The sequence below is a fragment of the Triturus cristatus genome, chromosome 3_2 (assembly GCF_964204655.1).
Source record: "Triturus cristatus chromosome 3_2, aTriCri1.1, whole genome shotgun sequence".
Lineage (NCBI taxonomy): Eukaryota > Metazoa > Chordata > Amphibia > Caudata > Salamandridae > Triturus > Triturus cristatus.
In genome coordinates, this window is record NC_140584.1 from 589139860 (window position 1) to 589211948 (window position 72089).

General features: G+C 48.7%; 1 protein-coding gene across 1 annotated transcript; it reads left to right on the forward strand.

Annotated features, from left to right (window-relative positions):
• The first annotated feature begins 4763 nt into the window (after positions 1-4763).
• On the forward strand, positions 4764-41766 carry FAM229A (family with sequence similarity 229 member A). Its single transcript, XM_085646846.1, has 2 exons — positions 4764-4882; positions 41664-41766. Exons 1-2 carry the CDS (start codon positions 4764-4766, stop codon positions 41764-41766), a joined length of 222 nt encoding a protein of 73 aa, XP_085502972.1.
• Positions 41767-72089: the final 30323 nt, after the last annotated feature.

The window sequence follows — 72089 nt, forward strand, 5'->3', positions numbered from 1 at the left end:
GGCTCCTCTAACTTCTCCATGCTTAGAATCACACTGTGGCAAACAGTCGTCCCTTTCAAATGCAAGGGCTGTTTTAAAGCAGTTTAGTTTGTCTTTATCAACCAGGATAGTTACTAAAGTATTTAATGGAATGTGCACAACCGTTTGAAGGGCGAATCCCGTAAAAGCTTTCGGAATAAATTGTTCGGGTGACTCAACGCTCACCAACAATTATATTTGTTTGTTTTTTAAGGACTAGAAATGCAGAAGTGCAATCTTTACCAATTAGTTAATCAATGCCAAAGAATACAACCTCGGAATAAAATAACACGAGAAACGAACGTCTTGCCCAGAAACGTTTAAGTGTATTATTACTCGCGACAGATATCAGCAGAATTAACGATTCCAAATTACTCCCAATTCTAGTCCAGACTTCCGTTCGACAAACCACTCTGTTCAGTGGGTTCATTTAAGGTGAACAGTTAACCACTCCCAGGGGTGTCAAATGCACGACCAGGGATAGACCACGACGCCCCTGGTGACACGGAGTCACCCGGTAACTCTAAAAAGTATCCTTACTTATAGGGGTCTGGTGCCGAGGGCCACAACAGAGCTAGGGGTGGCGCTGGCTTGTTGCTTGATTGGTGTTTGCCCTCTTGCATCCTGCCCTTGCGCTCCCATTGCTGTTTGGCCAGAATTTGGTCTAGTTTCAAATATTAGCTCACCTGAAGAAGAAACTGAGTTAAGTTGGTACATACAATGGAAGCTGAAACGTAAGTAGTCAAAACTCGAGAGAGACCCTCCACTCCTATGGGAGTGAGGGGGGCGGCGCTCAACCTGTGCACAAATACAGCGCAAAGACACGCGCTCACCTTCTTCGCAGGCGCCGGGGGGCGGGAATCCCAGTGCCAGGAGCCCCAGCACGACCGCCGCTCTCATGCTGACATTGTGTGCAGGTCTCGGACGCATGCAGCTGCTCAGACGTCACATTCTCGGGGATCGCAACTGCGAGCTCGAGCCGCGCTCCGTAGCCTTGAGCTTCCCTTCAGGACTCCCAGGCGGCTGCAGCTCTGTCACTGAGCCGAGAGCTCGGGGGAGGGCCCAGGCCGTGACTCGCTGCGTCATGCATGACTTTCAGGCAGGAAGCGCTCCTCTTACTCCCCAGGGAGCGGAGCTTTAACTCTTAACCCGCCGGGTTTCCCGTCAGAGGCCAACACGGGTTTTTCATGTTCAAACTGGACCCTTGGAGAGGTGAGGAGACCAGAGCAGCAACCGGACGAAGGGGGAGCGGACGAGCACACGACTGCCTTTCTCCGAGGCAGAGCAGAAATGCCTCGGAGAAAGGCAGCGTCCTTTTTGGATTCGGGGGCGTGTTTTGCTGTTGTCTCCTCCCTGAGACTTTTCGCAAAAACCACGCCCCCCGATCCGAAAAGGACGGGGCCTAATCGGAGTGACTGACCTCTTCTCCAGTGGCTGGCCAGCATTTACGAGGCCAGCCAATGGAGAACAGGGGAGAAGAGGGGCGGGTTCAAGCCCCTCTTCTCCAAGTCATTAAATCTCGCGAGCGAGACTGCGCAAGCGCAGCCTTCGCTAGCCGAGACCTAAAAAACAACTTGGTCTAGACCAGCCTGTTTAGAAACCAAACCCCTGTAGGTCCATGAGTAACATTTGTGGGTGCTAGTTTCACTTCAATACGTTTTCTACTTTACACATTGAGAGAACCCCGTTGGGCCATTCACTGGTCTTACATAAGAATTGTGTGTCCTTGACCGTGGCAACCAAACACCCTGAACCAACAGGTTTATGACCTTGTTTCAGCATCCTGTAGCTTGCCACGCGTTGGAACTTGTGTGGGACGCCCTTCAAGTTTAGTTGTTGGCATCTTTTCGAGCTTACTGGATATTCTGGAACTGTTTTTCTGGCAACCTATCTACATCATCACCAACCCACTGAGTTGCCGAGCCTTCCATCTGACTTGCAAGTACACTTGAGCACCAGACTAGATGTGACACTTGAGACACATTATTCCTAAAATAACTTTTGTAATCTCTACGCGCCTATTTTATTTGGTTATCTCAAATCATGTATCACAAAGATAACACCTTTTTTGAAGATCTAGATTTCATGTTTGGCATATTTTTTTTTCTTCCACTGGTATTTACTGACTTTGCCTCTCTGGAGTGCTCTGCCACCTTGTGTGCAGGTTCTTAACACACTAGATCATAAACCCAGATACATTTCTTCGTCTGGCACCTCTGTTGACTGCTGGAAGTAAATAAAAGCAAGGATGGACAAGTGCTAGAGGTTTCTGAGAACAACTGAAGGTGCCCCAACAGAATCACACATAAAAAGCACAGACTGCATGTATGTTATAAATACGTTTTGGGTTAGATCTCGGGCCCAGGGTGCGCCAGGGCTGTTTATTGTGTACCTCAGTTTGAATCAGCCTAGTTAACCTACCTGTAAATAAAGCTAAAGTTGCCTTTTTCATAGAATTTATGGTATGCACTGGTTTTTTAAATAATATGACATACCATTTACATTGCTGTGCTGCACCGGAGTCTCAAGGACCACCCACCTCGTAAAGGAAGCCTTGCTGCTCAGCTTCACTATCTCTGGCACCCGACATCCTCAAAGATGGTAACTCAGCTCTCCAATTGTTGGACTCGAGTCTTGGTGGCCGTGGAACACCGGTTGGAAACAGTGCCCTCCAAAGATACTGCATGGTAACCCAGGACACCACGAACAGGCCCCAAACTTTAGAACTATTTACTAACGACAGCACTGCTGGCCTCTCTGTAGGCGTCTTTGCTTGCATATGATGTGAAATTGTCTAGTAAGAAAATCCTCGTTTGTGCCCTTCAATGGACAGGTAAAGTGTATGCATGTATGAATGTATGTGATTTGTTCAGCAGAAACCTAGCTACAAAGTACTGTACGGTAGATTGTAAATGTAAAGATCTGTGTAAATGGCAAGAAGAGTACAGGAAAGGGGGCTAGAGAGAACACATGGAAGGAAAGGGAGTTTTGCAGGAAGATGGTGGTCAGAGAGGGTGGGCAACACTGCATGTGCACGAGGACATTGATATTTCACTCTCCGGCACTTTATAGTCTTAAGCCTGGTGAAGTGGGTTCTGCACAAACCCTCAGAGATGGTAGTCTTGGTTGCCAGTTAAGGGGGTGGGGGTGTTTCAATCCACTGTCTTGTAGCTGACACAGCAGATCTGAAATGTGATGCAGGCAGGTAACAGTAAAGGATTTGCCTCAGTTGAGATGGTGTTCCAGAAGTCCAGGTCCAATGCAAAGACCATCATGATGTGGTGGAGAGAAAGTTGTTCTCATCGCGTGCAACGTCAGTCTTACAGCGAAGGTTGGCACTTAAGTAGAAACCCACGGGCTGGGGTTAATGTATATACTCGTAGACATTGACATCATTGCTGGCCAGCAGGAGAGGATGGATCTTTGCAGAATGGCGGAGATCAGCTGATCGAGGGGAAGGAGTTCACCTCGATCAGCTGGATTCTGATCCTTCGGGAGGATGTGAACCTGTGCAGGCTGGCACCATCCAAACCCATTCTAGGGGTAATGGTATTGCATTGGATTTGATAGTTGATTGAATCAAAGTCACTGGAGAGATTTTGCAGGATGAGTAGGAAAGGGTCCATGTTGTCAGTGAACCCAAGTGCACCACTGAGTTGTCTCTGTGCTGAATTGCAGCCTGAACTCAGACTGGTTGTCAGAATGATGTTGTTGCTCTTGATCTTCTCATGTAGCTTGTTGGTGATTGCCTTGTCTGTGAGTGGCGTGCGTTGGCTCAGACAATCATTTACCAGGTCATCGGGAGCTAGGCTAGGCGTCTTCAGGAAGGAAAGATCTGTTGAATCTTGAGGGAATCATCGGGTGGAGGAGGCGTTCAGGAATTTGAGCAACGCCATGGGAGATTCACCAGTGATTTAATTCCTTTTAATAAGCAATTGATCTCATATATGTGTGAGATGGCCTTGAGTGAGCAGGGAAAATTTGAAAGGTCGCCATTGGAGAGGGTTTTGAAGTCTATGCATTTGGGTTTATTGTGGGATGAGCTGCTCATATTGATTTCTGGTGCTTCTTTCATGTCTTTAAGCAGTAAATTGAGCCAATCTTGCTTTTGAAACAGTTGTCGATTAGTGTGCACTTTTCCTTGGAGTGTTTGTTTACATCTGGATTTGGTGTTGGATTTACACCATGCTTGATTTCCCTGAAGAGCCCTCTGCTCCAGTGGGAAACGTTACTACGGGTTATTGTGTAGTTCAATAATATTCCTTTGGGTTTTGTAGGGATTCCTTACCTTTCTTTGATCAGAGACCTCCTTAGGGTCCTTTTCTCCAGCAAGATCCAGTTGCCTTATTCCCAGAACTAGTATTCCCTGCAGCTGACGGGATGGTTTTCATGGGTGTTTGAACAGCAGCTCCTGACCTTAGTGCATGCATAGAAATATCTTCATTTTGTAGTGCAGGGTGGATGACCAAGTCTAGTGCTTGAATATCTTTATATGTGCACCTCAGTCAAAGAAAAGACATCCAGGTCCGACTTGTTTGAAGCCAATACGTGCATCTCAGAGTGGAAGTTCACCTCTTAGGTTTTGACGGCGTATGACCAACATGCGCATCCAGATGGTGTAAGATGGAGTACTGGCCTGCTCCAAACTGCACTCACGGTCCCATCCATCAATGGCTTCGCAAAGCAATCCTTACTGCGTTTACATGCCTTCCTTTCCTCCCTGCAGAGAGAGCTTGGGGTGAGATATGAGTTCCCAGGAAAGCCCGCCAGCCCGAAGGTTCCCTATCGAAGCTGGAGACTCCACCAGCCTCCCCCCTGCAGCGGAGACTCAGGAGCAGGCCCCTACTGGGAACACCCAAGCCAGGTAAATGCAGTGCTTCCTACAACTTGTGACGCGCATGAACCTACTAATCCTTCACCTTCGCTTTACTATCCATCTAAACCCATCTCCCTCTCTCTCGGTCATTTCATCGTGTCCTCCTCCAGTGTCCATCCATCTTACTCTCTAAGGTCCTGTATGCCTCCCGCCTCCTGCTAGTTCACCTCTAGTCTGCCACCTGCTTTTCTCTGTCTCTGTAATTTAAACTCCCTCCTTTCTGTGTCTCTTTATCCTCCTTCCCAGTGTTTCACTGATCGTCAATTTTTCAATGTCCCTTCAATCCTCCTCTTTTTACGAGTGTCCCTCAAACTTCTTCTGCGGAGTGTCCCTCTAGCCCACCCTCTTCCTCCTTGTGTCCAGCCAAACATCCCTACCCTTCTAAATCGCCTCAGTCACTTATTCTGTATTTCTGTCCAAAACCAGCCTATTCCAGTCTCTCCAGTCCCTCTCCTCCCTCCCTATTAATATTCCTCCAACCCAACCCCTTCTTAGAGCTTGCTCTAAATAATCCCCTATTCTATGGGTTCCTTCCACCTACCCCTTCCCAGTGCTCCTTTGACCCGCCATCTCCTGCCTCTCCTCCCCAGTGTCCCTTCAAACTTTTCTTCTCACTGTCCCTCTAATTTACACCCCCATTCCTGTGTCACTCAAACTGATCCCCTTTCTCACATGGTCTGGAAAAGCTACTTCATTCACCCCTACCTCCGACCTGACCCTTTCTTGCTGTCCATCCACCTCGACCCTTCGGCCCCGGCGTCCAATCAACTCACCTGACTTCTAGAAAAAGCCACTCTCCAGTGACGTCCAGTACACACCACTCTCAGGGACAAAACACAGGCCCAAGTGGGGACACCCCACGAGAAATGAAACGACTGAAGTCGAATGTTCCGAGAGAGGGATATTGTGTCATTCGCCAGGGCTAGTACCTTGAGGGGTGTCCATGGGGCTTGGGGTAACCAGCCGCCATTCGGGAAGCCTTCTTCATGCAGGAGCGCAGCCAGTGTGCCCCGGGTCTCAGTGAAAGGAAGGGAAGGCTCCCGTTGGCGGCTGATGGAATTATAAAACACAAAAACAAGCAGGGTTCCGTTTGTTCCCAGGGCCCCGGTCCCACTCCACCAATGGAGGCAGCGCCCCTGCCGCCACGTGCTTGTAGCCACTCTTGGTCGAGGCCTGCAGTTCATCTGTTTCCATGATGTTGTGGACAGTAAAAACACACCATGAAAAATAAGGAAATATACAAGCGCAAAAAAACGAATCGTAACATAACGTTTCAGGAACAAAGGAAAAAAATAACAATCTATGGGGCATATTTACAAGCAAAAACACCATATACACAAGGGTCCACGGGGAGATAGTTTAACGACTAACGTACCTTGATACCCCTAACTACATAGAAACGACAAGAAAAGGTACTAAGTCAAAGCTACAGAAGCTAGTAGGAAGCTATAAACAAAGTGAAAGGACCTCTCAAATGAATACATCAATGTGTCAGAGGCAAAGAGTCCATCAGCCCACCCTTATTGGCGGAGCATCGTCATTTGAGACTCTACGGGGTCAAAAAGTCTGGGCCAACAATGTCGAACCAGCCGGCTCTACTGAGTGCCCGACCAAATGATCCCCGGTAGTGAAAACTCCTGACACAATGTGTAGACTCAAGAGAAAAGGTGCAGTGCTAAAAAAGTGATGGTGTACTAAAAATGACTACGTGGGCAAAAATATTCTTTAATAGAGATTGACCAGGTGTCATGTCTAAAAAAGACCAACTAGTCTTGAAAAAATAGACTATAACTCAATTTGGTCTCCAAGGGTCGACATGTTTCAGCCGAGGTGGTCACCTGACCCGGCTTTCTTCAGGACCTATATCAGTGAAACTAAAACTACTGCAAAAAGTGATATGTCAAAATGAGACAATGTGAAAAACAGGAAGACATAAGGTTTGTGGCAACAGCCACCCTACCGGGCAAGTAATTTTATGCTCGGGTATAGGAACTTGGTCCTCTTTCCTGAAACACACAAAAGAAAGGTACAACACACAATGAAAAACAGCTCCCATAACCAGCTTCCACAGTGACTATTGGACACTGTCAAACTCTTGAAACCCAAAACATGGTTACTTCTTACAAAAAGGAGAATAGTAAAAAAAAATTTTCAACTCACCCAACTTTCTGTGGGAGGACAGCCTCACCTCACCCGGCTGACTGCTCGGAGAAGGAGGCACTGCTCTGTTGACAGGTAGGAAAAGACACAACAAGTTGCATGTAGATACTTGTCTATCTACTTCCCCTACTCTTCGTTCAACATCACAACCCCATTTAAAATAATAACTCTAAAAGAACCACCCTAAAAAGTCAAAAATAGGCCTGGTGTCTGGGAAACTGGCAATGTGTCGCCTTCTACCCAAACAGCTGTCTTTCTCCCAGTGTGCCTATATATTAAGATGTATGTCATGTAGTTAAAGGGCACCCTTCCTATGCTGCCAGAACCACAGCTTCATTCTGTGAATCCTCAAACACGAGACCCAACAGAGTTCTGGCCCTCCATAGTTAAGTTATTAAACAGAAGTGGTACCATGACATTAACCATTCCCCAAGTCCAAATGTCAAAAACTAGGGTCATGAAACAGAGTCTACTCGTTACGAGGTCAGACAATTCCCTCTCCTTACCTATCTGTCGATTCCTCGAGCCGGACTCCGCGCAGTCTGGGAGGTGACTGCAGGCAAGTGAGGCTTCTTTAAATACACCCTCTGATACGGACGATCCTTCACAGGTGTAGGCAATCGTCTCGTGTCTATTGACGAGTATCTTAAGAGCGCATGAGCCGAAAGCGAAACGCTAATCTCAGACGCATGCGCAGTACAACAATATACGCGCGAGTGTGTACAGCATTTCCCTTGAGCCTGCGCTGTAAAAACTCAAAGTTTACATGACTCTTGCCATGAATGGGACACTAGTCTACCACTCATGTGCGGTCTTCAACACTGCAGGACGATGAAAACCATCGCTCGGGGGTACATTGAACATTACAAATGTAAATTTCACTCCCTGCGATCAAACAGGGGGATGTCCTATTGTATACAGGCCAGAGTATAGTAAATGAAAGCGTGAAACGATAGTGTTTTCACTCGTACTAATCACCAGCACCAAATAGTTAAAAAACTCATAACACTGGATCACCTTGCAATATTCACACTCTCTCGATATCCCGAGGTGGAAACAATTGTATTTTGGGTGGTTCTGCCTCTCAATCAATTAGCCATCATTAAGACGGCAAGGCGAGTAAATATACTTGGACAACCTATATAGCACAAATAGTGCTTGATCAGTCAACAAAATCTCAGTCGGCCAAATCAAGTAGCGACTCACACAAAGGCATGGAACATGGGCTACACCTCAGAGGTTCAAACGCACGACACCTACACCAGTGGAGTCAACCTGGATATTGTATATGCCTCGGTGTCAGGGAAGAAGGGAGGGCCAATCTATACACCCACTTTCTACAACCACTTGGTGGCAAACAGCTCTGAGAATCACACGCAGCCTGGGAATAATGGTATAATCAATCGAGTATCCTTGTAAATACGTCAGAATGAAATTACTACAAGACATATTTACAACGAACCCTCTTTCGTAGGTGTATCCTCATGCAGCCAGTGGAACCATACATTCTTTGTTGATTTCTGATTTTAGAACAGTCAAAGGCCATCATGCAATCTCACTGTACTGTATGGGTCTAAAAAATACCCAAACTCCAGTTGAGCAGACACACGGTTCACACCAAAGTCCATGGGATTTTGTCATTTAAGCCATGTGTGTCTGTGCCCATCCTGAAAATCATCCTCTGCTCTCTCAGAAACAAAAAACGAGTGATGTCAGTAACATGCTGGGGAATCAGAGGTCGTTCCAGCACGACCCACCTCAGCTCATCGGCTCTATGTTGGCTAAACAACATAGAGCCGATGAGCTGAGGTGGGTCGACCTCTGATTCCCCAGCATGTTACTGACATCACTCGTTTTTTGTTTCTGAGAGAGCAGAGGATGATTTTCAGGATGGGCACAGACACACATGGCTTAAATGACAAAATCCCATGGACTTTGGTGTGAACCGTGTGTCTGCTCAACTGGAGTTTGGGTATTTTTTAGACCCATACAGTACAGTGGAGATTGCATGATGGCCTTTGACTGTTCTAAAATCAGAAATCAACAAAGAATGTATGGTTCCACTGGCTGCATGAGGATACACCTACGAAAGAGGGTTCGTTGTAAATATGTCTTGTAGTAATTTCATTCTGACGTATTTACAAGGATACTCGATTGATTATACCATTATTCCCAGGCTGCGTGTGATTCTCAGAGCTGTTTGCCACCAAGTGGTTGTAGAAAGTGGGTGTATAGATTGGCCCTCCCTTCTTCCCTGACACCGAGGCATATACAATATCCAGGTTGACTCCACTGGTGTAGGTGTCGTGCGTTTGAACCTCTGAGGTGTAGCCCATGTTCCATGCCTTTGTGTGAGTCGCTACTTGATTTGGCCGACTGAGATTTTGTTGACTGATCAAGCACTATTTGTGCTATATAGGTTGTCCAAGTATATTTACTCGCCCTGCCGTCTTAATGATGGCTAATTGATTGAGAGGCAGAACCACCCAAAATACAATTGTTTCCACCTCGGGATATCGAGAGAGTGTGAATATTGCAAGGTGATCCAGTGTTATGAGTTTTTTAACTATTTGGTGCTGGTGATTAGTACGAGTGAAAACACTATCGTTTCACGCTTTCATTTACTATACTCTGGCCTGTATACAATAGGACATCCCCCTCTGTTTGATCGCAGGGAGTGAAATTTACATTTGTAATGTTCAATGTACCCCCGAGCGATGGTTTTCATCGTCCTGCAGTGTTGAAGACCGCACATGAGTGGTAGACTAGTGTCCCATTCATGGCAAGAGTCATGTAAACTTTGAGTTTTTACAGCGCAGGCTCAAGGGAAATGCTGTACACACTCGCGCGTATATTGTTGTACTGCGCATGCGCCTGAGATTAGCGTTTCGCTTTCGGCTCATGCGCTCTTAAGATACTCGTCAATAGACACGAGACGATTGCCTACACCTGTGAAGGATCGTCCGTATCAGAGGGTGTATTTAAAGAAGCCTCACTTGCCTGCAGTCACCTCCCAGACTGCGCGGAGTCCGGCTCGAGGAATCGACGGATAGGTAAGGAGAGGGAATTGTCTGACCTCGTAACGAGTAGACTCTGTTTCATGACCCTAGTTTTTGACATTTGGACTTGGGGAATGGTTAATGTCATGGTACCACTTCTGTTTAATAACTTAACTATGGAGGGCCAGAACTCTGTTGGGTCTCGTGTTTGAGGATTCACAGAATGAAGCTGTGGTTCTGGCAGCATAGGAAGGGTGCCCTTTAACTACATGACATACATCTTAATATATAGGCACACTGGGAGAAAGACAGCTGTTTGGGTAGAAGGCGACACATTGCCAGTTTCCCAGACACCAGGCCTATTTTTGACTTTTTAGGGTGGTTCTTTTAGAGTTATTATTTTAAATTGGGTTGTGATGTTGAACGAAGAGTAGGGGAAGTAGATAGACAAGTATCTACATGCAACTTGTTGTGTCTTTTCCTACCTGTCAACAGAGCGGTGCCTCCTTCTCCGAGCAGTCAGCCGGGTGAGGTGAGGCTGTCCTCCCACAGAAAGTTGGGTGAGTTGAAAATTTTTTTTTACTATTCTCCTTTTTGTAAGAAGTAACCATGTTTTGGGTTTCAAGAGTTTGACAGTGTCCAATAGTCACTGTGGAAGCTGGTTATGGGAGCTGTTTTTCATTGTGTGTTGTACCTTTCTTTTGTGTGTTTCAGGAAAGAGGACCAAGTTCCTATACCCGAGCATAAAATTACTTGCCCGGTAGGGTGGCTGTTGCCACAAACCTTATGTCTTCCTGTTTTTCACATTGTCTCATTTTGACATATCACTTTTTGCAGTAGTTTTAGTTTCACTGATATAGGTCCTGAAGAAAGCCGGGTCAGGTGACCACCTCGGCTGAAACATGTCGACCCTTGGAGACCAAATTGAGTTATAGTCTATTTTTTCAAGACTAGTTGGTCTTTTTTAGACATGACACCTGGTCAATCTCTATTAAAGAATATTTTTGCCCACGTAGTCATTTTTAGTACACCATCACTTTTTTAGCACTGCACCTTTTCTCTTGAGTCTACACATTGTGTCAGGAGTTTTCACTACCGGGGATCATTTGGTCGGGCACTCAGTAGAGCCGGCTGGTTCGACATTGTTGGCCCAGACTTTTTGACCCCGTAGAGTCTCAAATGACGATGCTCCGCCAATAAGGGTGGGCTGATGGACTCTTTGCCTCTGACACATTGATGTATTCATTTGAGAGGTCCTTTCACTTTGTTTATAGCTTCCTACTAGCTTCTGTAGCTTTGACTTAGTACCTTTTCTTGTCGTTTCTATGCATATTTACAAGCCCCTTGCGCCACTTTTGCGTCACTTTTCCCATGTTAAAAGTGACGCAAAAGTGGCGCAAGGGGCTTGTAAATCTGCACCTATGATTTTCTCCCAAATAACAGAAGGGGGTGCACGTGCACCAGCAATACCCGTGCCTCCTTCCAATGGCTCCTTACTCATCCGCCATGACTCTAGGCCTCTGGCCTGCGGTGGGGGCTCCTCTTCCGTCCCCAGTGTCAGCCTCGGCAGGGGGACATGTTTCGGCTGCCCTCACGCCCCCCCATCTGAGAATATTTGGCATGCTGTATTCTATGTCTTCGCCGGTGGTACTCACATTGTATACAGAGAGCTGAGGGCCTGGAACTCAGACTCACGCATAGGGGAGGGGCTGAGGCGGCTGGCAGCTACCATGCCCAGCATCCGCTCAGCATTGCATCCTCAGCCATCCAAGGTCAGAGGCACCCACTCCAATTCACCCTGATGGCACCAGCCGCACCCTATGCCAGGTCGACTTTTTAGTTGGATGAGGGTGTGTGGGCATGTCTCTTGAAGTTATGCTGCCGAATGTCAATGCAGACTAGTGTATTTTGGCAGACTAACCATACTTTTTAACTATTCCAAAGGAAATTTGCATTCAATCGGGATTTAAAGCAAGAATCAAGGTTTCCCTTGTTCACAGATAACTAAAAATCATTAATATTTCATTATTTCATTTAATTATTTTTTAACTTGCGTGTTGTGGCATCTTAGATTATTAACGGGGGGGGGGTGAATATCACAACAGCGTTATAATACAATACCTTGCTAGTTGAAAACACAGTCTTGTCAATAAAAAACCTGCTATCGCGCAGAGCGGGAGGCTGCTCCTCACGGAAATGCCTGTCAGTTTTTAAGCAGCACCAAAAGCAGTTGATTGAGCATCGGCGCTGATACAGGCAGTGAGGCGGGGCTTCAGGAGGGGGAAGCCAAGGAGATGCACATACGCTGGGGACATCATTTCAGCAAAACCAGCTCTCACCTTTGTGAAATCCAGCGCCTCATTGCTCAAAGGGGCCCCCAGTGCCTGATCTTTAACCCTGGTGGGACTGGAGTCCCAGAGCACGACGAGGTCATCCTTTCTACCGGCACCATCAGCAAAGGGGACTGCAAGTCCCCTTTGCTGATGAGAGGCCAGAGGCCAGTGCGAAGCCCGCAGCTGCCGCCAGTGAGGGGGATGTGATGTCTAGCAGCAAATAATGACAGACACCAGGATTCGTCTACATCTAACTTTATTGGGCTGCATCCATCACCTTCCCTGTCCCTACTCTATCTGCCGCGTCCTGTCCTCGCCCCTCCTCTTCCTTTCGCCCACCTGGCTCCACCCAGCCCAACGACTATACCGCTGACCCTCTACATCTTCCCCCTTTTTAACAAACGAAAAGAAATGACTGACTTGTTTATAGTTCTTCTATCAGTCGTCGCGGTCTGCGAATGTCCTGTCTCGGTCTCATTGACATCGTTCCTGGCACAGCCTCGGAATCTCCTTCAGGCCCAGGGCCCAGACTCTCGGCAGCTCCAGCATGTTGCCCACAAACCTCACTCTCTGGTTGCCCACTCAGTCTTTGAAGTGACTCCTTCATACCAGGCGTGCATTTCTGAAAACAAGACGCATTTCGGGTGACTCTTCGACTGTCCGATTCTGCGGTCACCATGGTACCCTTCGTCTGAGTGATTGTCAATGGTTCAGCTCGGAACCTGCAGTCTGTTTTTCGGCGTTGCTCCTGCTTGACGAGGACACAGTCTCCTTCATGGAAGGAAGGTGATCGTGCTCACCTTCTGGCGTCTGCATACGATTTCATTCTCTCTTTCCCACGACGATCTGCAGACACAACCTCTTGATGCATGCGAATCGGTGAGACTGCTCGTAGACCGCCTTCCCATGTGGGTATCCTATTCCGAATCGGTCTTCCTAGCATTAGGGTGGCAGGGCATTTACCCGTGGTGGCATGGGGAGTTGTCCTATAGGCACGGAGAACCTCATTGAGAGCCACCTGGAGGTCCCTTCTCTCACAGATCGCTTGTTGAAACGTTTTCTTCTGAGTGGCCATAAATCTTTCAATGGTGCCATTTGCCTGCGGCCATAAGGGCATTATTTTCCGATGCGTGAAGTTCATGTGCTGCGCAAAATCACTAAACTCATGTCCGTTGAACGGGGGGCCATTGTCCGTTTTGAGCACCTTTGGAATACCCCACGCCGCGAACACTTCATCCAGTACCGCGAGAGTGCTGGACGCATTGGTGGATGATACAAACTGGGCTATCGGGAACCGCGAATATTTGTCCATAATTGCCAGGACATATTTCCCTGACTGAAGGGGTCCATAGAAGTCCATTGCAAGTTCCTGCCACACGCCACTGGGTAATTCAGTCATTCGCAAGGGAGCTGGGGGACTTCCTTGGCTAACAAGCTGACATTGTAGACAGTCTTTGAGAGTCCGTTCCACCATTTGATCTAATAACGGGAACCACACTCGCTCTCTCAGGGCCCGCTTCGTTGCAACTACCCCACGATGACCTTCGTGAGCTAGATTGACAATCCCTTGTCGTAGTCGCGTCGGGATAACAATCCTGTGATCCCTTAGCAGAAGCCCTTCTGAGGTGGCAGACAGCTCCTCACTCACGTGTCTGAATGCCTGCAATTCTTGGTGGCCAGCTAGATCTTCCGGGTCCTCATCATCATCCGCTCTCCACCTGTTGGTCTGCAGGCGACTGAGTACTTTCTGAAGAATGACGTCTTGCGCCGTCGCTTCCACAATGGCCTCCAGTGGAACCGCCGGCGGTTGAGCCTGGCCCACGACAAAGTGGACGTATTCCTCAGAAATTGATGCCTTGGGTGCCGGCGCAGGTCTTGGGTGGCGAGACATGTAGTCGGCCGGGTTGGCTGACTTGCCCGGCTTGTGCAGTATGGTGTAGGTGTATTCTTGCAAACGCAAGCCCCACCGCTCTATCCGAGGTGGCATCTTCGACCGTGGATTTCCAAAGATGGTGACGAGCGCCTGGTGATCTGTCACCATCGTGAAGTGCTTGCCGTAGATGAACACATGGAAGTGTTCGCAGGCCCAGACGACCGCTAGACTCTCCTTCTCTGGCTGAGAGTAAGCCTTTTCGGTGTCAGACAAACTACGACTTGCATACGCTATGATATGTCTCTGGTCCTCCTCGTGGTCATACTGAGCCAGGATCGCCCCTAGGCCCACCGGGCTGGCGTCCACGGTTATTTCCGTCTTCCGTTTGGGGTCAAAGTATGCCAAGTTGTCAGCTGTCTCAACGGCCCGATTGATGTCCTGAAAGGCCTGCTCACACTGACGGGTCCAGTCAAACAATTGTCCCTGCTTGGTGAGGATGCGAAGTGGATGACTGATGGTAGCATAGTCTTTAATGTACCTCGCACAATAACTGGCCATGCCCAGAAAGGAACGGACATCGCTCACATCCTGAGGGCTCTTGGTGTCATTTAAAGCCAGCACTTTCTCAGGGTCCGGCTTCATCCCTGCTCCAGAAAACACATGCCCAAAGAACTTGAGTGTGGACCGATGGAACTCACACTTCTCTTTGTTCAATGTCAGGTTGGCGTCCAAGAGAGCGTGACATACCCTATCAAGGGCCTTGTCATGTTCTTGGACGTTGGACCCATACACAAGAATGTCATCACTATAGTTTAGCGTGTTAGGTATGTGACATATGGTTTGGCGTATTGCTTCCTGAAAGATCTCCGCAGCAGAAGAAATGCCAAAGCTTAATCGTTTATAACGATATAGACCCAGGTGTGTCGCAAACGTCGTTATGTACCTGGATCGTTCATGTAGTTCCAGCTGGTGGTAGCCTTTGTTTAAGTCCAATTTTGAGAATACTCTGGCCCCATTTAGCGCAGCAATCATATCACTCAAATGAGGCCCAGGATGTCGTTCACGCTCAATCGCGGTGTTGGGAAGCCGCATATCCACACACAATCTCACTTTTCCAGAAGTGCCCTTCTTGGGGACGATGACTACTGGTGACACCCATGGGGTGGGGCCATCAGTCCTTTCAATGATGTCTGACGCGAGCAGTTCTTGCAGCTCATCCTCCACAGCTTGCTGAAGGTGGTATGGTACCCGTCGGGATGTTGAGCGACAGGTCGGACCTGCTCATTGATGTGGAGCCGGACTTGACATTTGTTCAGCCTTCCCAACCCCGTGAACAGCTTGGGGAATTTGTGTAGTATGTCCTGATCCCCACTGACATGATATAAGATCTCAACCAGACGAAGTCTCTCGGCCGTCGGTAAGCTGAGGAGGCAATCAGCTTCCGGGCCATCAATTACATGTACTACAGCAGATATCGACTTGTTCTGGTGCCGAAGAGTGGTTTGGAATTACCCTAGACAGGGGAGTGGTTTCTTGGACATCCAGGTGAAAACTCGGACGTATGCCGGGCACAACGGTGGTGGTGGCTTCATCTTTTTGTACTCCGTCACCGGGATGTAATTCAGTGATGTCCCACTGTCCAGGACAAATTGCGTGTCATGATTGCCCACACTGATGTCCAGTCTGGGGTAGGTCTTCAATTGGTCTGGATCGGCAACCATACTGGCATACTCGACCGTGTACTCAGATTCGCACGACCCTGATCGAGAGTCCACAGATGGTGACCTTCTTGCCCAGCGAGATCTCCTGGATTCCCGGCTGGAATGAGATGAGCTGAAGGACGATATTGGCCGATCTTGTACTGCTTTCACGTGGTGTCGCCTGGTGTCCGAACGAGTCGGCCTCATCGCATCATCCTTCCTCTCCCGGCGATATTCACCACAAGTCGCCTCAAAATGATTAGTTCGCCCACACTTCCGGCATTGCTTCCCCATGGCTGGACACGCTTCTCGGTGCGGGAAGTCATATCCACATCGGTAACACTTCTTTCCCCCTTCCTGCCTCTTGTCTTTCCTCCTCGATCCGTGTCTTCTGTGCTCAGTGTACCTCTGGCGCGAGGAGGGCCTAGAGTGGTATCGGCGCTCCTTCGAGTGTCTACGTCGGTGACTGTCTTGCACCCGGCATGCTTGCTCCCGTCTTTCAGGGCGCCCGGCTTCCATACTCTTAGCTTGCTCCTCCGCCTGGTCATACACTCGAGTCATCTCTTCTATTTCCTCTAGGTTGTGACTTTTCCTCAGCAGCCTCCTCCTCAGTGTCTCCGACTGACACCCATCAATGATCTGCGACCGGATGGCATCATCCGTTGAGAAAGCATCAAAATTGCAATATCGGGACAATCGACGCAGTCGTGTTATGAACAAACTCATCACCTCTTCTTTCCCTTGACGAGCTTGATGAAAGGTGTACCTCTCATAGTTTCGGCAGAAACTTTCTGTTGAGTGCCTCACGCACTTTATCATAAGTTCCGGTGTCCGCACGAGGTAGTTCCTTGATGATCTTGCTAATCTCTTTGCCGACCAGATTGCGCAGCGCAATCACTTTGTCCTCATCTTCGGTCACCTTTGACCCTTAAATGTAATCCTCAAAATCTTCCAGCCATTCTTGCCATCTGGGGCCCATACTCTCCCCAACCGTCAACGGTAGGGGCTCTGGTGGGCGCAGGTGCGACACCCTCGTCACGATCGGCGTGGTTTCAGCCCGTTGCGGCAAGTTATGATTCGACATCCTGACAACACGTGCCTAACTCGTCCAGTCCTCCCACGGGCACACTTATTCTTGTCTTGCCTTTGGCTGATACTTGGTACCTTTCCTTCTTTCTCTTGGCTTGTCAGGTGCTTATTTAAGTTCGGGCCTGACTTAAAGATGGCCGCCCCTATACTTCTTATGGGGATGTCCCACTCAGGACCGCCTGACTCCAAGATGGCCACCGCTCAGGGTTGCTCACTCCCACGAGGTCTCGTCTGCCACTCTCAGCCAGCCTGCTGCACTAATCTTCACAGTCACAACACTCTCCTAGTGCATCACATGCACTTCAGGCCTCATTACCTGGCACAGCGCACTCGGGGTGAGCACCCGACGTTCTTTTCCTCACACGTGCCGTTGCTCACGCATCGGGCGTGAGATCGTCATTTAGCGCGTAGCAGCGCTCATGCAGCCACGTGGTTTCCCGCTCCGGTATAACCACCGGTCACCACAGGAACCGCCAGCATCAGTCGGGGTGGGCGCCCGCTCCTGCTCTCACGTCCTCTGGTGGCACTCGATACAGTGCGGCTCAGCGCTCGACGCAGGGTACGTTTTTTTCTCTATTGTACGTTACCGGCCACACCAAGGGACAGGGGCACGTTTTCTCCAGCTCGTGGGGGTACTGGGCTATACCATCCCACCCTCGTCGCCAGCTGTGATGTCTAGCAGCAAATAATGACAGACACCAGGATTCGTCTACATCTAACTTTATTGGGCTGCATCCATCACCTTCCCTGTCCCTACTCTATCTGCCGCGTCCTGTCCTCGCCCCTCCTCTTCCTCTCGCCCACCTGGCTCCACCCAGTCCAACGACTATACCGCTGACCCTCTACAGGAGAGGCGTTGCCATCGTACTTAAAGCGCTGCCTCTCCCCCCCTTCCTGAAATCCAGAGCCCTTTCATCTATCTTCTTGGAACACCTCTGCCACAAAAAACCCCAGAAGCCATTTTAAGGTACTGTGTGACTGTAGGCTGTAGGCTGTGCAAACCATTCGTAACTGTTTGTTATTTTCCTCTCTTGGGGTGTCCCTAAATTGACTATGTTCTAAACACCCTGCAAATTTTTTATCTCCAGAAGCCAGTTCAAACGCGCTTGTTGATACAATCATTCCACCTGTGACTTTTGTTGGCGATTTAGGCAGCTGACTCTCAGGCTGGGAATGGTTAAAAGGAAAACTATGGAGAGTACAGGGGGGGCTATGTGCCCCGTTAGCAGGGTGGGCAAGGGGAAAAAGGCAAGGAAAGCAGCAAAGAGTGCAACTGCCACCAATAACTCTGTAATGAACAGAATTGATAATCTGATCACGGAATGTGAAGGGCTTTTAGGTGTTGAGTTGCCTTCTGATTTTGCCAACAAGGATTCCATTCCCCTGCGCCCAACCACTGTCCCCCAGATGTTCCAAAAATCCTTAAAAAAAGGAGTAGGGATCGGCCACGAGTCCACAACATCGGGTCTTGAGCCAGACTCGCTGTCCGACACCCCCCTCCATTGCCCTCATCTCCCACTCATGATGTTGTAGGCTACCTTGAGCCCTCTATTATCTGTACGAATAGTTTTGATGTTCTGGCTGGGGAGCCCGATACTTTGGGGGAAGCGTATACACCACAACCTATCCCCTCTAGTAACAAGAGCTCAAATGAGGTAGCCTCCACTTTTCCTATCCCAACACAGACCCTTATTCAGATGGTCACATCATTAAAGGAGGAGGTTGGGTCACTGAAAGAGATGATTGAGGAACTTATGGGTACCGTTAGAATGTTAGTTCATAATAGTACACTACATACGCCAGCAGGTTTTCGATTTTGTAATCCAAAAGAATCATCCAAAGCAGGTGATCCCACAATTTGCGGCCAACAACACGCTCCTATAATTCCATCCAGACGAACCACAAAGGCTTCAACCCCCATCCAGACAGTCCCCCTTGAAGCTCACCCCCGCAACACTTCGCAAAAGCAACTCTATTCTCAAGTTGCCAGAAAACATTATAGGCCTACAAATGCTACAATAGATCCATTAATGGGTATCCATGTCCCAGCCCAACAGAACAAACAACCTACTCGCCCCCCTATTCAGACACAGGCGGTTTTTCTGGTTAATGACCCCAAAGCTGCTCCTAGTAGCAGCTTTGAGAACGCTGAATCTTTGAAAAACAAATCTATTCATTGGTTACGGCATGTCAGGGGTTGACGCTCGTTGATCAGGGAAGATATTATCAGGGCACGGAGATGCATGTCCAATAATAATTCTAGGGACTGCATCGAACTAACCCTGATCAACTCTGATCTGCCGGAAAATCTTTTGGCATTAGAGTATAGGTCCTGCCCATCGGACTCTTCATCTATCCAGATCAGGCATTTCCAAACAATTACTGCAGCAAGGGCCTATGACAACGTGTTATCATTACCTACATCTAGATGGTCCTCACTCGAGGCGGTTGATTGACTATGACAGGACTCACATCCACGTCAGGAACTAGAATTTACCCCAATCTTTAACATTTTAAGCCCTCCTATTAATATTCAATCATGTTCTGTTTTTGAACAACCTCAAATTAGGGCAACAGCCAATAGAAACAGTAGCCAATCTGTTTGTAGTGTGAAGGACCATGGGTTGGCAGTAACTTGTAATACTTCTGTTCCATCTTCTACTCTACCCCTCCTGGTTCAACCAATCCCTCCGGGAAATGGATTTTCAACTTTCCAGCTTAAGATCATTTCCTAGAATGTGGCGGGGCTCCAAAATAAAATGTCTTTACCTGACTGGAATAATTTGATTGAGGAACATCACATCTGTATATTCCAAGAAACATGGAGCCTAGTACCACTATACAAGTATGGCTACATCTGCTTCTTTACATCTGCTGTACACACAGGCAGGGGGCGGCCTTATGGAGGTCTTATTGTTTGGGCCAAGATTGACATGAACTGTGAAATAAAGGAACATCAATGTGTGAGCCCGGATATTATGTGGCTTTCTATCAAGGGTACTAGTGGTGGTGAAGCCCTTGAGTTGTTTAATGTCTATATAAGGGGGACCCCAGGGGGCAAAGTATCAGATATTGTTATGTCGTTGGAACAGGAGTTATCCAGCTGCCCATCAGGCTCATATGTCATGATTGCTGGGGATTTTAATTGCACCTTCGAGCCTTTAAGCTCTGAAGATTTGCTGGGGATAGATGAAGACGACGCCAAGTGGAGTATCCCATTGCTAAATATACCTCCTATCAAGAAATGGTCCCAGGTAGCAATACAGATCAGTGCTCTTACCTTAGAAGCTGGATTAAGGGCTGCGAACGGTAGAACCCCCTCTGACGTCGCAGGGGCTAACAATATTTAACATAACATAACATAACATAACATATAATAGAGTGTCTTGCCCCTCACAAATTGACTACATATTAATTGACGTTAGATTTTGGAGATCCATAATAGATATGGAAGTGGTTCCTTCTACTGATAGTGACCATAATACACTAAGCCTGATTATGGAATCGCCCTGGGCTCTTTCTATTCCCACAATCCAGGGCACAGGACCCCTCATGAGGACAAAAGATTTGGTCCCTTCAAACTGTAGTAGGTACCTTAAATGGCCAAGAGTGGCAGCTCAAGAATCTCAAATGATTGAGATTAAGCGCATACTTAACGAAAGCACATTTAAAGAGGCCCAGAGTGAAAAGGACGGTTTGTCTAGGGTCCCAGAGTTATATGGAAGTATGATGACTCAGTTGGGGTCTCTATTTATTATAAAGAATCATGCTGGCAAACGAGTCATATGCCGTAAAAACCGCCAGACGTGGTTCAATGCGGATTGCAGACAGAAGAAAAAGGCTTTGATCTTAGCGATAAAAAACAGACAAGGCCCCCTAGTTAGGGAAACCAGAAAGGACTATAAAACTGCTGTTATCCAAGCAAAGCACGAGTGGGATGATACACACTGGCAGAACTTAAAGGATGCAAGTGTAGCCAGGGATCCCAATTTTATTTGGGACATGGTTAGGCAGTCAGGTAATAAAGATCCTGATTTAATCCCTAACCATATCACAAATCAGGACTGGTTTAACCACTTTGGGAAACTTTATTCGGGGTCAAGTTTAATCCCCCAAGTTGGGTCAGATGGTCATTTAAGCAGCTACCTCACTCGGGATGTCATTGATCCCTTTAATACATAACAAATAGAGGCAGCCATCAAGAAAATAGTCCCAGCAAAAGCCTCAGGCCCGGATGGTCCTCCGGGTGATCTTTTTCTTGCAGACTCCCCAATTGGGCAAACTATATTATGCTTTTAATCAACTTGATCACAAAGGGTAGCGCAGTACCTGACACATGGAAAGGTGCAGAGGTGGTACCTATTTTTAAAAAAGGTGCCAGGGAGGACCCTGCCAACTACCGCCCAATCAGTTTGATCGAGGCCATGCAGAAAGTAGTTGGCAGGGTGTTGCTTCAGAGAATTCACCACTGGGTGGATGATAAGGATGTCCTTTCCCAGTATCAAGCGGGTTTCAGGGCGTGTACAGAGACAGTGGACCAAGCATTTAGATTGCTTTTAATTTATTGGATGGTTGTACTAATTGGCAAGGGCAGTCTTTATTTGGCCTTTATTGACCTGAAGACTACCTTTGACCTAGTACCCCGTGACCGGTTGTGGCAGCTATTAGGTGAAAAGGGGATCGACCCGATGATCCTGAATCTGCTCATTCGCCTTCACAAGGGCAATTATGCCCAAGTGAGGTGGGGATATCAGGACCAGAAGACAGACAGGATCCCTGTAAACAGAGGAGTCTGCCAGGGTTGTGTAATGGCGCCCACGCTATTTTCTCTATTCATTAACGGGGTGGTTAGTTTTTTTACAAGAACTTCCATCTGATGCCCCTTCCCTGGCAGGAGACAGGGTTCCTACCCTGCTCTTCGCGGATGACACTCTCCTCTTGTCTAAAACTCCGGCTGGGCTCCAGAAGCTCTTAGACAGATTTCATCTCTTCTGTGAGTCCAGGGGGCTGGTTGTTAACACCTCCAAAGCTAAGCTCATGATGTTTAATCCCTACAGGCCATATAAAGGTAATTTTACATTAGATGGAACACGCTTAGAGCGAGTCTCAACGTTCGACTATCTAGTTATTCGGCTTGCAAAGAAAATGCATTGGCGGCATCATATCGATAAAATGCTTTTGAGCCATAAAAGTGTGGTAGGAACATTACTCCGAGAACATCGCTCCTCGCAGTGCAGACCTGTGGCTCCTGCTCTCACGATTTATGCAGCCAAAGCAGTCAGTTCAGCCCTTTATGCTGCCGAATTATGGGGCTTTGACAATGTCGATGGAATTAGTAGATCTGAACAGAAATTCTTTAGAGATCTAGTGATGCTTCCCAGCAAGGTACCATTAAAATCTTTGATGAGCGACATGGGCAGGCGCTCTTTTAAAGATATAGCCAGGCTATGGCCCCTGTTATTCTGGGCCCGTCTGTGTCGGACCCCTGAACGTGGTAGCTATGCCTCCACGCTTACTGAAGTGATGGCTCTGAATGGCAACCAAAAGATCAGCTGGCTCCTTAATCTAAAAAAGTTCGTTTTTGCGCTCGGCTTGAAGGATTTGTGGGAAACCCAAATCCCACCTAGTAAGGCCGACCTCAAAAAGCGTTATTGGGCTTGGGTAGACGCACAAGAGCATTGTAATTCAAGATTAGGAAGGCTCACAGAAGAATTTTACTTACACAAGCAGCGCATATTTTTAGAACCGTACTTAGTTTTTATCCAGGCGCCACGAGACAGGGCGCTTTATATTCAGTTCAGGGTAGGCACACTCCCGATACGAGAATTAACTGCAAAGTGGAGTGTCCCGCATCAGTCAACAGCGGACTGCCCCTGCTGTAAGGCTCCAACTGAAAGCGTGGCTCATTTTATGTTTGCCTGCCCTGCTTACAAGAAGGCAAGAACAAGATGGCTAAAACCTATCTGTAGCCTACTGGGCACTTACGAACATAGTGTTGCTTTGCGCATTCTGAAAACGGACGCACGGACCCTCCTGGCCTGTGGTGTGGCCAAGTACCTCGGCCGTGCCTGGATAGTAAGGTTTAAAACACTACGTGTTACACTCTAAATGAACTATTGTGTTTTTTATATTTTCCAATTGCCCTGTGCATTTTTATTGCACTGTCACTTTATATTCTTTTATAAAAAGAAAACAAGCTGAAATTGAATTAATTTATGGCCACACAAAGTTTTCACCTGAAATAGTCCGCCGTTATTTTCCTATGGAAATTTGAATTTACTGTTTTTATGGATTGTATATTTTTAGACTATGGTTCATTTGATAACTCGTATTTTTATGATGATTGTATGTATTTTATTGCTTTTAAGATACTTGTTATCGAATAAAGCTACTTTTGACTTGACTTGAGAACATTTTAAACAAAAAAATGACACCAACAGGGTAATAAATGGATGAAGGGAACTAGAGATATGTTTTTATTTTTAAGTTTTGAAACAAAAGCACATAGCGCTAACATCAGTCAATGGCTGTGGCTGATGGGGACCTAGGCATGATGTCACACGATATTGTCTCCCTTCACACCGTCACCTGGTGAGGAGCCGATACAACACGGTGTCCACACAGCTGGCTAGAAGTCTCATGCTGAGAGCAGATGTTAAGCTAATCAGAGACTGCACAGGCGATGTCCATTCAAGGGTATGAAACCAACCAGTGACATGGACAGCAGCCTTAACATTTTTATTTTTTATTGGGGTGAGGCTGAGGAGGCAGTGAGAGCCTCAAATGGCGCTCATCACAAAGCCCCAGCTCTCCAGAGCCCCGCATCCTCACTCGGTGGACATTTTTCAAAAGTTGTCAGGGCTGTGATCGAATGAACATAATTGCATCTGTCAAAAGTTTCACCATGGCACTTAGTCATATTTCTGGAAGTCAGACTTCTTTAGCAGGGCTCAGTTGTTGAGGGTCCCTCAAAGTCAGGTATGTCTAATTGGGTTTTCTGATGAGGCCTTCAGTTCTGTGCCAAAATCTCCAAGTTAGAGGTCCGTCATGTTTTTCGAAACCCTTGATAGCTCTGCTGGGGAAAACCTTACACCCATGGCCTGACTGATTTCGGGTCGTCCTTGTAAGTCATCTGCCATATTTAGAGAGGGCGGTCTGATGTACTTTTTTCTTACTTTTCAAGACTACCAGGAAAAGTCTAGCGGACACAAAGAGAAAAAAAAGAAAAACTCCTAGGGGCATAGTATCAAGAACGGCGTTAACATTATCGCCGCTTTAGCGGCAGGAAACTGCAGCTAAAGCGGCGATAATGGGCTTGATAATATTCCCTGGAGAATTCCAATAGAAGCCCATGTTCTGGTGTGAACCTGGGCTTCTATTAGAATTCTCAATGGCATATTATCAAGCCCATTATCGCCGCTTTAGCGGCAGTTTCCTGCCGCTGAAGTGGCGATAATTTTACCGCCGTTCTTGATAATATGCCCCCTAGGGCCATTATTTTTAGTTTTACAGACACAAAATCCTGCTGTGGGAGTTCGTGTTTGTACCACAACAAACAATAGCAGAGTGGACGAATGAAACTGGCAGACACTCAGCATACATCCAACGTCTCGGAAGCTTCTCTGAAGACATAGACATCTTCACTGGGGAGGCAGAGACCTCTAGATATGGCAGACGTTGTTTGCAGGGTAGCGTAGGCTATTACCTATGCACCCCTGGCAGAGGGCAGGCTGCTCGCCTAACTTTACACCAGGCTCACCTTCACTACTTGGTGCTGCTGAAACCATATTCTTTCATGGCAAAACCCTCAAGTGAGATGAACCTGGAAATCTTGCCCACCAATTGTACGTCTTTCCTGTGTAATATCCACATATTGTCACAGTCCTCTAGGGGTTTAAAAAAATTAAAAACTTCCAGTTTGCTGCAGGCGCTGGGAGACTTCCTCAGGGAAACTCCTACAGGTCACAGACTTCCAGGGGAGATTCCTCAGGGCCAGGTCTGCAATGGGTCCGGCAGGGTCTACGTCAGCCCATTCGCAGCTGGTCAACTGGTTCTTCCATGCGAGGGGAGCCCTTTCTCAGTCTTTTCTGCCCTTGATGCTGGATGGGGGCAAGCCTACTGACCCTTGAACAGCATTTCTAATCCCTGCTTGTAAGTAGAGGGTAGATCTCACTTCACTTCTCCCACCAGGCAACTCCACACAGATCTTCTGTTTCTTTACTTGGTCCTGTTATGTTCTGAGGGCTGGTAACAGGGAACCAGTTTTATGATACACACTAGCTAGTAATTGATGAGAAAGTGTAACCCAATCCACAAATAAGTTGAAGAGGCCTCAGCCTAGTCCTTATGATGGCATCCATGTACACTCCCCTCTTCACATTCCAAGATCAGTAGCCATTAGTTATTCCTTCTATTGTTCCTGCCAGATCTATTGTCTCTGGGCAGAGAGGTATTTAACACCTCACCAAAGGAGTAATCATTGGGAAGAGCCCATTAGAACTGATTTAATTACTGCTATGGCTTCCAGACAGCACACAATGGATTTTATAAAACCACCTTTTCCATACATTTATTAAGGTCTTAATAGACATGCTGATGGCATCTTGGACAAAGCTAGGGTTGGCTCCCCAAGTTAGTCAACGAATAAGTAGGTGGCACAGGCCAGCCCTTGGAGATCCTGCTTTTCTAACTCAGCACCCAACCGCTGATAGCTGAGTTGTCCAAGTTTCCAAGAGTAAGGTCAACCCTAGGGCGTTTCCTTCTGCACCACCAGATAGGCAGTGAAAGTAGATTGATTCCTTTGAAAAAGAGTGTTCTCTTCGCCCGCATGGCCCTTAGGTCTTTGAACTCTGTCTGTCTCTTGGGCAGACTCACACATTCCCTTTGGGACATGGCCATGAGATCTTACAGGTCGCCTCTGACCGATTCAAAAACGTTCTCGTCCAAACAATTTAGGATGATCGAGCCGCTGCAAAATATGTTATTAGGGCAAGCCATAATACAATGGATTGTGCGGGCTGTGGCATGGGTGCCAGTGTCATGTTCAGGCATCATGCATGGAATGCGTGGCACAGGTTTTTCAGGTGACATATAGGCATCTCTCACGGTCATACCTTTTGATGGTACCAGCCTTTTTGGAGAAAAGGCTGACTCCGTGCTACAGGATTTTAAAGATGGCCAAGTGACAGCCATTTGCAGCCATCCTTTGGCTTATCCACACCAGCCCGTCAGTTTACCTAATAGTACATACATTTCAGAGGATACTCGGGGGCCTAACTTACCACCAAAGGGATCCCTCGGAACCTGTGCAGTAGCGAGCCTAAACGTTTAGCAACCCCGGAGGACGTGGTGGTGGCAGAGGATGTGGACACCACAACGGCAAACATTCTTTCTCTTACTCCTCACCTGCCACAAAATCCATCAAGTCACTTTGATTTCCCCTCTCAGGGACACGCACAGCTGGCAGAATTTAATTTGTCCTACCTGTTTGGAGAGCTATAACGTCAGACCAATGTGTGCTAGAAATTGTTGGGATGCGTTATGTCCTGCCTTTCACATCCTCCCCATCATATACCATCTATTTTTCAATCAATATTCAGTGGATCATTACACTGTCATTCTGCAGGAAGCTCATTTGCCTTTCAACAAAGGGGCCATAGGGTTCTAGTGGTGAAAAAAGGTGAAGGGTGTTGCTCCTGCTACTCTTTGGTGCCCAAGGAAGATGGAGGGCTCAGGCTGATTTTCGAACTTTTTCCCTGAACTCCTTCTTGTGCAAGTACATATTTCAAAATGCTAACTCGAGCGCATGTTCTTTCTGCCCTGGATCCAGTCTATTGGATGGTATGTTTGGACCCACAGGTACTTTCATGTGCCTGTCCTGCAGTCCCACAGAGGCTACCTTTGGTTCATAGTGGGGTTCGGGCATTTCCAGTTTGACTTTCTATCCTTCTGCCTCACCTCTGCCATTTGTGTGTTTACGAAAATGATGGCAGTAGTCTCGGCCCATCATTATAGGCTGGAATACACGTATTTAGGTACCTTGGCAACTGCTGAAGGCAGGCCTACCACTGGCAGTCACAGACAGTGTCCAGACGACCATCACTCTTCTTTTATCCTTCGGGTTTTCCATCAGTGAGCTGAAATCCCATATGATGCTTGCACAGATGATTCCCTTCATATGAACCCTTCATATGGACCTGTACGTGGTGATGTTCAGGGCCCTCCCACCATTGCAGCGAGTCAGAGACATTCAGGATATGATACAGATGTTTCAGCTAAATACAGGGCTCTGGCATGTACGCTTCTGAGGCTTCTTGGAGCAAACTGTTTTAAGACTTCTTGGCCTCCTAGTCTCATACATATTTATGGTCCCTTATGCCCATTAGCTCATGCTGACCTTACAGTGAAACCTCTGCTTTAAGTGAATGCAACACAGGAGACAGCCTGTGGCCTTCAGAGCTGGCAGGTGCACATGAACCTGGGGTGTGACAGGGTTCTCCCTGCCCCATTCAGAGCTCACAGTAGTACAGATGCATTGTCTCTGCGTTAGGACTGTCATCTGGGAGCAGTAGAAATCAGGGGTCTCTGGTCCCGAGTGAAGAGAAAGCTCTACATCAATTTTCTGGAGCTTTGTGGCAGTTAGCTCAGAAGGCTTTCATCCCATCTATCAAGGCAAAGCGTGGGGTCTTGAACCTTTTTCCAGGAGGCACTGTGGCTTTGGACAGGAATGGATCATAAGGGGTATCCCTAGAGGCCAATCATTTTTCAGAATTGCTCAATATGAGGACGTATCAGATCAGCGGGTGTCAGCTGGCATACCATAAATGGTGTCTTCATCTGGGGGTGGCTTAGGGCTCCTCCGACCAGTGGAGCACGCCCTGGCTGGATCATTTCACTACTGCCTAGAACATGCAGTGTCACAAATACTGCATGGTAGAATTTACACCAAGAGAATAACAGGGGACATATTCCTTTGGTAGTGTGACGTAGGGCTCCGGTATTCCTTTCCGCCATTACCTCTCCTGTCTGAGTTCTGATTAGGCCTGGGCAAAAATTTCGTTCCGTTCGCGGAAATTGCGATAATTTGAAATTTTTGCGTTCCGCGGAGAGCGCGAAAATGTCAAAAATTCCGGTTTCCGCAGCTTGGCGATAATTTGTTTCTTGCTCGCGCTGTAAAATGATACATTCTCGCGCGCGCGCGATCGCCTTACCTGAATCCCTGCGTTCGCCGACAAGTTTTCTTGATCCGGTCGCGTTCTCCATGAGATGTTGTATTGTTTTTAGCCATTTGCGCTGTCTCGCGACAGTTCGCGCCCGCAGTGACGTCATGCGTCGCGCGATCACGTCTTTCTTCTCGCGATCATGCACCGCGAGAACAACTCAAAACAAGATGGCCGCGCCCGCAAGCAACCACATGGGTAAGTTGGCGACCCGCAACCATGCAGAAAATCTCGCGAACATGCCGGAAAAAAACTTCCGCATCTTCGCGATATTTCTGCTTGTTTGCGATAATTTTAAACATTCTCGCGATAATTTGCGAAGGTTAATTCCGCAAATTCCGCCCACCCCTAGTTCTGATGACTGTCAGGACTAAACAACGTTCGGATCATCTTGGTAACTCCAGATTGGGCAAGGAGAGTGTGGGACCTGGATTTGTAGGGCCTGAATATTGAAAAATTCACCTGAATCTCTACAACGTACACCTCAGTGCGTAGGGATTGAACTTCGACAACTGAGCAGGTTAGCTTTACCTGCAGAAGTAGTGGATTTGATTCTGGCCGCTAGATGCCCATCTATCAAATCTATTTGTATGCCTGGATGGTTGAAATTTGTGGCCTGGTCTGGGGATGGTTATCTTGATCCTCTACAGGTCAAGCTATCCGATGTTTGTTATTGTTCATCCTATCTATGCCCTAGTATGGCTTGGCAGTGGGAACTAGAGTTTCTATGTCCTGATGACCTTTTTACATCTTCCTGATCATCTTTTGTTATTTAAGTCATCAGTTGTAATGAGATTTCTCAAAGGACTGACGTAGATGTTCCTACTGACGCTTTTCAGTATGCCTCAATGACACCCAGTTAAGATGCGGATTCTGTTCAAGGCGCTTGTCTTGACCCATAGGGCTCTATAGCATGCAGGCTCACAATACCTTGAAACCAGAGTACACTTCTATTCTCCCACAAGCCAGCTATGCTCCTCTCAGCTGGCCAGGGGGGAGGTTCCTAGGATTCGGCTGTCTAGGAAAGGCTGCTGCGCTGTCTTCTTTCTTACTCCCATTGCTTGGAATAGATTTCCTCCTGAGCTTCATCTAGAGCTGTCAGAATCTGTATGTAAGAAAAAACTTAAGACTTGGCTCTTTGTTCAGGCATAATCTCTCTCCCTCTAGATGTAGGCCGGGATCCTCCTCAAAGCATCTTTTGTGCTTTATAAATACCTATTCATTCATTCATATTAACTTAGTCCTTAGATTTCTGGTATGCATGCTGTAGAAAATCAGCCTTGGCATATTTAACACGCTATAAGTCCCTAGTATTTGGGGCAATGATGCCCAGGTCCTGTAAGTTAAATGTCACTGGTGTACTGCAGCATCCACTGTGCCATCCACTGCAGTGACAGTTTAAACAAGGCTGCAGGCCTACTCTCTATAGCCTGGCTGTGCCATTTTAAATAGCAAATTCGCCCTGTCAAAATAACCCCTTTTAACAGGCCCATACCTGCCATTAAAATATTTATAAGGCACCCATAAGGCAGGGTGCATGGTATTTAAAAGTAGGATATGTAAACGTTTAATGTTACACAAGCTATTTTTATGATAGCAAGTTTAGCTGTTCCATAGAAATTCGGAAATGCAATATTAAATACTAGTGTTGTATCTTGGAAATGGGGCTAACTAGAAAAATAATTAAACAAATATTTTAATATTTATTAAAAATTCAATGCAATAGTAAAGTCAGATTTTGACTAAATATTACAGTAAAATAACTTTAAGAAAGGTACCTTTTTGCTGCCCTGAAGTTGCTGGAGGCTGACCTGCATTTTGCTCCCTCATTCTGCCGGACAGTAATTGGTATTTGGATAGGTGTGAAATGCCTTACAGGAGCAAAGAATAGGCTGACCTGAATGGCCAGAAATGACTGCTAGGCAGGGTGGGGCTGTGAGGATCCTTTTTTACATCAAAGTGTCAAATCCTGTTTGAATGTAACATCCTACTTGACAGGTTTGCTGGGGCTTTTCAGATTACACTTGGAGTGCACTTCAAAGAGGGATCCTCCATCAGGACATGGTAAATGTTAGCTGACACTTGGGCAGGACCCTTCTTTTGTCACGTCAGCCTGGCAGGCTCCAATCACAGGGGTGCCTCTTATTGACATCTCAGAGTCAAAGCCTGTATGACAGGTGTACTGGGTTTACATAGAACACACTTCAAAGGAGAGAAACAGGATGCCAAAACAAGTCTTGTGTATTCACTGTCTGGTTGCTGAAAATTCAACTTTTGTTCTAACAGACTGCTGTCTCTGAGATTGTTGTTGTTGTGGGTTCAGGGCCCGCCTGAAAATGGATTTTAGTGTTAGATATGGGAGGACACTCTGATTACAATATTACTCTCTGCAAACACGCACCCAACCCTCAGAGCCCAAGTTTAGTATGGCCGAAGACTGCTGCCATCTTGAAAATGCCCAAAGTGGAGACGGTTAGCCCAGGGAATCTTTGTCCCACCAGGGTTATTCCCACCAAATAGCTTGTGCCAGGCATATATAGGCAACTCCAGGCACCCGTTTCAGAGCACTCCTGGACCCGTTGAAGATCATAAAAGGATGGGCCTGAAGAGCCTAGAAGACTAGACCATCTCCCCTTCTTGTACCAAGGACAAAGAAGTGGACTCCAAAAGTCATAGTAATGACTTTCTGTTAAAGCTACAGGAACTTAACAAACTACAAGAGGCCTTTTCTCTGCAGCAGCTCAGCTGAGTTGTGGCAATTGGACCTGGACTGAACCCTGCTTTTGGCTTATGTTTGACACCGAGTTAGTCTCTAAGCACTCTGCTGATGTCCTGGGGGCTTTAGAAGTGTACTCCTGTGCTGGATTGGGAGCTAAAGGACTAGGGGCTTGATTTAGAGTTGTGCGGATGGGTATTTACTCTCTCAGGGTGATGGAGTAAAGTTCTCTGTTGCCAGTACCTGCCTGCCAAAGTTTGAGATGTCTGCCAGACCAACAGATATTTCTTGAATCTACAGGAACTGCCATTGCGGTGGTTGCTATAAATGCATTGAAAGTTTGACAGAGTACTCGTTCAACATGATGGAGCCGTGCAGAAAACCTTTAATGTTTTAGTACTTTTATAAGGAAAATCCTAACGTGGAATTTTCTTTTTGAAATAGAAATAAAAACCAATGCCCCCTCCCACCCCCATCCATGGTCATTTTACAGTTTTCACTGTCCCTTGCCACCAGGTTTACGGACAGTGAAAAGTATTCATTTGTTCGCTTCCACTCTAAATAGGGTGGGGGGACAAATAGCCAAACTTCTGATGTCCCTTTCTTTGTTGGGCTGTCAGAGGTGTTTGTCGGATGCGCAGATGGAGTAGTCTCTGCTGTCAACATACTGAAGGCCTCCCTGACTCTAAATGAGGCAGGTGGACCTTCGGTTTGGCTGAAAGGGTACTCTTTCGCTGTCGTGATGGAGTACCATCTCTGCCAAACTATAAACTGGGTCGTAAGTCAGAAGGTAAAATCTCTTGCCCAGAATGAACTGATTAGTGTATCTTCCCAAGCTTAATTGCAGTCAATGTCAAATTGCGCCTAGGTCCTGTCCTACAGCAACCTTTGACTATCATCAGCACTTCGCGCTTCTTGGCACTAGTTCTACTTGAAAAGTTTAAAACTCCTATCTCCGATTACCCTTATTAGATTTTTATCATTTTGGTGTCTTGTGTTCATTACATTTTCATCTATATTCCTAATATGTTTTGGCATTTTTTTGTTTTGTATTGTGCTTTTAATACTGTTTAGCTTGCACATTGCCTCTTAGTTAAACAGGTCTGCTCCTTGCCATACCTACCAGGGGATGAGATCAGGTCAATTTAAAGACTTTCAATCAATCAAACAGTATTTGTATAGCGCGGCTTATCACCCCTTGGAGTATCCAGGCGCTGAGGATCTGCAGCCTTAGTCAAAGAACCAGGTCTTGAGCCCCCTCCATAAGTAGGCGAGTAAAGGGTGGTTTAAAGGTGGAGGGGGAGGTCGTTCCAGGACTTGGGGTGAGGTAGGAAAGGGAGCGACCTCCACTGCAGATGTGTGAGTAAGGGCGAAGGAGGTGGAGCGAAGGTTTCTGGTGGGAAGGTGGAACATGAGGCGGTGGTTGATGTAGGTGGGTCTGATGTTGTGGAGGGCTTTGTAGGCCTGAGTCATCATCTCGAAATGGAGGATTCTGAGGTGAGGGTTGTGCTGGTCTGTTAGGGGAGATTGAGGATGGGTCTAGCTGCAGTGTTCTGAATGGTTTGGAGGCGTTTGAGGAGCTGTTTGGTGATTCCGGCGCAGAATGTGTTTCCGTAGTCGAGTTAACTGGAGACGAGGGTTTGGGTGACTGATTTTCTGGTGGTTATGGGGATCCAACTGAAGTTCTTACGGAGCGTGTGGAAGGTGTGGCAGCAGCTAGAGGTCACGGTCCTGACCTGTCGTTTCATGGTGATTTGACTGTCCAGGATGATGCCGAGGCCACAGGCGTGGTCTGTGGGGATCAATGTCGGGATTTTATGTGTTCACCCTGATAAGGATTGTGATTATTACTTGAGGTGGGTACTTACTCCCTCTGTTAACTATCCAGTTCCTTAGACATGCCTTTCGAGACCATGCATAGCTGTTATCTGCAACTGCTGACCATCCCGTCGGTGTTTCTTATTGTCTGCTGCATCAATGAACTGCAGGGATTTTCAGAGCATCCTTCATACACCACCTTCTTCTCTCACAAATTGCTGCTTAGCGTTTGTGCTTCATTTATACCGAATGCAAAAACAACAGTTGATGGACGGAATGCAGAACAATGTCATACATTCACCCCAGTATAGAGATCTGGGCCTAAATCCCTCGTTTTTTTTGCTCACCATGCCTTCCAGTTTGAACCCAGCCAGATGCAAATCAGTCTTGACCCTGTGCCTCATGGGAACAGTCCAGCCCGAACTGCCAAGCCAGGTCCTCCCTGGACTGTAAAAAAGCATCCTAGGACCGGTTTCGGGGTTTCACCCCTCTTCAGCCAGGGTAGCTTGTTTCCAGTGGCATGAAGAGCATGGGTCCCACGTCTGGGCATACCCGTCCCACTCGGGTGACAAATGCAACAACAAAAGTTGATGGACAGAATGCAGAACATTGTCATACATTCACCCCATTACAGAGATCTGGGCCGAAAGCCATCGTTTTTTTGCTCACCATGCCATTCCAGTTGGGACCCAGCCATATGCAAATCAGTCTTGACCCTGTGCCTCATGGGAACAGTCCAGCCCAAACTGCCAAGCCAGGTCATCCCTGGACTGGAAACAAGCATCCTAGGACCGGTTTCGGGGTTTCACCCCTCTTCAGCCAGGATAGCTTGTTTCCAGTGGCATGGAGAGCACGGGACCCACGTCTGGGCATACCCATCCCACTCGGGGTGACAAATGCAAAAACAACAGTTGATAGACAGAATGCAGAACAATGTCATACATTCACCCCAGTACAGAGATCTGGGCCTAAATCCATAGTTTTTTTGCTCACCATGCCATTCCAGTTTGAACCCAGCCATATGCAAATCAGTCTTGACCCTGTGCCTCACGAGAACAGTCCAGCCCGAACTGCCAAGCCAGGTCCTCCCTGGACTGGAAACAAGAAGGATCGATTTAACCCAGATCTTTTGACTGGGGGAGAATGTTTGCATTGTCAGCATTCCGTCCATCATTTGTTTGCTTTCACACTTTTCGCCCTAAGTGGGATGGGTATGCCCAGACGTGGGTCCCTTGCTCACTGTGCCACTGGATTCAAGCTAACCTGTCTGAAGAAGGGTGATATACCCTGAAACCGGTCCCAGGATGCTTGTTTCCGTTCCAGGGAGGACCTGGCCTGGCAGTTCGGTCTGGACTGTTCCCATGGGGCACAGGGTCAAGACTGATTTGCATATGGCTGGGTCCAAACTGGGGTGGCGTAGTGGGCAAAAGAGGATGGATTTAACCCAGATGTTTTGACTGGGGGAGAATGTCTGCATTGTCAGCATTCCGTCCATCATTTGTTTGCTGTTACTCATTTCTACCGAAAGTAGTATCACCCTTACACATGGTCAGTAAATTTCCCTAACCACCTTTTTCTCTCCACATTCCACTAAGGAGGAACAGAGGCTTCATCGGTTAGACACATAAAGACTCTCAGTTTCTACATCGACTGTAGCAGAGAATACCGAGCTGATTATCAGCTTTTGTGGGGTTTGCTGGTACTAAGATAAAGACAAGCTATGATCTGGCCAAGAAGGAGCCCTCCCAAGGGCCTGTGGGCTCATTCAATCATAGCCAAGGATGCCTCAAAAGCATTGGTGAGGAGTTTCCCAGGACTGCACATCTGCCAAGCAGATATATGAGTGAGACAGGACCACAAAAAGAGCTTTGTTACCTGCTTGGTCCTACAGGACTTCTTGGTGTGAGTCCACTCTTCAGACCATCTACCTTTGGGAAGTACCACTTGGGTATCTATTTACAATGCGACAATTCTGCAGTTAGACGCATCCATTAAATATCAAGTTATTTACAGGCTTGCAATGAAAAAATGAAGCATCAGTGCGGTTTCCAATGCCAGACCTATTGCCTTTGCCAGTGCTTGTATTTTGATGGATCAGACATGTCGGAATTAAAGCAAATCAGACACTCTGATGCCACAGGCTGGGTGGCAGCAAATGTATTCTTTACCTCAGTACAGTAAAATAATGGACGTTCTGTTGTATGTTGTATAGAACCTTCAGAGGCAGTCTCTATAGCCCCTCCTACTCGTTTTGAAGGTTGAAGCGCTACGTCATTACTCCTGCATTGAAGCTTATATAAAAGGATCAAAGGGCCAGCGCAGGTCCATCGTTGAAGCTGCATTCATGTCGAAGGGTCTGGCAGGCAATGTATGCAGGAGCACAGAACCAACTGGAGAAGCGTGCAGTGTCTGCCAAGGCACATTTATTCTAGTTGCAGTGATCGGTCATCAGCTCCTAGAGACCCATCTTGGTTATGGGTGACTGTGTTCTACTTCAGTCAGTCAATCAATCGTCTGTGATGTGAATTTGTAGGCAATCTTTTGAAAGGGCAGGGGCGTTGTTCTATCGCTATGCCAAAAAAGGAATCTGAAAAGTCATTCGGATTGGCTGGGAGGAAAACTACATGGATGAGGGAGAAAAGCTACATAATAAGGTTCATAAATAATGTGCGCAGCTGTACTGCTGATGTTAATATTAGTATAAAAAATAAAATGATTAATAATGTTAAAAATGCTAAATTAATGCAATAAATCCATGAAAGATCCAATGGAGGAAAAGGCGTCAGATTCCAATGATTACATTACCCCAACCTGTCATCGTGATGTTACTGTAAATGTAGCTTTTAATGGGGAAATATTTTTCCTGCATGTTTTTCCTGAGTGTTGTCCACATTTCACGGTGTGAAGTTAGCAGTAACTATTTGCTGTGAGTAAAGTGTTATTAGCACTTTTATGTAAATAGAAAAATCATGGTAAATGTGCAAGAATCAACTTACCCACATGTAATATGATACTATGCTTTCTAAATGAGAGAGAGCCTTGTTGTGCTCCTGAATCAGTAACCCTTCTGCAAGGATGGTATTTCACTTCCTCCTTCCTAGGAGAGGAACAAGCAAAATATAAGAGAAGAACAAGTGTCTTACCTTCGGTAACGTTGTACCTGGTAGAGACTCAAGTCACAGATTTCTTACCTTAGAATAATCTTCAGGTGTCAGACTGGATACGGAAACTTTTCGAGCAGTACCTCTGTGTGCCGGTAGGTGGCGTTGTTCAGTTCTCGGTCAAGGTTGTCTGCATCTGGGAGTGACGTGTGCAGTGCTTATAAAAGCGACACCCCAGCGCACCAACATCAGTTACTTTTTGGGACCTTTCCACGCCAGAAGCGCAGAGCCGCAAAGGCTGCTGATGTACCAATGTGCAAACACTGAGGACCTCTTAAGGGTTACCCTGTATAGAGAAATCCATTCACAGGGTGGGGAGGGTCGGTTAGGAAACTGTGGCTAAATAGACTCGCTAACAGATAAGGTGTTACCAAAAGTAAGTAACTTATTCATCTGATAGAGACTTCATGCCACAGATTCTTTAACTTAGAATAGACACCCGAGCAATGCCTCCCTGGAGGTGCTTATACCAGGAAGTCCTGGAGTACCAAACGGGCAAACTACCTGTAACAATGGACCTGACTGTCCAGGCATTACTGCTTAGTAAAGGTGCAGAAAAGCCCATGAGACATCCTGTCAGATATCCAGGACAGGGACTCCTCGAACTAACGCAGTGGTTGCAGCTTTGGCTCTGGTGGAATAAGCATGCAGGCCCTCAGGGGTTTGCTTTTTGGCCAGTGTGTAGCAGATTTTAATGCAGCGCACAATCCATCTTGAAAAATGGCCCATTTCTACGTGGCCCTTCATTTCTTTGCTCCAACAAACCCAGTGAAGAGTTGGTCATCCACTGGAAACTCTTTGGTAAGATCAATGTAGAACGATAATTCTCTTTTTGGATCCAGGTGGCGGAGTATCTCATCCTCATTGGAAGGGCGATGCGGAGCAAAGAAGGTCGGCAGTGCGATGGTCTGGCCTACATGAAAGGGTATCACCACTTTTGGTAGGAAACTTGCATGTGTTCTTAGAACCAGTATATTTGGAGAAAAAGTTGGTAAGGAGGGTATAGAGAGGGCCTGTAGTTCAGTAACCCTCCTGGCCGATGTAATGGGTGCTAGGAACACAGTTTTAATGGTCAGCAGACGTAGGGAGCAATTGTGCATAGGCTCGAAGGGCAACCATATCAAGAACATCAGAATAAGATTCAAGTCCCAATGGGGCATGATGAAGGATATTGGAGGGAACATGTGTTGTAGCCCTTTTAGAAATTGAGTCAGAACAGATGACTTAAACAGGGAGGGCTGGTCCGGCAATGTCAAGAATGCCAATATGGCCCAAATATACCCTTTAGCAGTGCCCAATGCAAAGCCTTGCTGGCTAACAAGAGAACAAATAACAGAACTTTAGACAAAGGTGCAGAAAGGAGATCAAGATTTCCGGTAGCACACCAACTCATAAATTTATCCCAAAGACAGGCGTATACTGTCTTGGATGTGGGAATCCTGGCTGCCAGAATGACATCATAGATTTCTGAAGGAAGGTCAAAGGCTGTCAACTGCTACTGCTTGATCTCCACACATGCAGGTGGAGTGTGTGCAGGTTCGGGTGCAGGACCCTGCCCTTTTTCTGTGACAGTTGATCCTCCCAATAGGGCAGCCTGATCGTAGGACCGATGCTGAGGCTCAGGAGTCCAGGATGCCATACCCTCCTGCCCAATCCAGGGACACAAGAATGATTTGGGCCCGGTCGTTCCTGATCTTCTTGAGAACTCTGGGCAGGAGTGGTATTGATGGAGAGGTGTGCTGGAGGCCTGGGCTCCACTGAAGATGAAAAGAGTCTCTTGGAAACGGCAGCATGCGGAAGTGCTGACATTGCATGTTTTTCATAGTGGTGAATAGATCTAACCAAGGTTCTCCCCAATCTCCGAAAAGACCACTCACCACCTCCGGATGGAGCTGCCATTCATGATCCGGTAAGCATTGATGGCTGAGTTAGTCCGCTCTGTCCCTCAGTGAGGCCACCAGATATTGAACCACCCGAAAAATGCCCTGACGTCCCAGCCATGTCCAATGATTGAAATCCTCTTGACATAAGGTCCACGAACCCACCCTGCACTGCTTGTTGCAATACCATATGGAGGTGATGTTGTCCATGGACACCAGAACTAGCCTTCCGTTGATGGAAGGAAGAAAGGCCTTCAATGCCAGTCAGACTGCTCTCAGCTCCAAAAGATTTATGTAAACCTGAGATTCCACCAGAGGCCAGAGTCTTTTGATCTCCACCCCTCCCAGATCGCCACCCCAACCCAGGCATGACATATCTGTCACTACAGTCAGCGCTGGATGGGGAAGGGAGAGGGGCTGCCGCTGACCCAATCGCAGTTTGTCAGCCACCACTGCAGGGCCTTTGCAGTTCCCTCTGATATCTGGACCAGGTCACAGAGTTTCTCCCGATGCTTCACCCACTGGGACTTCAGATCCCTCTGCCAAGCCCTCATATGCCAGCGGGCATGTGTTACCAGCAGGATGCAGGAGACCATGAGGCCCAGAAGCCTCCGAGTCAGTCTCATCGAAATCCAGGATAGAGGCTGAAATATCGAAATCATAGCCTGAATATTCGGGACTCACCATTCTGGAAGATAGGCCTGAAACTGTACTGTATTCAGAACAGATCAGATGAAAGGGAGCATTTGAGAGGGAGTTAGGTGTGACTTTGGCATGTTTATAGTAAATCCCAGTGAATGCAGTAGGCCCGGTTTAGTCTGGAGGTAGGATACAACTTCTTTGGTAAGCCCACCTATATAATAGTCAATCGTTGAGGTAGGGGAAGACTGGAACCCCTACCTCCACAGGTGTGCTGCAACCCCTGCCATCACCTAAGTGGCGCTGGTGAGGCCAAAAGGGAGCACAGTGAATTGATAATGCGCTTGGCCCACCATGGACCACAGGTTGTGTCTGTGGGCAAGCAGGATGAGAATGTGGCAGTAGGTGTCCTGCAAGTCAATAGCTACCATCCAGTCTCCAGGGTCTAGAGCAGACAGAACCTCAGCTAATGTAAGCATCTTGATGTTCTCCTTCTTCAGGAAGAAATTGAGAGGATGTAGGTCTAAAATAGGGAGGAGGCCTCCGTCCTTTTTGGGCACCAGAAGGTAGTAGGAATAGCAACCACAACCTACTTCTGATGTCAGCACCCTCTTGTCCAAAAGAGCCTGAACTTCCTGATGGAGTAGGGAGAGCTGGTCCTCCATCAGCCGGTCGAAGGATGGTGGGCAGGGTTTCTAGCAAAGAGATGGAATAACTTTGCTGAACAATCTGTAGTATGTCTGATGTTATGGACTGCCAGCAGGGCAGGTGATGGTGAATCCTTCCACCAACTGGGTGTCCGTGATGGTACAAGGGCAAACTAGGCTACTGCTGCTGGGGGATGGAAGGCAGGGTGGACCTCTGGTTTTGTGTCCCAAGAGGCTTGTGGGAACAGCAGCCATGAAAGGACTGGGGAATCTGTTGGCCTTGGTGGCTGGGCAGGAATAGACATGGTTGATAGCAGAATGTGGTTAGTGTGCAGCAAAGATAGGCCCAAGGACCTGGCAGTGGCTCGGCTATCCTTAAAGAGCTTTAGCGCTGAAACAAAGAGAAGGGTGCGATTAAAATGCATGTCCATAAGGGATGCATGGACATCCCCCAAAAAGCTACTAGATCTCAGTCAGGCATGGCATCTGAGTGCCACAGACTATGCAATCGCTCTGCCTAGCTCGTTTGTCATATCCAGTCTGCAGTAAATGGTGAACTTTGCTGCATCTCTTCCATCTGCAATAGCCTATGACAGAACGGCTCAGCCCTCCTTCGAGACCTTAGGCAGTAGTTGCGCAACCAAATCCCAAACGGTGTGGGTGTATCAGCCCAAAAGGCACGCAGAGTTCGCCAACCGTAGTTCAAGGCTAGTGGAAGAGAACATCCTCTTAACAATGGTGTCCAGCCTCTTGGATTTACTTTCTGGTGTTGAGCTTGGAGGTGGAGGCCTGAACAGTAAAACTCTCCATGGTGGGATGCTCTGTGAGGAAGGAAAACTGCACCCCAGGAGTGGGGCAATTGTCCTGTGCACAGGTGCCCCTGTGCAGGGCTTGGCCCGGGCCTCGAGCAGGACATCAGTGTGGGCCTTGTTAAAAGACAGGAGAGGTTCTGAAGGGGTGACCCCCAGATGAAGGACATCTGCCAAGACATTAGTCTGGACTGCCACCGAGGGCAGCATAAGGTCCAAGACCTCAGCTGCCCGTTTCACCACCATAGCAAATGAAACCCCTTCCTCTGCAGCCATACCAGGAGAAGAGACCAGGTCAGTGTCTGGGGAGGTGTTCAGACCAGCTGGTATCTGCCAGTTCTTCATACCACTTATAGTCAGCCTCATCAAGAGGGTTGGTGTAACCACAATCCCAAATCATACTCCTCTCCAGGCACTGGCTCCTACTCGGAAGTTTGAGCTCTAGCCAGTGCCGGAGTCGATGTTTGGCAATACCGAAGTGCTCCATATCAAAATCGGGTATGATTATGGGATCGGTACTGCCATGGGGCGTCAGCGGTGGCAGGAACGACGTCACTGGAACGGAACAGGTTCTGGGGAAGTTTGTGGTCTCGGGATCAGAGTTGCTCCAGATCCAGAACTGGATCCAAGGGGTCCGGCTGGCACCAAGGGCAGACCCGCTGGTGGAAATCGAGTGGGGACACCCACTGAACCCATGGGGACCGAAAGTGCTCCAGAGGGGTCGGTACACCAAAAATGAGGTGAAAGGCCTTAAAAACGTATTGGAGTTCGGCGATTGTTGCCCTGGCTCTAGGAAGCTCAGGAAGGGGCGGAGCGGACCCAGGGGCAGGCTCTTCATGGGAGCGGGGCCTAGAGTGATGTAGTTCCCATGCCTCGTCTGAAGATTTGGACCGGTGCAGTGAAGTTGAAGAGTACTTTGATGTCTTTGATTTTTTGGGACTTGCTGTAGAACTTACCAGAGGACTTCAAGAGCAAGGACGAGCACCTGGAATGACTCTGCACACAGGCCTGTGACTTTCTTTAAGACCAAGGCCTGCAGCATCAAGGATACGACCGGCGTCAGGCGACTAGGAACTTCAAGGAGCACTTGGGTTCCTGGCATGGCAGTCCTTAAAAGTCTTGGGAGTCGTGGTCCTGTTCCAAGCATCCAAGGCAGACCAGATGGAGGTCTGTCACAGACATTTAAACCACAGAGCTTAAACCCTACCAGTTTTTTAGGGGACATCCAACCACACTGGTAGACAGTCTTGAAATGAAGCAAGATGAAATGTCAAAAAAAGACAGTCAAAAATTGACTGACAGTAGATCTCTCTGGATCTGTGCTGACTAGCACGGAAAGAAAAGAACTGATGTCTGAGCGCTTAGCACGGATGACACCGCTGACGTGGAGCCGAACAACGCCACCTACCAGCAAGCAGTGGTACTGCTTGAAAAGTTTACGGATCATACCTGACACCTGTGGATTATTCTAAGGTAAGGAATCTGCGGCTAGAAGTCTCTATCAAATTGAAGGAGGTATCTCAAGGCTGAGTAGAATAAATAAACCATCCATCGACAGATAGTCACTGAAACCCATTCCTTTCTCACACATTTCCTCCAACCACCTGTTGCCTCTGTCCACATCTGCCACATTCTCTGTCTCCCATTTTCCTCTCTCCCTTGACCCCCTCCACCACCTCCTCTTTTGCACTCTGTGACACATGTATGAACCCCTTCTCTCTTGCAGGCCTTTGAGGAGATGTCCGGGGTGTCACTGCCTGACACTGCTCCATGTTCCCATCGACGTCTACATGGCCATGGGAGGACGTCCCAGGGCGGGAGCCACCTGAGGCGGCCGGGCTGAGCTCTGGGATCCAGAAGGGTGCCGCTGGGGCCAGGGCCCCCCCTAGCCGTGCTTCACCACCAGAGACCAAACAATGTACATTCTAATAAAGGCACACAGTAAAATCTTTTTTACCCCAGCCTGTAAGTATCTGTCTTTTCGTCTATGAGCAACGCTGGGGAAGGACGTGGTGGTGACAGGGAGGGGCCAGCAGGTGCCCGAAGTGAATGTAGCAGGAACCAGGGATGCCGTGGATCCGAGAGGCCCAGTATTAGCAGATCAGGAGATGGATGGGCGAGAGAAACCTGCCAGCAGTGCAGGGCACCACATGAGCAGGAGAATGGATGAGGTGGAATCATGGACGCCTTGGCTCATAGAGGCCCGACGGTTGAGCAGCAGGAGATGGATGGACGTAAGAGTCTTGCAACCCTAGGACCAACGGGAGTAGGGAAAGATGGAGAATCAGCGACGCAATAGCTCCTAAATCCCGACGTGTGAACAGCAGGAGCTGGTTGGATGTGAGAATCTTGCATTCTAGAATCCTAGGGGAGAATCGGGGAAAACACTGGGTGTGTGGAATTTTTCATCACAAAGGCTATAGTGTTTGGAAATGACGGTGTGGGACGGACTGGGCGAACCAAAAGTAGCCCCGGCAAAAACGGTCAAACTCCCTTCCTATGTTCACGGTACCTTTATCTTTCCATCCTTCCATTCCCTCTCGCCCTCATTCCCTCCTCTCTCTCGTCTCCCTCTTTGATCTCTTTCTTAACACCTCCTTCGTTCCCTTTCTCTAATTATCTCTCATCCCCCTAGAGCTGCAATTAACCCAGGGAGCTGCGGAAAGTGACTCATACTATAATTTAGTTTCATTATTTCAAAGCCAATAATACATTTTCTTTGTGCAAATAAGAATCATATTTCCTAATATGTGGATCAAAACTAAAAAAGGTATCTATACATGTAAGTACATCTGCCTGCTAGCATGCATGCAAAGCATTCTATTAAACGTATATGTGATGATTATTATGTAGTTGTGAATACATTTTAATTGCAAACTATCCAACCACCTCAGTAGTGACAATATGTTTTCTTTTCATTTTTATGGTACATGCTTGCAATACAATAAAAAATGAAGCATCAGTGCACGTTGCCAATGCCGGACCTATTGCCTTTGCCAGTGCTTGTCTTTTGATGGATCAGACACGTCGGAAATAAAAGCAAATCCGACACTGTGATGCCACAGGCTGGGTGGCAGCAAATGTATTCTTTCCCTCAGCACAGTAAAGGAATGGACGTTGTGTTGTATGTTGTTTAGAACCTTCAGAGGCAGTCTCTTTAGCCCATCCTACTCGTTTAGAAGGTTGAAGCGCTACGTCATTTCTCCTGCATTGAAGCTTATATAAAAGGGTCAAAGGGCCAGCACAGGTCCTCCGTTGAAGCTGCATTCACCTATATATGCAGGAGCACAGATACCCTGAGCTTGCAAAACCAGCCTCCAAGGTCTTCAGCCCACAGGGGAAATGCCCAGAGGAATAAATGGCCAGTCCAATGCTAGTGTGGGATTGTATAGTCCAGGGGCTAGAACGTGTACGTGGGGTGGTCGCAGTCTGACTCAGAGGTCTTATACATCGTACAAGGGGACCTCAGTATCAGGTGAAGGATATGTCGACCGGGTGTGGGTGCCGTGCGTTTTCTGGGCTGCAGGAACTCTGTTGGTAGGTGGAAAAAGATGTAGTGGTGGGCAGAGGCGGATCCTCCGCTAAGGTGGGGGAGCGTCGCCCCACTGCCTCTAAGCATGGCAAAAAATGAAATATAAAAAGATAATAACGTGATGTTATTATCATTTTATTTTTCCATGCTGAGGCAGTTTTATGGCGCGGGGCTTGCTGGGCAGCACAGGGGGGAGGAGTGGTGGCATCCTAAATGCGCATGAATATTCTCCACCCAGGCTGCTTTACAGCTTGGGTGAACAACATGCCCAGGCTCCTACTCCCCATCTGAGCGCCAAACCATTGCACTCAGACCAATCAGAACGCTGCATTGCTGCGTTCTGATTGGCTTAGGGGAGCTTGCACGCTTCCTGTTCGAACAGATGCCAGGAAGAGGACGGAGAGGACAGAGGAGATGTGGCGGGCAGCCAGATGGCCTGCCGACAGGTAAGTGATCTTTTTTTATTTACTCTTTAACCCCTCCTCCCTCCCTTACCCCCTCTTACCCAGCCACACTTCTGCTTCACAGGAGCAGCCGCAACTGGTTGTGGGATGCTAGTCCACATCCTGGTATGTATGGAAAGGTAGGAATCCTGGACCTCAGGAGCCCTGGTGATTTACTGGTGAAATATAGGGACCTGGGGGTCCAAGTACAGTAGTCTCTACAGCTCTTGTGAGCAGCAGGGATCGGGTGGAGAAGATGGGTCATCTTATATGAGCAGGAGAAAAAAGAGGGGGCTCAAAAGGCCGTACAGCACGGAGGGCAAAACCGACTTGGCACCCAGAAGTTTGCACACTTTTACAGAGCACTAAAGAAATTATACTTCTCCACGGGGGAGACTGCCAGGTTTAACAAAAGAACAGTATATGAGAGGGCTGCCACGAAGTGGAACAGGACGACTTGAATAGCATTAGGAGGCGTTTCGTTTGTTCAACACAGTGGTCTAAGTGGGCAGGATTGGAGGGGCACAACGTGCCCATACTTTTTTGATTCAAAGAAAACAGTTCCCCTACTTTCTGTGAAAAGATAACCGTTCAGGGACGGTTAATTACGACCCCTGAAATGCTTCGTCCGAAGTTTAAGGCAGGAAGCCTCCTGTGCTGTGAAACTGAGGGAGGAGCAGACAGCCAAACAGTCCTTCATGCCAGGGTGCATTCTTGCCTGAAAGAAATGTAAATGTGTGCAACTGGTCAATCTGCAAATGTAAAGGGAGCTCGGAATTGGCTTTAATGAATGGAATCACTTGACACTTCCTCATGACACACATTTATTATTTTTGAGTGGTATGGGAAAGGAGTTACCAGCTGAGCTACGAAGTGTGTGCTTTTTAAAGGGGCCTTAACACCGGCCTCTGCGCTATTCTCCACTTCTCCAACCAGGATTCAGTACCGCGGCTATCTAGTTACAGACACAGATCTCTGCACTGCACAACTAATAGAGGTTTCATAAAGTAGGATAGAGCATTTCCCACTGATTAACTTAACTTGCATTTATTTTACATTTAACCTGTGTTATTTTATATGTACATACCTGAAGGTAAAACACTGAAAAAAGTTATAAAATATTTGTTTTAGCTACGTCTTTGACCCCGCCCCCACTCATATTCGCCCCGCCCCCATTGTACACAGCATCACAGTTCTCTTACTTTTTTAATGCGCTTCAACCGCTGGTTCAACAAGATCCACATGCAGGAGCAGCTGCAGCGAGAGAAACATAAACTAAAAGGAAGGGCACTGACTCCCTTTGCATGAAATGTCTAAGCCACTGGACAGCACCAGAGCTGCAGTGCCATTGTGTGAGCACGTGCCCTTATGTGTGGGGAGGAACTTTACCTGCCTGCCAGTCAGATTTCTCAAAACATCTCCTCACAGCTCTCCCGGTTCCAAACTGCATAAAGTGACGCTCTCTGCTCTGCCGCCTGTTTGGGCAAGGGTGGAAAGGCTAGGGTCAGGGACAGGTTTCTGGAGGTCAGCACATATCTAAAAAACAAGCCGCGCCAGGCTGCTTACGCAGTTTGGGTGACTTTCTAGGAGGAAAGAACTCTGTCCCCCATCAACCAGAAAAGCTCCATGGACTGGTAACACGTCTGTTTGAGGCCCTGGTCTGAGATAGGTCTCTTCCATAGACAGGGGCGGATTGGGAACAAAATTGGGCACGGGCGCCAAAAGAAAAATTCGCCCACATTTGTGGATAATGACCTTTCATGAATAGTTGCTTAGTATTGGGAGAAATCTCTGATAAATGAAGCTTTCTTAACTTGCGTATTCAGTAGCATTGACCAAGACTAGACACACCACTCACCCACAGGTCTCCTCACCTCACCTGATCTTCAAGCCTATACATTTCTCTACTTTGAGTGGCTGAATTTGTTAGTCACCTATTGGTCCCTTAGTCTTTGCTCCCCTCTAAAGATCCCTGAATATCCTATATCAGGCCATGAGTAAGAGAACCATGTGCATCCTTAATTTCTGCAGGCTTCTGTTCACCATCAAGGAACCAGAGGCCTTCCTCTTTTGGTTATCACTTAGGAGCCTTTCTGCAAGCGATGTCTTTGGGGATTGCATACAACTTCGTACTTGATGTCTTTTGCATTGTGGGTAGAGACTTGATTTGAATCTGAAAAAAACTGCAGGAAATAATTCCAAATGCCTTTATTTCTATCAGTCTCTACACTTCTTACTTGCTGTGTTCTCCTCTCCCATTCTCCCTAAAACTTTTTTCTCCTCGCTCTAGTTCTTACTTTTTCTGTTGTAGTCCACTTCTTTTCCTCTCTTTGGTGTCTCATTCTACCTATGTGCTTCACTCAGTCTCTCATATTTCCTCTCTCTCTTTTCCTATCTTTCTCTCTGTCTCATATTTCCTCTCTCTCTCCCCCAATCGTGTCCTTCCTGTGGACAATTTCTTCAGTTATTTGTAACTACCTCATGCCCTTATTTATACTGTCATTTTGTATCTCTCCTTGCTATTTTATTTCATTTCTATGTCTTGCAAACCTTCCCTTCTTCTCCTGTCTTGCTGTCTCTTGTCAGCCTCTTTCACTTTCCCCTGCCACTTGAATTTCTTTGTTCTATACCTAATGTTATATTCTTATGTGTCCCCTTTATAGCTTTGCTGCAGAAAGTAACAGAAAGTCATCCTGTGCCTGGGGGCAGCATTTAAACCAAACGAGAATCCACAGATGCAATTTCCTTTACCATTCCACCCTTTTGATGGGGGATATTTCACTGTTGAATTGTAATCTATATTTAGCACTATCTCCTGGCGTGCCAACAACCTATAAACTAAGCCCTAGACTGAGGGAGAGATAGGATAGTGCATGTGAGGTAGTAACCATCCTTCTGTTTTTCTCATAGCCCAGAAAATGTTTAAGGCCCTCTTCTGCCATCCTCTCCTCTCCATCATTTGCTTTGTCATTCACTTTACAAAAACAATTCTATATAGCACAAACTCTACCCAAAGGCATTTGAGCACTTTACATGGACACATTTGTGGTTTTTTTAGGCATGGGAAGATTAGGTAATTTGCCTAGAATTGCAGGATGTTGAGCCAACGATGAGACTCACACATGGTTTCGAAGTTCAAAAGTCAACAGCTCTGGCTGTTACGCCACATCCTCTAACACTTTCCTGTCTCCCTCTTCTCCACTTTTGCTTTCCAGCTTTCTCTCTATCTTTAACAATTTCTACCCTTCTCTCTACTGTCTTCCATCACTTCTTCTACCTAAACTCTTCCCCCTGACTCCGTCCATCTGTCTGCATCTCTAGCACTCCTATTCACCCTCCTCTACCTTTCCTTTCTTCCTCACTTGATTCTTTTTCCCCTTTCCATTTTTTTGTCATTCTTCTCCACTCTGCTGTCTCACTTCTCCTTTTGTCTCTCTGCACATTGCTCTCCTCGCTCAATTAATTTTATTACTGTCCTTCCATGTCTATTCTCCTTTCCCTTTGTCATTTTGGCCCAGAATGAACGTTTTTATAGTAATGTTTAAATTGCTTTGTATTGTTAAAAGCATTTTTCTTTTTGTTCATTTTATTTTGCGTTCTTTTTTTATTTTCGTTCAGTGGTGAACCGGAGTTCCCCCTCAGTTTTTAGGATGAAAAGGTGGCAGCGGGAACCTGTGACTCGTCGGTCTAATTCTGAAGACAAAAGTAGAGCCTTTAGATGGCCACCACATGTAATCTGTCTCCCTGCACAGCCCCCTTTCATGCTAACCCAGGTAACATTAGTGCTAGCTGTGGCACTCAAAAAGAGCACAGCTACTCCAAGTGCCCTCACTGTCACACAGAGAGGCTTGGGACAGGAGGAGATCCACCCCCGGCTGTGCCCGCTCAGTTTTGCCCATTGTCCTGCTGCACAAGACAATGAGCCACCCATTCTCTGCACTTGGTTCGAATGAACTGCGATCTTCACTCTCAGGCTACAGCAGCCTTAAGATCAAGCGCCAGTGGCCAAGCCGGCCCACGAAAATGTGATTTTTATCTACAGCTGAAAAAAACAGCCCACCAGCTGGCCTTTGCCTCAGCCTACCGGGCAATGGCCAATTGCCTGCCTTGCCAATCCGACGCTGCCCATAAAACATATAAATGCAACAGGGCCCTCGCTTACATGTCAAAATTTTGGAAAAGGTAAGACAGAAAGTTCGAGAAAAATAGGGAACATTGCATTTCCACATTAATTTGTATTGAACTGCCGTACGTTATAAGTGGGAGGAATCTCAAATAAAGCCACTTTTTGCTTCAAAGTGGTACAGTCATTCAATGGATGGGCACATATATCCCAAGAATGGCTCACGTGCAATCTGAGGAATTCATGCAGGGCAGGAGCTATGTTCCCACTCTGCCCTACTGCAGATCTGGAGATCTACCTTGTGCTGATAGCCAGGAGGCTGGGGTGAGGACAGCAACTAAGTGTGATTGCCATGGTACACCTGCTACTACACCCCTTCAAATGGGAAGCCCGCAGCCAGCTGGCTTCTGCTCTCAGCATTCTCGGCTGTGAGTGCTGCTCTGCAGACCAGGCCCCTATCGTGTTGCAGGTCACTCAGTGACTGTAAAAATTCTCAGATTTCCTTCTTCAGTACTAAGGACACCGTTTTATTTTGGCTAATGGAGGGACTTCCCATCCAAAACGTGATTGAGCCCCAGACCTCAAAGGCTGTTGCATTTATCCAACACACAGATCACTGTGCTTAATTCAATGCTTTAATCCCGGATGCCTCTTGAATGTGGTGATCCAGCCAGCAGTCTTACACAAATGTTCTTGTTTCCCGGCTGCTGCGATTGCCATCCCTGGCCACCTAACCCTCCAGGCTTCCATTTCTTTGGTTGTTGTCATCTTTAGGACCTACACAGTGTGCAGCCTTCACCTGCTTCGCCTAAGCCTTGGCTTGTAGCTCAGCCTCCCAAGACACCATCATCTTCCTCAAGGGCCCTAGCTGGAACCCCCAAACTATGTGTACCTGAGTGCACTTCTAGTTAGGCCTGGCTGTGAAATTCCACTCCACTCCATGAGTTTTCCCCGCTCCCCGTAGAGTACGGAGCTCTGCAAAACTCCGCAGAGCATAGCAAAGTGGAATTTTTTCCTCGCTCGTGCCCGCCAACGTTAAGTTGGTGAGCGCCAGCGAAGAAAATCTTGCTCCAGACCACCTCCTGGTGGGATTTCTCAATGCGGGCAGTCGCGAATGGTCGCTACCGCTCGCGCTGAGAAACCTTCCGCTCGCATTGAGGAAGCTGTCGCTTAAGTAGAATTTCTACTCGAGCGGCAGAAAGAAGCAGCGCCCTTTTGTGCTGCGCATGGTGCCATTTGCGCTGATTTTACATTGTGGAACAAACGCCCAGCGCTAAAAATCTGCGCAAATGGCACAACGTAACACACTTGCGGAACTTCACGTAGCGCGGCAAAGTTTTTGGGTCACTTTGCGGATTTACGCACAGCAGAACTCCGGAAACTCCGCCCAGGCCTACTTCTAGGTAGGTCAGTGTTTTGGGGACCTGTAATGACACCATATAATTACTGCCAGTTTGCTTCAAATGACCATTATGTCTCAATGTTTCTAGTTTATCTAGTGTAGTGCCCATGTATTGTATTTTGCCTAGTGGCATAATGCAAAAGGATGGGGCCCACTTGCAGAATGTGATGAGGGACCGCAGCATTCAGGTCAATAATCCCTCACTGAACTAGTGGCCTTTGTGAGAAGGGCAAGCAGGGAACTCTTTTTCACTCCTCTGCATTCCTGCCAAGTGACAGACACTAGCCACATTTTCCATCCGTGAGCCCACTACTGAAATATCCAGAGCTGTGTAGATTGTCAATATAGGCCACAAACATGAATTACTGCAGAGGGGTGGGAGCCCTATAAAGGCATCAGCATGGGTGTGGAAGAAGAGGGCACATACAGGGGCGCAACTAGACCCGAACTTCTCCCAGCCAGGTCTTACCCTAGCACTGGTCGCACACGGTGCAACAGTCTTTTTTTGGCGCCCCTTTTCCCATTTCCTCCTTCTTCATGAATTCCCTCACTACCACTCACCAACAATGCACCTCATCTCTCTGTAGCATGTTTCTGACAAACATTTAATTTTTTATAGCGCTACTCCTAGTTTACTCACACTCAGTTCTGTGACCTGCATTATACACGTCCTTTGTAGCAGGCACATTAACCCTCTGCACTGTGTGGTCGGCAGGAGTGCCCATGTGAGTGCACGGTGAGCAATGCAAGAGTGTGAGAGTAGGGTAAGAGGAGTGACTGCAGGGTGAGTGAGGTGACCAAATGAATTTGGGTGCGGATGTAGGTGCAGAGTGGGTCGAATGATTGCATGGTTAGTGATGGGCTTGTTTGAATGAGATTCCAGATTGAGCAGGGACAGGTGAGTGAAGTGTCACATGAGTGCAGGGTGAGTAGTGTGCTCGTGTGACTGCAGGGTGAGGTACAGGGTGAACAGCCCAAGTGCATTGTGAGTGCAGAGTGATCACTGTGAGTGCAGGGTGATCGGGTGAATGGTGTGAGTGCATTGTGATCACTGTGAGTTCAAGGTGAGCGTGAAAGTGGAGGGCGAGAATGAGGAGTGAGTTGTCTGAATGCAGGGTTCATTCCTAGACACAAAGTAACTCAGCATGTTATTGACAGCGGAGTAGGGTTTCAGAAATAAGTTAAACTATTGCTATTATTTTATTAATCAGGGATCGAGGGTGGAGGAAATAAATAATGTGCTGATCCTGCAACAAACTTCCAGTCTTATGATTAGGGTTGCCACCTCATTATTTTGATGTCCCAGATGGTACAGAAATAAGCAGTCACCTAAAGCCCTATTTACAGCACTTATCTGTAAATACTTTGAACAGCAAACATAACTAGGAAGCACTTTTAATTGTGTGCTAGTGCTGCCTGAATGATCCATGACTGATAATTAAAGGAAACAAAGAGAGAGAAAAGTCACATTACAAATGAATGCATACTTTTTTATTTATAACCCTATTTAGGTGCCGATTCCGATCCTGTAAAACCCGGGTACAAATGGTCGTAAGGAGCGTTTTCTCCGTCCGACTCGTACCCGGGAAAAACACCTTACAAACTCGCAAGTACGATTCGCACAGAAATACCATTTCCGGATGAGTCGTACAAAAAACCGACAGGCAAAAAAATACATACAAATCTGAATCTGGACGGCGCATACGCGACGTCCGGACGGAGTCAGGCAGCGTTTTACGGACCAGCAAGTACGATTCGTGCCTACGTCACTCCGCACATAGCATTTTTTACGGGAGCCAAAAACTGCTGGGAAATTGAGGACGACGCAACGAATGAGCACCGGTATGCGACGGACAGCGATGGACCCCAACCTACGCGTCATCCCGGCCCTCATAGCCTACGACCTCGTGTTCAGAAACCGACGCAGACGCCGCAGAAGGTCAGAACAACCCCCAGGGGCAAAGGGGGGGGGGGTGCAAGGGGCAGGAAACATAACCCACACCCCACAAAAAACAAATATATCCTGCACATTAATTACCTCCATGGTCTGGTCACTTTGGGGGGCGTGTCCACCAATCCCACGTCCCGCCACAACGGAAGTGGACGTGGACACGTACCCATCACCACCACAATGGCGGTACGGGACGTACCCACGCCCCTCAGAGCATGGGTACGGTCCGTACCAGCATTGCAGTGGTGATGTAGGGGTACGCGTGTACGGCCCGTACCCACACCCCCCAGAGCGTGGGTACGGGCCGTACCACCCGTACCCCTACGTCACCGCCACAATGGTGGTACGGCCCGTACCCACGCTCTGGGGAGCGTGGGTACGGGCCGTACCACACGTACCCCTACGTCACCACCACAATGGTGGTACGGCCCGTACCCACGCTCTGGGGGGCGTGGGTACGGGCCGTACCATGCGTACCCCTACATCACTGCCACAATGGTGGTACGGCCCGTGCCCACGCTCTGGGGGCGTGGGTACGGGCCGTACCACCCGTACCCCTACGTCACCGCCACAATGGTGGTACGGCCCGTACCCACGCCCCCCAGAGCGTGGGTACGGGCCGTACCACGCATACCCCTACGTCACCGCCACTATGGTGGTATGGCCCATACCCACGCCCCCAGAGCATGGGTACGGGCCGTACCACGCGTACCCCTACGGCACCGCCACAATGGCGGTACGGCCCGTACCCATGCCCCCAGAGCATGGGTACGGGCCGTACCACGCGTACCCCTACGGCACCATGACAACAGTGGTACGGCCCGTACCCATGCATGAATGCGTCGGTACGGTGCGTACCACTGTTGTAATGGTGCCATATGGGTACGTGTGGTACGCACCGTACCCACGCATTCATGCGTGGGTACTGGCCGTACCACTGCTGTCATGGTGCCGTAGGGGTACGTGTGGTACGGACCGTACCCACGTGGGTACGGTGCGTACCACACGTACCCATATGGCACCATTACAACAGTGGTACGCACCGTACCCACGCATTCATGCGTGGGTACGGTCCATACCAGACGTACCCCGTTACGGCAGCAGTAAATTTTGGATACGAGGCGTACACACGCCAGGAATGTGGGCATACAGGACTGGCCCAGTATGTTACCTTCATATTGTCGTGTGTATAGGTCCTGGCCAGCAGTGTACAGCTCCAAGGGGGTGCATGGGTGGGTGCAGAGTACTCCCAGCAGTGTCCATACATATGAGGGGTGGGTGCAGAGGACACCCAGCAGTGTCCACACATATGACGGGTGGGTGCAGAGGACTCCCAGCAGTGTCCAGACATATGAGGGGTGGGTGCAGAGGACTCCCAGCAGTGTCCAGATATATGAGGGGTGGGTGCATATCACTACCAGCAGTGACCAGGCATATGAGGGGTGGGTGCAGAGGGCTCCCAGCAGTGTCCATAAATATGAGGGGTGGGTGCAGAGGACTCCCAGCAGTGGACAGAGACTTGGGGGTGGGTGCAGAGGAATACCAGCAGTGGACAGAGACATGGGGGTGGGTGCATATCAACTCCAGCAGTGGACAGAGACATGGGGGTGGGTGCATATCAACTCCAGCAGTGGACAGAGACATGGGGGTGGGTGCAGAGGACTCCCAGCAGTGGACAGAGACATGGGGGTGGGTGCAGAGGACTCCCAGCAGTGGACAGAGACATGGGGGTGGGTGCAGAGGACTCCCAGCAGTGGACAGAGACATGGGGGTGGGTGCAGAGGAATACCAGCAGTGGACAGGGACATGGGGGTGGGTGCAGAGGACTCCCAGCAGTGGACAGTGACATGGGGGGGTGTACATCATTATCAGATGACCACAACTCCATGGGTGTATGTACGCATCCCTAACTTTGGACAATGATGATAGTGCCATAACAACACATCACTGACAGCAGTGTCCCACTCCCAGGAGGATGGATGTCTTTCCCCCACTGCATGACTCACCACATGTGGGTGTGAGGACAAATAACACATGCATACCAACCCCTGGCAGATGCAGCACAATACACACACTGAGATCATGCCACAAGACTGTATAGTCATGTCACTGCCTAATAAACTAAGAGAGCCAAAGAGAACACACACTGTCACGCACATCCCAGGACTGATAGGAATGTTCAGGTGCTGGGCCAGCCACCAAGATGTTGTCTGTCATGGAAGGAATAGGGTGGAGTTCCCACAGATACAATGCCCACAATTGTGAGTCAGGTGTTGAAATACCCAGCAGAACAAGTACCATATGTGTACTAGGCTGGGATTACACACATGCATTGTGCGGAAAAGGGACAATTTCTCCATGAAGGCATGGCAAAATACTCTATACACAAGTACAGTGAGTACCAAGGATGGCACAGATGATGCAGCCGGAGACATTGCTGAGCAGGCAAGGCCAGAATTGAAGTGATCCATCACCAACAAAGGAAATGTAGACACAGGGCAACACAACAATTGTGCAACCCTCTGCAGGGGAGATGTCAGGTGCCACAGAGGAAGGAACACTCCTAGGGACAATGTCTCCAAACACAAAGAGCAGACACGACCAAAGATTAATTGCAGAGACCTTGTGAGGGCACGCAGATACCAGGTTCCAACCCATGAGATGCAGACTCCTGGAGCCTCAGCATCAACATCAATACATGAAATGCAAGACTTTTCAAAACGGAAAACAAAATGCTTTATTCAGCATGAAAAAAATAAGATGTAGAAAAGAACACTATGTACAAAGGCCAATGGCCAGTCCAGATATGAAGTCCTTGGGGGGAACACATGGCCAAGCGTCTCCCCTAGCTTGCCTGCACATACTAAACCTCTGGTTCAGCGACTGGGGGGGGGGGCATCATGTGGGGAAGGACCAGGCACCGCAGGGACAGGAGGGGGAAGGGTAGGTGTGGTGGGTGCAGGGACGGACGACTCCACCACAGGGGGTGGGGCAGCGCCAAAGGTGGAGGTGAGCTCGGCGCTGCACACTTCTGCCAGTTCTTCAAGCGTCTCCCCTGCACCCGGAGAAACAACAGGCCCCAAGGAGGGGGGGGGGTCGGAGGGATGGGTTGCAGCGCTACTGGGCGAGGTGGTGGACAGGCTGGGGGACTTAACTCCCCTACCAGTGGAGTGCCTTGACCGTTTCCGGCCAGGTGAACTAGTGGGGCTGAGGCCCAGCCCAGCAAAGTAGGCCTCCTTCTCAGAATCTGGGGCAGGGGAGCCAAGGGGAGTGACATCGGAGGAACTGGGGAGTGAGTCATGTGGACGAGGACTGTGGCAGCGTGCCTGCCTGTGTGCCCCAGACCCAGTGGGTGTGCCTGCTTCCCCCTGAGTGTGCGTGTCAGGAGGTGTACGCTTGCCCTTACGTGGTGGTGTGCTGCTTGTGTCTGGTGGGGTGCGTGTGTGTGGATGTCTTGGTGTGCTTGGGACAGGCATGGGTGTGGGACTTGTGGATGGGGCAGGGGTGGGGGGGAGGCAGCGCTGCAGGTGACTCACTACTGCCGTCAGTGACGAGTCCAGGGACCTCAGCAACATCCGTTGGTCAGGCATCGCTGATAACATGCCCTCCATGTACGACACCATCTGGGTCAGCAGTCTGGTGTGGCCATGGAGGACAGTCAGGATCGATGTCTGCCCAACTTGCAACTGCCGCTGAATGTCCACAGACTCGGCAGTGAGGGCAGCAGGGGGGACAGGGGCAGGGGTGCGGTGCCTGGCACGAAGGAGACACGGTGTGGCCTAGCACGGACAGAAGGGACCCGAGCAAGTGGGAGGGCGGTGATGGGAATGGAGGGGGCGGCGAGAGATGTACTGCTGCTTTCAGCTGTGGGAGCAGCCTCCGCCCCCTCTGGGAGCTCAGCCTCGGACCCGTCTGCCTCGTAGTCAGTGTTGGTACTGGGCAGGTCCTCCGTCTCACTCCCCTCGCCCTCCGTGCCACTAGATTCCACCGACTCCTCAGCAGTGGTGGCACCACTGCTCGATCCCTCCTCCATGTCCGTGCCGGTGTCTCCCTCGGTGTCCTCCGATGATGCTGTGGGCAAGGTGAAGAGACAGGAAAAAATCAGTCACCTGTATACATCTGACACATGAGTCCAAACTAAATAGGCAACAGTGTATATCAGGAAAGGCATCATGAGTAACATCTAGGATACTCCCCACATATGTAAGCCCTGCACTCCCCAGTTGGTTGACCCACCATGCCACTTGGAAACAATGAACATTAGGACACAACAGCAAATAACATGAAATCACAAGATCATTAGAAGCTAGTGTCTGGGATCTGTTGAGCACAGCAAGACTATGAAGGCATGCCACCTCTTGTTCACTGTGAACCAAACAGTATTGTCGCACCCAAGGCCAAATACCACATGCCAATGCAGAAGGTGTCCCCACACTCAGAGACCTGTCAGTACTTTTGACACCCCAAAGAAATACATTGTGACTCCTGGAGAATCACAATCCTTTACACAATAGACATGTCTAGAATGTGTGAATGTGGCACTCTGTGAACACAACACACATGTGTCTGTATAGCAGAAGTCACACAAGGAAGTGCACACCAAACTACATGTACACAGTCATTGTCTGAGCTGCCAGACTCATTCAAATCAGCCACTGTTAGGCTGAAATGGCGTATCAGTAAGTACATATACATGGTACCACGGTGGTCTGGATGACTTGACACTCGTAAGTTGGTATCAGCAACAACCAAGGACTAACCCAAATGCTACCACACTGTGGGAACATGTATATGTATGAACTCCAAACAAGTTTTGTTCAAACTGTGCCTTACTTTAAAATGTGCCAGCGTGTCCCTGGAAAGTGTAAAGGTGGTGTCTTGTGCACTTCCTTGGGAGACATCTGTCATGCAGGCACATCATTGTCCTTCACAACAAAACAACAAGGTCAAGCATATGAAACATTGAGACATGTTGACAGGTGTAGTGAGTGGCAATGGACATTTTCTCTGAGTAACAACTTGAATAATGCCATTTGTCACATGGCTATCCGTCACCTGATCACACAGTTGGCTACACATATGACCTACTGACTGTCATCTGGAGTGGCACACATGTCCACACCCAGGACAATGCATAAGCTAATGGGCCTGCAATTGTTTAGCAAAAAAGCCTAGCTGTACTGTGGGTTCCCCCTCATGGCAAGCCAGAATGTACCCACAGATGTCAGCACACAAAGTCACAACTGTGTAGCATCTGAACCACACACAGGTGCCAAAAATGCACAAGCAGGATACATGATTGTCAAAAACTGACACAGGCTATGAAGCACAAACATTAAGCACTGGCCAACATCACGGGGGCACTGCACGATGACTTTCTGTACTGCGAATCATCACACACAAGTCAGAACTGGCAATGAAACATCAGGGTTGAACATGTACGCCCCTCCCGCACACACCCACCCATACCTGAGTTAATGTGACTGATACCGATCAAGAAGTGACACCTCTTATTCAGGGTTGCAATAACTGTGCTTGAAAACTAGCTTCATTAACACGACATCACCTTGTAGGGCTGCCAAAACATATTGCTCACAAACAAACATCAACAGATTGTTGTGAATAGCCACACAGGCACTTGCCAGTGTGAGTATGCACAAGCAAACTGGTGTATCCCTGTCCAGTGGGCAAATGTATCACACATGTGAAAAATACTACCTAGGGAAGGGAACAATGCCACAGAGGCAGAGCCATGCTGAATCCACAGTGAATGTGCACAGTGTTGGATGACACACATGAGTAGGAGGGCAGGCTGTGTCAGGGGACTGTAGTGGGCACACTGCTCCATGGTCCTGGAATGAGCTGACTGTTACAGGAGCAACCGTCCCGGCACTATGCATATATCCCACTCATGCACATCATGTCTGAGGCCACAACATTGGTAATGCATGCTGCAAGTCTGTTCATTTGAACCCTCACACTCCTATGTTGAGACTCAGCATCAGTGCCAACAATTATGCACCCCCAAATGACTGAACAGGACAGGGCACAGGCAGACCACCCCCACACATGATGCTGAAAGCAGTGTGCACCTTGATAAACTGGCAGCCTAGATGACCAGGTGCAATAGTGATAACACACAGACCAGGTAACACATGTCAAGGAGGGGAAGGGAGGAAGAACAGCACAGGTTGACTTGGGGGAACAGGATATGCACTGCACATATATAGCCTGGCAGTGTGTCCAGGCGACTGAGCAGCTTCAAAAGCTGGCGACACACAACAAACACACATGTACCTACCCCCTTCCTGCTGCTGTAACTCCTGTATCCGCCTATCCAGGTCAGGGAAGACCACCGCCAGGACACGCTTCATCTGGTGGGTCAGGCGCCGGTGCCCGCCATGCTTGTGAGGAACCTCCTCCTTCAGCATGACCCGGGCGATCCTCCGGGTCCAGAACCGGATGTCCTGCCATCTCTTCCTCACTTGTGGCAGGCGCCGACTGCGACCCTCCACCGATTGCACGGCCTTGACGGCATCCTTCCAGATCTTCCCCTTGTGGTAGGCGGTTACCTGTGTGGATGACAAAGTGGGACAACATCACTACACCTGCACCATGTCACAAAGACACACATTTGAACATCTTTGATTTGTTGAACAGGGCATAGTATGCTGGCAAGTAATAGCACCTTAGTCATAGGGACTTTTTCCACTGGGGACGCACCAATGCACTACATGACATAGTAAGTACACAGGTGGCATGAGGGGTGCGAAACAATCCCTGATCATGGCACACACTGCATCCCAAGCAACACAAGGCTGATGGACAGCACCGCAAAGCAGTCACATGCCCCAGGACACTGACGAAACCTCAGCAGAGTACACAGACACACACAGGCACACATCAATCACCTGCCATTGGCAACAGCAGATGCAAACCTCACTCTGCACATGTGCCACTTGCCGGGGGGGGGGGAAGGGCACAGGTGTGGGGCTAGCTCAGCAAGTCAGTCACACAGCACGGCTTACTTCACACATCAGATGGATTGAGCAGTTGCTTCCTCCATGCAGCTGTGGTGCAACACTCCACATAGACACTCACCCACATGACAAGAAACATTCACACACATCAATGTCCAGGGGGTGTACACATCATTTGGACACTCTCACCACTCTCACCACAGCTCCACTCAACTCTCACACACATCTGTGGGTGCAGTCACCTGTCACACCGGGGTGACCACTGAATCACCGCAGGACAATAGAACAAGAATGCCCAAGAGGATTAGGCTGGCTGAATGTGCCATGCACTATGCAGTGAATGTCACATTAAGCACAATGCAAGTGAGGAGTGCACACATGAACTACATCAAGCCCTGCATGAGAGACATACGCCATCCACCCCCCCCGGGACCCACGCCAACCAACATTGCATGTCTGTCACACCTGGACACAATGCCAGAAGTGACACAATAAAGGTGCACAGGCAAAGGTAAGTGGAGTCAGCACTCACCTGCTCCCCTGGTCGACCATACGCATGGGGTACCGTGGGAGGATCACATCCAGCAGGGCCTCGTTCTCCTCCTGGGTGAAAGGCTGGGCCCTCTCCACAGTCCTTGACATGGTGCCAGAGGGAGACAATACAGTAGCAGTGGTATCGACTGACATGTTGTGCAGGCAAGTGCCCTCTCATGGGTTCTGCCTGCCTTATATCTGCCTTGCTGGCCTATTTCATTTACAGGAGTACAGAGTGATTGGTCAGACTCATTTGCATCTTACGTTTCCTCCAATCCCTTTAAACATACACCAGTGACAGCCTTAGCATCTTTCGATTTTGCAGCCATGTCAAGTCAACAACCACTTTGCAACAATGTTTAATGTGGCCAACTGCTTTTTCCAGACCACATGATGTTAAATTTTGAACTTGAAACTCGGTATCCATGACAACCAGCATGCATTTAGGCCCTAATACTTGTCCCTCATGTGTCCCCATTGTAATTCTTAAATCCCCACACAGGCACGGCGCGTTTCACACGTACCCCTAGGGCACCATCACTACAGTGATACGGGCCGTACTCACGAGTGTACGGCCCGTACACGCGTGAGTACGTGCCTATCACTATAGTTGGGGGTACCGTAGGCCCTAGTGATACGGCACGTACTCACGCGTATCACTAGGGCCTACGGTACCCCCAACTATAGTGATAGGCACGTACTCACACGTGTACGGGCTGTACACGCGTGAGTACGTGCCGTATCACTAGGCCCTACGGTACCCCCAACTATAGTGATAGGTACGTACAGTGGTGCGTGTTTGTGATATGTGGGGACTGCTCCTGTGCATGTTGTGTTACCATGCATACATGTCGACTCACCATGGGCCACATGACGTGTTGCATGGCTCCCATGAATTGATAGTCACCCTTCCTGACAGTCATCTGTAATGGTTTGTGGATTCTGATGAAGGCATCAATGTGTGTATAACGTCACTCAGGAACATACGGGATGCTAATGGTGGACATAGTGTGGGACATCCACATATGAGGCTCAATGGGGAATTGCAGACTCTCCGTGTGCAGCAAGGGGTGTCAGGCTCAACCCCTTTACTTGTGTGCCAGCTCAGTAGGATTTACCACATTTGTGTGTTGAAGGGGGTGTCCAGTGTAGTTCACACATGGTCAGCCAAATGACCTGTGAGTCTGTTCCAATTGATGCATTTCCCTTAATGTGAGGCTGAGTAATAAAGGTGTTCGTCACACTCCAAGGTGCCTCATCTCTGTCAATGCAGGTCTCTTGCCACTTTGCATGCGGCATATCTGGCATAGTTGTGGAAGATTATGCATAGGAGTCCATGTGTAGTTTAGCAACATGCATGCAGTTGCTCATGGATTAGGCTCCCTATTGGGCATGAAGTACATGGTCGTGTATGTTTTTTGGCATGTTGGTCCACACAATGGGCCATCAATAGCTGCTGAGGGTGTGTCTCCTGTGCGCAGGTCGGTCTTCAGTTTCCTGATCCGGTGTCATGCTTCTTTGGTGATTGTGCATGCATTGTCTCTGGGTGTGCCATGTGACACTGGACACTCCTTACTTTACACACGCGCCTGTTGCAGTTGTCCTTCTGACATCCTAGTCTTTGTGTGCAAATTCTTGCATTTTGCAAGGAGATGCCGCCTGCTGCAGCGGCCCCTGCAGCAAGGGCCCACAGAGTATCCAGATTTGGCAACACACACGCCTCCAAGATGCTCCTCACTTCCTCCCTCCACCCATTCATTTGGCTGTCCTCAGCTTGTCTATGCCACTGTTGCCGCCACGCGGTGCCAAAGGCTGGACCATCAGCACATGCAAGGTGCACATTGCACCACCATCCTGTCCTTGCATAACCCACATCACACTACAGTCTGATGTAGCAGCCACACTCCGAGCTATGTCCATCCGCACATCTAACGCCTGCTGTCAGACATACCCTGGGCACACACATGACACCTTTGCATGCTGAGTGTGCAACTCCATCTGCCTACACTGCGCTGCCCCGCCTTCCAGGCCCTGTCACACCAACCAGGTCACGTCCCTAATACTCCCCACCGGCTCTGTAGCCCAGCAAGGGCATGGGAGTGGGACTCAAGGCTTCAGCATGTAGTATGGTGTCATAGTCTGGGACATGGCACAGGTATCATCTCTCAGCATGTCAATCTACAGAGTGTCCAGGACCCCCCTCTCCACCATCACATGCGCACAGCACCTCATCATCAGCTCGTATGCCATTGACAGCCAGGTGCTCCTCACCCTCAACAAAGACACAGACATTGGCAGTTCCATCATTCAAGTATGCATGAGATCCATTGATGAATGGCTGAACACGAGCCACCTGAGGCTGGACTTGTACAGGACTAAGGTGATCATCTGAGGATTGTCCCCTTCCAGCTGGGTCAAGTGCTTGTGTCCCACCCGCAAGAGCCCTGCACAAGCACCCAGTGGCCACACACACAAGATGGTGTGCATCATGTTTGGCTTGCTCACATTTGCCATGCTAGTCCACAGCATCTGTACCTCATGCTGCAATGCCCTCTGCATTTTGCACTTGATCCACAGATAGATCCACTCCAAGTAAATACAGACCATCCCCCAGGTCCATGACAACATCCGTGTCAAATACTGCTGTGCCCTCTACGGAGCAAGTACATCCAAACTCCCAGGTAACTTGTTCACATCCAGGGTGCATCTGCACACCTCAGCTTCAACACCCTGTGCCCCAGCCACCTCAGCGCACACCATAGATAGCTGCAATGGATCACTGTCTGCTGCAGGATGACCTCCACACTCCCCACCCACACTCAGAAGGCAGTCCACAACCCTGATCCCAAACCAACCTTGTACGTCTGTCATCCTAGATCCCGTTGGGCCATCTCCGTGCATCCAACCTTGCCCTGGTCACCGTTCTTCACATCCGCCGTACTCCAGCATACAGGACATTGTTCTCCCACCTGGCCACACATACCTGGGACTCCCTCCCCGGGAACCTCCACATGAGCCATGACCTCTACGCCTTGATGATAATCTCCCAAATAGGTCTGTCCGCACAGTTTAGCAAGCACCCCCTCAGCAGCCAGAGGCCAGCACAGGTGAGTGCTGTGCTCCATGCCTACATTGAATGATACCTTGTGACCCATGTGTGTCCTGTACCAGACTCTGATCCCAGAGTATGGATGGCTGGAGTTAGTTCAAGACTCAGGCATAGTTTGACATTTCCACACACATATGTCGTTGAATAATGCAAAATGACAGGAACGTCTCATGACCAAAGTAATATATTTATTTGCGGTGGGGTACGTGTTTTGGTAGATGAAATTAGGTGCTCTACCGGGGGAATAGAATCCAAAGTTCACAGGGGGAGATGGTATCCTTGGCATTCAAAGTCATCAGAGTCCAGGGCACAGTGTTGGTCATCATTGGTCAGACTGTGACCAGCAAGTCCATGTGGCAGAGAATGTCATTGGTTGAGGTGCTGCTGTTGCGCTAGAGGGCCAGGTGCCAGGCCAGGTGACCTGGGAGATGTGGATCGTCCGCTGACTCTCACGGTCTTTTTACCGTGGACGACCCACCTTCCTCCGGGGACCCTCAGATGCAGGCCTTGGCGATGCTTGGGACGCTCCGTCAGACGAATCCTTCTCCTCCTGCTCCCTCCCTGTGTCTGGTGCTCATGTCCCTGTGCACCGCCAGGAGCTCAGCCAGTCTTGCCTCCATCCGTCCTTGGTGTTGTTGATGACTGGCATGATGCTCGACCTGCAGGCTCTTTATCTCATCGAGGGTCCCCTGCATCTCTGAGAGTCTCGACACGACCTGGTTGATGCCTCTGGTGTCACGCCAGTATGAGTCCAGGATGTTGCGTATGTGTAACATACCGGTGTCCTGAGCTGGCTGGTCAGGTTCGCGCCTCCGCCTGCCTCCACTCCCACCACCCCTGCCCACTTGAGCCTGGCCTGCCCTTGTGGGCACATCGTGTCTACGGGACCCCTGAGGGATGGCATTTGCAGGGTTGCCTGCCTCCTCCTGGGTGCCCGGAGAACCTTGTCCCTCCTGGTCAGACTGGCTGTGTTGTTCAGTGCGAGCAGGGCTCCTGGGTGTGTCTTGGGATATGGCAGGAATGGGGGGGTGGTTGGCACAGATGTACCTGACGCAGGTGCTGCAGGGGCTTGGGCACCAGAGGGTCCAGGTTGGTCGGGGTCATCCACGGAGTGGTGAGAGTCGTCGCTGCCGGTGGGAACATCTTCACGCTGAGCCTGGGACTGTGATTCTTCCCCCCCAGTGTTGGGGGGAGATCGTCGACGTTGCCCTGTGTGTGAGAGAGAGACAATGTTAATGATGTTTCATGTGACATCTATGCTTCATACATATTCAAGTTGACACAGTTCCTCCAGGTAGTTGGTTGTGCCTAGCATTCCTCTCAATGTCCACTTGGGGATGGGTATGTTGCGGGGGACAGATTGGGATGTTCTCCTGAGTGTTTGACCTGTAGATTGTTGGCTCTGATGCTTATTTGGCTATGGATTGGTCTTGTTGTGTCACATGTCCATTGAGGGAGTGTGTAAATCCGTTGCCTGCCCCGGGGGTGTGTGCTTGTGTTGGGGGGGGTTGTGACCGGGCCTGCTGTTGTGTGTAGTGTGAGTTGTCATTGGGTCTCCCAGGTGATGTGTCTGTCCCCTCATGGTGCATGCTGGCATGACAGTGAGTGTGAGTTCCTGTGCTAGATACCTGTGCTTGTGGAGTTGGTGTTTGAGTGTACAGTGGTCCCAGGAGGGCCTTGTGCTGCATACAGCAGGGCCAAGTGTCAGCTACCTTGTTAGTACTTTGCCAGTCCCTGTGCATTGTGCATGGGTATGTACCTATGCCATATGGGCTGAGGGCATTGGTGTCTGAATCTCATTTTCCCAATGTGTTGTGTGGGGCCCACCCTCCCAGCCTCCCGGACATCCAGTCTTGTGTTTGTGGTTGTTGTAGCCTTGGACATGGCCTTGCCTTGATTTGTGAAGGGTGCATGGAGACGTTAGTGGCATGAGCGTGGTTTTGAGTGTGGTTGTGTGCGGTGAGTGCTTGGGGGAAGTTGCGTGCATTTGGTGTATATGTGGTGTGGACCCCATTGCCCCCATGTTACGTAAGTTGTTTGTGTACTCACCAGGCTCTGCAACTCCTTCGACTCCGTGTACTCCCACCGGCGGTAGCAGGGCCATCACCTTCTCCTCCCAGGGATGGTAGTGTACGGGTCTGCGGGGCGGCCCACCTCCAGTGATGTTACTCTGGGCATATTCTTCGGTAATTTTCCTCTTGACCACCCTGCGCAGATCGTACCACCTGGCTTGGCATTCATGCCTGGTCCTTCGGATGGGCGCAACAGCATTCACCTTATCGACAATCCTCTGCCACATGGCAGATTTTTCAGCTATGCTGGTCTGTCTGACCAATGTTCCAAACAGCTGTGGCTCGACTCTGATGACTTTGTTGACAAGGAGGTCCAGCTCCACCGTTATGAACTTTGGATTCTTGTCTGTGGGCATGGTGTGGGGTGTGGGTGTGGGTATGGATGGTTGTGGGTGTGTGAGTGTGAATGTGACGGTGTGTGTGTGAATGTGAAGAGGGGGATGTTTGTGAAGGAGGTTGTATGAAGGTGTGTGAGGGAAGGTGTAGTGAAGATATGAGTAATGTAGAGTTGTTTCTCTGTGGGGTCTGGCAGCAGTGGGTCTGTTGCAAAGGCTCATGGGTTGTGTGTGTGGGCCCTTTTTATTGGTCCATTTTTGGGTGTGGCTGTGTTTGAATTTTGATGGGTGTGTTATAAGAGGTGGTTGTGATTTGGGACCTCTGTTTGCCTGTTTGGATGTGCCAGGTCAGTCATTGAGATGTATTTTGTCATGTAGACGTGTTTTGTGGTGTTGTGTGAGTCAAATTGACCCTCCTTGTGCTGTTTTACAGTGTCCTTGTTCTGTAGGAGTTTTTTTCGCGTAGGTACGATCCGTACATACGCGATGCTGGCTGAGGGTGCTGGGGTACGGTGTTGGAGTGCGGCGCGTACATGCGGTGTGGGTACGGTGCGTACACGTGCGGCCCTGGGGTACGGCGCGTACATGCGGGGGTACGGCGCGTACATGGGGGGGTAAGGCGCGTACATGCGGTGGGGGTACGGTGCGTACACGTGCGGGCCTGGGGTACGGCGCGTACATGCGGGGGGGGTAAAGCGCGTACATGGGGGGGTACGGCGCGTACAGGTGCGGGCCTGGGGTACGGCGCGAACATGCGGAGGTACGGCGCGTACATGGGGGAAGGCGCGTACATGGGGGGTACGGCGCGTACAGGTGCAGGCCTGGGGTACGGCGCGTACATGCAGAGGTACGGCGCGTACATGGGGGTGGAAGGCGCGTACATGGGGGTACGGCGCATACAGGTGCGGGGCTGGGGTACAGTGCGGACAGGAGGGGTAAGGCGCGTACATGGGGGGGTACGGCGTGTACAGTTGTGGGGCTGGGGTACAGTGCGGACAGGGTGGTGTACGGTGCTGACATATTTGGGGGTGGGGGGGCTGTACGGCTCGTACATGGGCATAAGTTTACCCGTGTACATGTGTGCTACTGCGTTGGCTCCGTACGGGCTATTTTACGTGCAATTGTGTATTCGGGCGGACGGTCGGGATCGTACTTGCGCGCTCGGACTTGTGTTTTACGATTTGCACGTAAAAATGTCCGGCTCACTCTCGTACACTTTTCCCGACGATATTCGGACGTAAAAACTTTCCGACGCACTCTCGTACACTTTTACCGACGCTATTCGTAGTTATTTTTCACGTACGAATCGTACTTGGCCGTTTGTACGGTACTTGTATGACTCGTACGTAAAAAAATACGGATACGGGTCATACGCAAATTATTTTTGACGGATCGGAATCGGCACCTTAGTGTTAAGACAAGGTATTTGTAGACTCTTTTAAACACATGGCTGGCATTTTTCTTTTGGCAACCCTATTTTATATTTCTTTTCATGAAATGCAACACTACGGCAGTAAATGTAAAATACAAATGTAAGGAATAGGCAGAGTGGGGCCAAAGGGGGTACTGGGACCACAAAAAGACTAAGCCTCTGTAACCAGTTAACAAAGGTATGTAAATATGCAAATAGTCTTTAAAGACCTGTGAAAAACTTGGGCATGCTGGAGATACTGCGGCCCATCATAGCGCTGACCTTGTGAACCAACTTTAACTGTGAAAAAGTGTCATACATCAATAGGAAAACCGAAACAGCGACTAAAAATGAATGTGGAGTAATGAGGCTACTACCTCGGTATCCAAAACTCATCACTGTCAGACGGCATCTGACACACAGAGACAAGTCTCTCTGTAGATAAGACTCCATACACTGCCCAGCCCACAGCAGATCGAGCTGCAGCAGCCCGGGCTGAGACACCATGAGGGGTGGGGTTCTGAAGCCCTTTTGGTCCTATGGGCATTGCACGCCTGGTCACATACCTCCTGTACATACCTCAGAGGCACCGCTGATAAATGGAATAGCGGAACTGAGCCCTGCCCACTGGCATATATTATCTAGTGTATCTTTTCTAGTACTTCATCGAAGCAGTGTCATAGTGGTAAGCTATCTGAGCCATCCAGGCCATTGTTGGTCCTGCCAAGCTGACCACCTTTTGAGGGGCTTTGTAGGGTGGGAGAACAGAACCAGGCCTGCTACCTGCGAACGTTTCCCAAAATGCTCACCATTCCAATGAGATCTGTGGAGGTTGGAGGTGAGCAAAAATATAGCCATTGTGTAAGCAGTACAAGATGGATGCTGTAGGAAGGTAGGATCCTTCTGCATGGGTACCACCACTTTTTGCCTGGTGCTAAGCTATATTTTGACTAGTCTGACTTGGATCCTGCTAATCAGGACCACAGTCTATTTGCTTTCTCCCTAAATTGTTGTGTTGAGTACTTAGGCACACTCCAGAGTGGATACTGGGGTACACCTTATCAGTCCCTAGTATATGGTACTAAGGTACCCAGGGCATAGGTACCCCAGAGGTCTCCCATGAGCTAAAGCATGCATTATGCCACTCATGGGAGACCCTGCAAAATGGAACTACAGGCCTGCCATTGCAGCCTGTGTAAGTTGGTGTATGTACCAGTTATTGAAGATATAGGTTTACTATATCTAAGGGTCACTGCACTTAAAACCTATACGCACCCCTATAGCAGGCCTTTGCAATCCTGAAGGCAGGGTGCTTGGTTCTATGTGAGAGGGTGTCCCTGCATGAGCAGGACACCCCTGCAGCCTACGGAGTCAATTCTCCCGGGTTGTCGGTGAAGCAGCCATATAATATATAGAGGAACACAGCGTAATTACACGATGACCATCTCGAAAACGGCTGCAACGAATCCTATCATGCTTGGTATCAAACATGCTAGAATCATACCCCCACACCATAAGCGGTGTGGGAGTATGATTTCAAGCACAGGAAGAGCCCACCGTTAGGCTCTCAGTGTTCCCGGTACCAGTCTTCTAGACCCGGACAGCACAAAATGGTTGCAGCCCACCATAGACACATTTCTGCCCTCCTGCTGCAGAGCCAAGCTCGAGCAGAGGAAGGTGATCAATAGGCATCCTGTCACAGGGAGGTGTGACCACCTCCCAGACAGGATTTAGTGTATTAGGACCTGTTGGGTGCGCCTGCCAGTGCCAGAAAGTCTGCATGAGGGGCACACTTGGTGTCTCCATGCATGGTCCAGTTCAAACCAATTCTGGGAGCCGTTGGCTCCCGCTCTGGCACAAAACTGAACAAAGGACATGGGAGTAGCCTCCCTCCTGTCCAGACCCTCCCCTGGGAGGGTACCTTGAATCTTCCCAACCCTTTTCCTAGGGTACTTAAGGGCTTACCTGGGTGTAGGTCCCTAGATTTGTCGTGGGATAAGATTCAGATCAGACACCACTGCACTTCTACCGTATGGGCACTCTGGACTTTGCTTGACTTCGATTAGGCCTGACTTCATCTCCCTTCCAGTCTGCTGCATCGTCTGTGCCTGTGCATCATACAGGAACCTTCCAAGGCCTGTGAAGCATAAAAAATGCCTGAAGTAATCTCCCTTGGAGGGAAAAAGTCACTCCCCTTCATCCATCCTGCAACACCCGACATCGGAGAGCATTCATCTTCCAAGTCTCCTGGTCAACCCTGAGTGACATAGACTCTGTCCCCTCTGCTTGCAGGTACCTCTCATCAAGAATCCAGCCTTGGGTTCCACCGGACACTTTCTCCTTCTTCACCAGTGGCACTTTCCTGAAGTCCTCCATTGGGTTCGACTGCGGTTTCCGACACCACTTCACACGTATGCACTGGCTTCCCTGGTGTAGGTAACGTGGGTACTAGGGTATCCACGGGTGGGGTGGCTCTACAACCTTCTGTCTTCCACTGGCTTTCTTCAGGGTCCACTGTGAAGGGTCCCTAATCTTTAAATCTCCAACCGTGACTTGCACATAGAGTTGTACGGAGCACACAGTTGTTTTTCCACACTGCACACGCTCTCCGAGGGGTCCCTATCTACTCACCTTGGGTGGTTCCTTAGGGTCCCAGCACTTCTATGTGCTCTCAACACTGTCTTGACTCGAGTCGTGGTTCCAATACTACATTCTTAGTATATGGTTTGGTCCCCCCCCGGGGCCACTGTTTATTTCGTGCTATTTACTGTGTTTCTTTGCTAAAGTATTGTGTGCATTGTGTTTATCTCTGTGTTGGAGAAATTAGAACATACTAGAGAGTATTATATAGTAAATACATATTTTTATAAATACTTGGTGTGGATTTTTCACTTAATCTATACTATAAGATTGCATTCGGGTAGAACAAGCTGCTTTACACTCCTTCTGGACTAAGCCTGAAGGCTGCTCTCCACAGCTACCACTTAGAGAGCTTTCTAAGGTTGTCTAAGACCTCTTAAATCACCATAAATGTTGTCTGGACTAGTGCAAGGTGCCCACTTACATAAGTGGACATCATATACCAGGCCAGCTTCTCACAGATGCCGTTGCTGCTGTAGCACGAGGAAAAGGGTACTGAAAAGCAGAATGTAGAACCATAACAGTTAACAGCTAAGTGGGCACACCTTTTGGAAGAAGGGGCAGAGTGTTTGGGCTTGCCATTTTAAAATTGAGGGGACCCATTCATGGCCAGAGAAAAGACCAGGGATCCTTGTGCCCCTGAATGTCATGCCGCCAAGTGCTTGCTCCACTGAGGAGAGGAATTTCCAGCCTGAAGGGTTTTCATTTGAGCAGAGAGGCACAGAAGGCGATCACGATTCTGTTGAAGGCAGCCAGCACTGGAGAGAGACAGGCTGCATACATGAGCCACTCTGAAGGCTTTTCCAGCAACTAGCCCGCAGAAAGGGAGTTGCCCCGTCTCAGTAGGACCTTATCTTTGTAGAGCACGTGCTCCATGTGGACCATGAAAGACAAATGACGCTTCTCAGAGTTTTGAGGGACGCAAAAGCAGTCGCCCCTTACTGATCACAGGGAGAAGGCAGCAAAGAGAGTTTTGAACAATGTGAATCTGCAGGGACCCTTGTGAGGGATACAAATCCATCAGGGTATGGGGACAAATGAATTTGGGGAGCTAGAAGAGCTTCATGTGCTGTTGGAGGGTCTTTTGATTGCCCATTTTCAACCTCTCTCGTCACAGGGCACGAGGAGCGGCCCATCAGATGGTATCTCAGGAGCTGAAAGGTAGGCGCCCTCAAATTGATGAGCACGTCGCCGCAGATCAAAGTGCTTCTCTGCTGCTTAAATGATCAGAGACAATGAGCATGATGTGTTCTAGTGCTCCAACCCCACTCATCTAGCCCAGGTATCAGGGAGATTCAGGATCTACTTCTCCACCAGAGCCGGAGATGTCCAGGACCTCTGCACAGCAACATCAACAAGTTCAAGAAGACCAGGGGTGAAGAAAACAGTAATGGCGTAAGCCCCAAAGCCCCCAAGCAAATGAGGAATATCAGTCAGTGCCCAAGGTACCTATTGGGCCCCATGGTGGGTGTCCTCAGTGGAACTGGTGGTACATTGCTGCATGGCCGCCATGGAATGTCTCTTCCGGGCCACTAACATGCCACATATAAAAGTTATTATTATCGTCGGCTGCCGCAAGCATCACTGAAGACAGTGCAGGGCTGGGAGAGCGGCATGGGACAAGCTCTCATTCATGAAGCCAAACTCCCAGATTGTTCGGCTGCTCAAGAGGCCAGATATCCCCTTATCATGCAGGCAAGGTCAAGCAAGGCCTGGATATCAGCCAACCTAACAGAGGGTCCACCAGTGCTCTGGAGCAGATCCTTTGTTTAAAGCGTTTCGCGGCTTCTCAACAAGAACTCAAAACCCACTTTTGAAAGGCTTCCATACAACAATTTAGCTTCAAAATATGTTACGAAATTAGTGGAGAGGATAATAAAAGGTTAGTAATCTGGTTACCCCTAACACCTCAGTCAACAAGTGACATATTTTTGTAGACTGCATTTCTGATCCTGCAATTACCAAAAATAGCTAACCATGGTACCATTTATGGACCATCTCTGGGACACCATCATGGCACCCAGATGAATCTTCAGAAGGATCGAAGAGACTAGGAACGGAGTAGCCACTCGACAAAGAGTTCCAGGCCATAAAAATGTTGCGATGACTCATTTGAACCTAGTGATGCTGTGGAGCGTGTAGTGGTTATCAGCCCCTATGGGCTAAGGAAGGGTCTGCTTCAAATATACAATTGTGTGTGACTTTCAGCAGGGCATTGATACCCATGGACACCGTGACATAGCTTTAATGCCATTGCGGATTTTATTGCTTTGTGGGCTTCATATGAGTGGTGGCCACTCCAGTGGACTAGATCTTGAGACTAGCTCTTGAGATGCTGAAGGCCACCCTCAAAGAAAGAGCGAGATGATGCGCACTGCACTGAAGAACACTTGAGAGCGGCAGGAGAAGCGTCTGCCCTTGCAGCCCCAAAGCTGGAAGAGATCATTCAAGCCACCCACGAGGTTGAAATCATTATCAGAGCTGATAGGGAAAAATGATGAACTCATCCCCTTGAAAATTCTCAACACAGGCCCCCGAAGCTGATGGAAACTGATGACCACCATGAAGGTTCAAAGAAAACAGGTGGATATGAGTATATTGCATGGGAAATACTGATGTGTCAAAATGTGCAGCCGAAGTATCGAAGATCAAAATCTCAAGAAAGAGAGTATATACATGAGTAACAATTTACTACTCTTTACGACACATCTATGTACCTTGATATATATCATCAAAGTGCATGTAAGTGAAGTTATACGTAATAAATCTGTACTTACCTTCACAATACTTTGCTTTCCGATGTTTCGACTATGATATTTTGGGACATTGATATTTCCAACACACTATTCAGACAGTATGCCAAGAAAACTGGCCATCTCATATCTGGGGCTGGTTTTGAAAGGGGAGCGCACACTGGTGTCCTAGAGGCATATTATCAAGAAACTGTGTTAAAATTATCGCTGCTTTAGCGGCAGAAAACTACCGCTAAAGCAGCGATAATGGGCTTGATAATATGCCCTTGAGAATTCCCATAGAAGCCCATTTTCTATGTGCTTCTATGGGAATTCTCTGCGCCATATTAACAAGCCCATTATCGCCGCTTTAGCAGCAGTTTTCTGCCGCTAAACCGGCGATAATTTTAGCGCCGTGCTTGATAATATGCCCCCTAGCTTCTACCGTTCAGAGCGGTTCGACTGACTAGTTGGCTAAGTTTAGCGCGTGGGCACCAGAGGCCAAGTTTAACATGTGGGCACCTGAGGCCAAGTTTAACATGTGGGGCACCAGCCAAGTTTAACACGTGGGCACCAGAGGCCAAGTTTAACACGTGGGCCCCAGAGGCCAAGTTTAACACGTGGGCCCCAGAGGCCAAGTTTAACACGTGGGCCACCAGAGGCCAAGTTTAACATTTGGGACACCAGAGGCCAAGTTTAACATGTGGGGCACCAGAGGCCAAGTTTACCATGTGGACACCAGAGGCCAAGTTTAACACCTGGGCACCAGAGGCCAAGTTTAACACATGGGCACCAGTGGCCAAGTTTAACATTTGGGCAACAGAGGCCAAGTTTAACACTTGGACACCAGAGGCCAAGTTTAACATGTGGGGCACCAGAGGCCAAGTT

Coding starts and splice junctions, on each gene's coding strand:
- FAM229A (XM_085646846.1), top strand. CDS start 4,764: ATGAGTTCCCAGGAAAGCCCGCCAGCCCGAAGGTTCCCTATCGAAGCT. Junction 4,883..41,663: donor ACTGGGAACACCCAAGCCAG/GTAAATGCAGTG, acceptor TCTCTCTTGCAG/GCCTTTGAGGAGATGTCCGG.